This window comes from Hakea prostrata, chromosome 7, assembly GCF_041222555.1.
Source record: "Hakea prostrata isolate BN-2017 chromosome 7, UWA_Hpros_2, whole genome shotgun sequence".
NCBI lineage: Eukaryota > Viridiplantae > Streptophyta > Magnoliopsida > Proteales > Proteaceae > Hakea > Hakea prostrata.
The window spans coordinates 54,427,994-54,500,082 of NC_142606.1; the positions used below are offsets into that span (position 1 = coordinate 54,427,994).

At 38.9% G+C, this 72,089-nt stretch overlaps 2 protein-coding genes and 1 long non-coding RNA gene across 3 annotated transcripts; 1 reads left to right on the forward strand and 2 right to left on the reverse strand.

Annotated features, from left to right (window-relative positions):
- The first annotated feature begins 11,188 nt into the window (after positions 1–11,188).
- LOC149011396 (nudix hydrolase 8-like) lies at positions 11,189–15,174 on the forward strand. The gene is made up of 9 exons (XM_089162016.1): positions 11,189–11,312; positions 11,934–12,217; positions 12,421–12,486; positions 12,997–13,134; positions 13,247–13,324; positions 13,458–13,508; positions 14,329–14,363; positions 14,572–14,680; positions 14,754–15,174. Exons 1-9 carry the CDS (start codon positions 11,204–11,206, stop codon positions 14,934–14,936), a joined length of 1,053 nt encoding a protein of 350 aa, XP_089018142.1. The 5' UTR covers positions 11,189–11,203; the 3' UTR covers positions 14,937–15,174.
- Positions 15,175–16,081: 907 nt separating this feature from the next.
- On the reverse strand, positions 16,082–22,293 carry LOC149011397 (uncharacterized). The gene is made up of 5 exons (XM_089162648.1): positions 22,021–22,293; positions 18,595–18,995; positions 17,649–17,860; positions 17,159–17,535; positions 16,082–16,738 (listed from the first exon to the last, which is right to left on the reverse strand). Exons 1-5 carry the CDS (start codon positions 22,291–22,293, stop codon positions 16,082–16,084), a joined length of 1,920 nt encoding a protein of 639 aa, XP_089018774.1.
- Positions 22,294–39,911: 17,618 nt separating this feature from the next.
- LOC149011398 (uncharacterized) lies at positions 39,912–43,307 on the reverse strand. Its single transcript, XR_016174584.1, has 4 exons — positions 43,221–43,307; positions 42,518–42,609; positions 42,323–42,422; positions 39,912–40,252 (listed from the first exon to the last, which is right to left on the reverse strand). It is a non-coding gene; the product is annotated as an uncharacterized LOC149011398 (long non-coding RNA).
- Positions 43,308–72,089: the final 28,782 nt, after the last annotated feature.

Consider the following 72,089-nt stretch of genomic DNA (forward strand, 5'->3'; position numbering starts at 1 on the left):
GTGGTAGCAATGGGGATTCATGGGCGCTCAAGACCGGTAACCAACCCGTGAGAGGACAGGAATCACATTGTGGTGGCCATTTATTGGTAGGGTTGCATATGGTTAGACTTGGGCTCACGGGCGCTTAAGACCAGTAACCAACCCGTGAGAGGACGTGAGAGCTTCCCGTTTACCATATGTGGATGATCAATAGGGTTGATGAGTCCGTAGTCAGGGACTATGAGGACTCTAGTGTGAAGGATACCGGAAAGGATCGTCAGGGACGAGGAATGGACGTATCTGGATCTGACTTGATGTAACTAAGTAGAAGACTTGCATTTGGCTAGGTGTTACCCTGACATGCGCCGGTACTTATGCCAAATGGTTGTGAGAGAGTGTGTTGACTTAACCCCCTGCCATGGTTTGTCCTGAGGGATGAAGGACCCATTACCAATCGGCTGCTCAAGACCGGTGAAATGATCCGTGAGAGAATCCAAGATATCTTAAATGGTTGAGGATGTGAGCGGACCTTCCTAAAGAAGTACGGTGCTATGACTTAAAGCATGTCTGCCAATAGAGACCAGCATACATAGAGTTAGATTCATTCATTCATTGCTTGTCTCATACCATACTGCATTTATGTTTGTTCTGAAATCCTGCCATTTATGATATTATGGATTTAACTGCCTTACTGAGTTTCTTTGAAACTCATTCCTTTATTGTACAATGTTTGTTAGACTATCCTGCAGTCTTGAATACTATGACGGTTCCTATGAAGAAGCGCAAGGCGAAGAGGCATATCTCCGGGGAAGGTGATTGCGGTTACAACAATTACACTGAAGATTCCACGAGTGGTTATGCTCCGTACGATGCTTAGTCCGACCATTGAGTGGAAGCGTCCTTGTGCCATTTATGAGATTTACACTTATAAGGATGTTGTCTATAAAGTGGAGAACAATTTAGTTACCCATTGTACTTGCTACTGGGATTAGATTTTGTCTAGTTAATTCTTTGTTCGAGCTACTTTTCCGCTGGTTGTAGAGTGGGATTTTCGCCTCACTTACATATCTTTTTTTGACACTCTGATTATATCTAGTATCCTGATTATTTATGATTCATTCTTCCCTTATTGGATCTATGGTTTATCTTCCGCACTTTTATTATGATTGTTCATGATTATGTTATTGTTTATGTGGGAGGTTGATTACTCGATACCTGATCTTCGGGCTGTGGATCACACTCTCGGGTATGCCAGATAGGGTACCGGCTGAGAGGACGTGACAATTGTAATCCTATTTATAGGTGTCATCTGTTTCCAATAGAAGTCTTATAATTGTTTCTGGTTTGCAAACTAGAGGAATTCTACTTATTTACAGGTAAGGACATACAACCTCATCTTTGTGAAATGACATGAACATGCTAGTCCAGTGTCTTTCAATGTTGTTCTTTCATTCTATATATTGTTGTAACCATGAATAGCATGCTGATCTTATTATATGCTTGTGGTTTATATTGTCTTTACATATGCTTTATCAATCATGAATGTGGTATGATGATGATGATGAATGATGGTTTGCGGTTCTGATGGAAAGGGTATTCCATTGGGATATCTTAGCTTGAGATATCAGAGGGCTGTGGTATGGGACACATGCTCACTGATGTCTCCAGCACTGTCATAACTACTGAATGACATACCTAGGTAGAGTCTAGAGTTGCATGGCTAGGTACCCCACATACTACTACCCTTTCGGTAGGGGAATTGAAGCTAGATGACCCGTGACGATGGTGATGTGACTTTGTTTCATCCTATAGTAGTAAACAGTCCGTGGGGAGATCAGTGGTCCACTGTTGGTCATACAATGGTAGGGTTGCATATGTTAGGGTTGAGCTCATGGACGTTCAAGGAGCGAACCGGGTGTCGTGAGGAGTCATGAGAGCATTCCACCCAAGAATATGTGGATGACCATAGGGTTATGGAATGGAGTCCAATAGCGGTAACCAGTCCATGAGGGTTCTCATTCCTAGGTTGCGAAGGATACTAAACCGAGTTGGTTGGTGCCATAGGGGATGTATCTGGTTCATGTAGTATGTTACCATTATGACTTGCATTGGATTAGAAACCCCAACATGTGCCAATACTCATGCCAATGGTCGTGGTGAGAGAGTGTTGACTTAACCCCAACCATGGTTTGAGAGCCAGGTGTGGACTTACCCTTTTTCCCAGGATCCCTACAGAGGTAGCCAGTCCTTGCCGAATCAGAGTGACTAGACCTACCCAGAGGAGGGCTGGTGTATATCTTAAAGCATGTCAACTGTTAGAGACTTGCATAGTTAGATCTAGTAGCATTTATACTTTGTACTTCATGCATATCATATATTCATTTCTGTTGATGTTGACATATGGATGAGAATTATTGTTGTTCTTCTTGAGTTCACAAAAAGTCATTCCTTTATTTGTCTATGTTATATTAGCCTATACATATGGAGGATATAGGCCGGAAGATGGATTGGTTTCCTATGAAGGAGCCTTCTCGTATGAAGAGGATGTGGCACCGGCAATGGGAAATGGAGATAGTCTGTGCGAGAGCTCCTGCAAGTGCATGGAATGCGCTTATAGCACCCATTGATGGGCGGAGGAGACAAGTTGCCAGGCAGTTTGCCCATCGTATGGAGAAGAATTAGAGAACCCCTCACCTTGATAAACTGAGTTTTTAGCTTTAGAGAAAGAAACTAGAAAGAAGATCATTTAATTCTTTTTGAATTGCTTCCGCTGAACTTATTACTCTTTTGATCATTTATTCTTTCCTTGATTATTTTATTGGAATATTTGGACTCCTGTAATCCTTTTATTTAATTATTGAACTTATTCTTGCTCATGATTGTCTTTACTTGCATTTATTATTATTGATGGGTAAGACTGTGGATCCTGTGATGGATCACTCCCACGAGTTGTCGGGCGGGTAACCGAGACCGGCGAGTGGGGTGTGACAATTTGTATCCCTACAGAGAGGTGCACCATACAACAGAGTCATGAACTATTCAATAGAGGCACCTCAATGCCTATAAATGACCTCTAGTTTCTCAATAGCAAGACATAATTAAAATTCTGAAGTTTTCTCTATTTTTGGGTTTTTTCGGTGCTTTTCAAAACTTGGGGGAAAACAATTTTGAGTTGGGCTTCTTTGAATCCTCGGAGACTGTTTACCGGTACCTCATAGCACCTTCAATGAGGGCGAATTACGTCTTAAGGACAACGACTATAGTAACGCGCCTAAAAGTTCCTGCTTTCACATTGTGATCTCGTGCTCATAATACTTGTAAACTTTTACGCTACTTTATCCCCTGTACTTTTTAAAGTTACTAATCCGACCTTTAACTTTGTCTTCGATTACTAATGTTGTCCTACCGTTAAGCTCCGTTAGTTTACTGATGATGTGGCATCTATATATTTTCTAAAAATTCCAAAAATAACTTTGGATTTATTTCTTTATTTTTTTACCCTTTTGTCAAGTTATGATACTACCCTTAATTAATTATGGGAAAAAATTAACCTTAAATTCTTTTTCTTCACGAAAAATAAATCACCGAATAGAGGAAAGATGTGATTGAATAAAACTCAAAATAGAATCTAAAAATGAAGAAAGATCAAATTTAATTCAAAGTTGGAAATTGAAATCACCTAATATGTGTTAACCATTTTGCATGTTACCAAATTTCCTATCAATTAGCATATTATATGTTAATTTGTTGGTAAAACTTCCATCATTGTGATTGTAGAGAATTTAAATCGAGCTTGAGAGCTTCAATAACCATAAGCATGTGGTCCCACCAATCCTCGAATTAAATTCTTAGAAGAAAACAAAAAGAAAAATAATTTCAAGACAATGTTTCCATTGAAGATGAACCTTACTTGAAAATCCCATGTGATTTATATCTTTCAGTGCAACTGTAAGACCCTCAAGAACAAGTATCACGTTGTAGCAGAGATCATTGATGTTTTGTTATTTTGTGTAAATTCCAAGAATGACAATACACACACAGAGGTTTGTTTAGTTTCTCCCAGGTCACTATTCTTACTGCTTGAACTTAAATTTATATTGCACAATAGTTTGTCTTCACCACGATGCACATTTTGATAGAGTTAAGGACAAAAAAAAAAAGTTCTCAAGAAGTAAAACATTCACAAACTTTCTTAATTTGGATCTTCAACACATTTTAAAGGGAGACAACTGATACTCTTTCAAATCCAAAATTGATTATACAATATAAGATTGTAGGATATAATTGATATTTAATATGGTTTCTATAAGTGAGGGTAATGTCATATTTTTGACTTCTTAATTTTAATTAAGAGAAAATAAACATTACATATTCAATGTTAAAAGTCACTTGACACCGTTAAAAGTGAGGGGGCAATAGTAATTTCATAAAAAAAACAAGATTTGAATAGTTATAAAACCAAAGTACATGGGACAATAGTAGTTATCCCTATATGTTAACATCTCATGTGTCTATTTTGTTGTTAAAGCAACCTAGAGGGGGGGAGGGGTGAATAGGTTATAATTAGTGGAATTGCCCAATTTTTCGGTTTGATTGCAAATTCAATATAAATTGAAAATTCAAATGAAATTAAACAATAACAAATAACCACAATACAAGAATTTATAGTGGTTCGCATTTACAAGTCTTCGTCCACTCCTCTCTTAGCCTCAAGAGAGATTTGCTCTACTGATTCTCTTTCAATACGGTGGGTAGAAGATCAAACCCTTACACTTTTACGGACAAGAGCACCCTTTACAATTTTTGTTCTATATAGGGCAAGGATACCCTTTACAATCTTTATTTCTTATAGGGCAAGAGCACCCAAAATCAATTCTAATCTACCTAGACTATAATCGAACAAATACAAGAAAACAATGTTACCTACCAAGAGGTGTGACAATTTACCTTTTATGTAAGTGTGACGCAATGAGAGTATATGCTCAATTGGAAATGAATGCACTACCAATGCCTTCAATCACTTCAAGCTTGGCTTCCACAAGCTTGCTTAACACCTTGGTATGTTCTCCAAGGTTGAATGAAGATGAGAGGCAAAATACAATTGATTTCTTGTAATTTTAAAGCTTGAGAGTATTTGGGGAGTAATTGATCAATTGACAAGGTTCAGACTCTCAGAAGGTGTTGGTTGGGCTTCTATAGATAGCATTCATTAACTACTTGACCCAACCTTCTAATGGATAGAAATTTATATGAAGTTTCAGTCCAGATGGACGTCCGTCTAAATCAGACAGAGCTCCATCTGGGAAGTAGCCATTTAAAAAATAGTTGATGAGGCACTTCTTTATACCAAACGGTCGTTTGTCTAACTTTCAACTGCCAGAAGGAAATTTTGTCTAGCACTCTGTGACCAGACGGACATCCGTCTGTAGCACAAAGTGCACAGTAATGTGCATTCATGGAATTATTTGCATCTGGCACTCGGTGACCAGACGGGCGTCCGTCTGCAGCATAGAGTGCACAGTAATGTGCATTCATGGACTTGATTGGGTTCTTGGTATTTCTAACCAACCCTAATTCTCATATACTCTCCTAACATGTTATAGGTCAGTTTAAATGATGTATATATATAATTGAGTGCAATTACATATGAGAACATGTGGAGGTGTCCTAAGTCCTGAATTTTCTAAGTCTTCTTGCTTGAGTTTGACTTGATGTTCATTGATATTCTTGAATCTTCTTGCACTCCATTTTTCATGCTCATCTTGACATAGACTTCATGTCTATTTTGGCTTGGTTGGCCTTGACTTGGGTTAGGTATTCGGCGTTGAGTTAGATTTGGTCCACTTGCTCTTATATTGAATTAGACAAACACAACCCCGTATAGCCATTAGTAATTCATGGTTGTTATCATTAAAACTGATGGAGGTTGATGTGGCAATACTGACATGGCATTTTCAAACTAAATCTCATCCAAATCAATATTTCTATGTGTACTCTCATTAATCATTTCCAACTTTAACGTGATTGCTGCAAATTAACGTGCAAAAGACAAGAAAAAGCTTTAATATTAACAATAATCTCAAATGGCAGAATTAGTTGACAAAGACCAACACCTCATAGTATGAGGTCAATAATTTGAACCATCTTGGATCCAAGACGAAGACCTATTATGTAATTAAATAATTATATAAAACTATCCCTTGAGAACGGTTGAGATACATCTACAGCCTCAAACAAACTGCAGTTCCAAAGAAAAAGGAAAAATGGACAACGAAATTTGATGGACAATCTACTTATAAATCTCAGGATTAGATCATAATGGAGACCCTTAACCCACCACTGAAAAATGGAACATTGGATCATCTTGCATCAACGGTAAGATATCATTACATGAGGAGTATCGAATCAGGTTCCATTGAAACAACACACTATTGAAACTGAAATGGGTGGCACAAAGCTCACAATTTTAAGGGCGTAAGGAGGGAGAAATTTCTCTTTTCCTTTGCTGCTCTTTGCTTTGTTTCCTTTCTTCTTCTTTCTTTCTTTCTTTTTCTTTATCTGATGTGTCGACCTCCCAAGAAAACAAGTAATAATCTAGCCGTTGGAGGGTCTTTGAGAAGTGAGACCACCTTTAAAAAGAAAATCTTTTGATTATTTATTTCAAAATTAGAACAATAACCCTTGACTACTGATTCTCTACAGAATCGCTAAAACTAATTTGATTTGGAAATTTTTACCAAACAAAACCTTCGACTTTTCTTTCTTTTTAAGGGATTGTTTTGATGAAACCATGTTCATAAAAGTTAGAAAAATGAATTTATCAAAATATCTCCATGATGAACTAAACAAGATTATTGACGACCACAGTACTCTTATCACAATGAGATTTTGACAATCTATTCAAACACATCAATTGTTTTTCAAACACAGGATAGGAGAAATGTCACACCAAAAGGCCACATACCCTTAAATTTTAAAAATAATAAAATGCTCAGGGGACCATTTTCACATCTCTTGATTGCCTCTTGCCTTTCCATGCCTTCCCTAGCTAGGCTGGCTAGTCTGTCTATGAATGAGAGCATGCATTCCCTATCTATACTAGCTTTGAGCCCTCTTGATGATTATCCTTCTTGGTTTTCATTGCAGGATGGTGATCAATAGGTGGTCCAAAAATGAAGGTCTTTGTAAAAGAACATGTTTGAATAAAAGGGTAATTATTATTGTCTTGTTATACTGTGGCTTAACTATTAATCTAACATACTCTTCATAAAATTATTATTGCCTCTTTCATTTCTAAGGGTGTTGAAAGACAAGATGTGCAATACGCATCTTGTCATCTGCAAGAATTAAGAAGTCAAAAGACGATATTACATTTGTTTAGAAAAGCCATATCAAAGACTAATTTTGCCCTTATATAATAGTTAACTTGGGTTTCGAAAGTTAGATCTTGATGAGATGACATAAAGGGTAAATAAGTATGATGCACATGGGGTAACTTTAGGTCCTGGACTTTGAATGGGATGAAACTTGTCATATTGATTCAAAATGAGCTTGTGAAAAAGCCTCAGTGCTTTGAGGTGATGGACGTTTTTTCACGTTTCGGGGGCATTTTACTGTTTTTAGTAGCATTTTTTTTTTGTTTTTGGTTTTTATTTTAGGATTTCTTGGACGAATATTGTTGTTTCTAAAAAAACTTTTGAGAGATAAAGTTCTCCATTATCAACTATTCTTCTATTTGGCTTTTTGTGTTTTTTTTTTTTTTAATTATTTCGACATCAAAATAATAACAAATCTTAGGGTCATTTTATAATTTTTGAAAAATACAAAGATGTCATATATATCATCAATTAATTGGCAAAGCTTAATAGTTGGGGAAGATCAATAATTTCAAACAAAGTCTAAAATTGAAATTACATTTTAAAAAAGTACGAGAGATAAGATAGTAATTAAGATTTTGTAAAAGGGCATTTGTCCTTTATATAAATGAAACCAAGTATAAGATAGTATTTTTCAGAAAGTAAAGAGATAAGGTAATAATTAAATTTAATACAAGGGCATCAATAATTGTCCCTTATATAAATGAAACCATGTACAAGGCCCTCATTTCTAAGACTTTTCTAGCCTCAAAACTTTTGTCAAGCCTATGAGAATTTTGATTAAAAAAGCTTTATGTAGTCATGGTTATATTGGTCAATTCCTATTGGTATTTTCATAGATTGATAATACTATATATAGATATACTATGTCAAAGAAAACGATTTTTCATCCTTCATTTTTAATATTCATTTCATTATGATCCTTGGCCAGTCTTTAAGTTTAATCAGGGCCACTCTAAATCATCTTTGACTTGCTTTCGAAGTTAAAATTTTGAGCTCAAACCCTATTTAAGCTTAACGTGAGATAGAGTTTTTTAGAACTACTTGTACCTTAGTTCAAAAATTATACTCGAAGACACAGGGACGAGAAGATAAGCCTGAGGAGAAACTTCTAACCTTTTCGTGACACCCCTTGACCACAAGTGAAGTGGGCCTCACTGGCCCAAAATTAGATACGGTTAGGTTTATCTAATTCTAGGTGTGACTTTCATTGAAACTGACTTGCTTTCTCCATTTTACCGAAAAAAAAAAAAAAAAAAAAAAAACTTAGCTTTCTTCATTAGATACATTACCCACTTAGTTGAACAGCTAGTCATGCTCAATGGTTCAAATAGAGATGTCAAAACATATATTTACCAAGATAAAGAAAAAGATAGAGATGTCAAATGGTCCATTCACCTGGTTCTTCTCAGTGCAAATTGGCCCGGACCAAATTAGAAAAATGGGTTCAAATCCAATCAAAAGTGTTATTATATCAGTTTGGATTTTTGGTATGTTAGAGCCTTGAATCAAGCTGAACCAATTGAAAATAGAAAGAGCTCTAACCGTAAAAAGTCAAACCAAACTAGTTTGCCTGTTAAGCAACTGTACTTGCTTGAAACCCATTAAAGAGCAATTTGGATGTGCTTTGCTTTGGGTACTTTTATTTATATGTGGTTGTACAGTGTTGCGTCTCAGATCTGATCTTAGTCTCGACCAAGCTGGATTGACTCCTGAATGATATCTCGAGTCTGATGATGACAAAGCCTGCAAAAAGGGTTAGACGTGGGCCGGCTCGGATGCCGAACAACCGCCTCCGATGATAAAGTCAATCGGTGATCAGATTAAGGTCCCAAGTGAATGCTGTTTAGGAATTAACCAGAAAATGTTCATATTCCATATTAATCAAGTATGACCGGGTTACGTCCCAACCATTAAACCGGTTGGTTACCCGAGTGGGTTTTATCCCGGCCGAATGTGGATCTCCCGTATCACTTAGTCATGTAGTAATATTTTCAGGCAGTATTTCTGAGGATAATTTGAAGAATGAAGTGAAAATAGACATAAACCGGACTCAGCGGATAACAAAAAATCAATACTAGATCAAATCGAAACCATTACAAACCCGTTAGCATAAACCGAACTGCCGAACCTAAACCAAACCACAATTAAATTTTTTCTAATGATTTAATTTTGATTTTTCCAAATGGAAGCTAGACCATGCCAACCCATTGACATCCTTATTTGAACCATGACACCCCTCCCCCCGGGGGATGTTGCTTTAGGAAAAGCAAAAAGAGGATATAATATATAATATATATAATATTTTCTTTAGTACGAAAAAGAGGATATAATTAATGCTTAGTTCCATAACATTGGTGTGTGCCAGTGTTGAAGCTCCTTTTTGCTTCAAACCAAGCTTGATCCACTACTTGGACCATATCTTGATTGGATTGGGCTTGGTTGACCTCTTGTCAACTGGTCCACCATGTACCACTGAATGTGAACTTCCAGTGGGCTTTCTCTCTTGCTGTCTATTGAACAACACGAAGCCCCATTTTATGCCTCAACAATCCATTGAGGAAGCAATTACTCTTAAGTAGGCTTGCAACAAGGACGACCGGGGTTGGGTTTTTCTGAACCCAATCCGAGCCTTGGCTCTACATAAGCCCATTCTTGTCCTCTTCAGAATTTAGGACCAAAGATTCTTGTTCTTGACTCTAAAACTCGATCGGTAAATCTAAATCTAATCCCGCCTCGATTATCCCTATATGGGCTCAGTTGGGACATGTTTGCCCTGTTCGTGTTGCTTATCGCTATTCCTTATTGGCCCTATCTTTGTCCTTAATCGGGCTTAAGGCAATACAAGGCTGGATCATAAGAAGATTTGATAAAAATGCCAATTTTTGATGGTGTGATTTCCATTTCTCACATCAATATCACTTGCAGATAGCTGAAATCTTATCATTATTCTAGGACAATTTTTGACCTCTAAATACAAATAGATGTGTTGGGTAGGATTTATGGCCCTATTTTTCATTAGAATAGATCAATTTAAGCATATACTCAAAAATAGATTAAAATTTGTATTGTAGGATCATTTTTGGCTAAAAGTTGACAGGAAGTTGCATATATATAATGAATGAAGAATCCATTTTCAGTCAAGAATAGTTGGAGATGCTTCCATTGATGGAATGATTCAAGAAGATGGTGATAACAATACAGAATGCGATAAGAGCTTTTTATTCTTCAAAAGCTTCAACATGAAGGCTGATGGAAAACAGGCAAGCTTGGGGGAATCAGTTGAAAAGAGAAGTTCAGCTTCTCCAGACCAATAAAAATTGGTGTTTTGAAATTACAAATCACCTACTTAAGATCAACACACACAAAATGAATTTCCTTTCAGAATCTTAAAAGTTTTGAGTGAATGTTTCAAGATAGTATACAAGATAAGAAGACACCATACTCGGGAATATTCCCTTATATTTAAACTTCTGTTTCTAAAAAATGGAGCTAGAGAACATTCTCATCATCCATATTTAGGAATAAATGGTAGTTGTATATGTTTCTGCCACTATTTCATTATCTACAAAGATATTGATTCTGTCATTTAGTTCTAATATAATAATGTTCAGGTGCATCGAGATTTCGAATATGTCTGTGATGTAAGAAAGGGACTAAAAATACCATCCAATGCCTAACTGGAAGATGGATGAAAAGGGGAGAAAAATAGTTGATTTCCTTCTCTTGAACTCCTACTTGCCTTACTGGATTCTGTATTCTATGCTTTTTACCAGTTGCACAGCCAGCCCTATATGAAGGTGAGTTTCTTACCTACTCTAGCCATCTGGGTTCCTGTGATAGAAGTGATGGTGGCTCAAGGGTCGAGACTTTCAGGGTTGTGCTTCCACCAATTCTCAACAAAGCCAAGATTACCATCGACAGCAAATATCAGTTCGAATGATCAGTTAACATGGGGTAAGTTTGAAGACTACAATTTCTACTGGTACTCTTATGTTCATATTGGTTAGCCATCTAACGAACATCATGTGAAGTTTTTTTTATTGTTGTTGATATTCTACCATATCAAATGACTGATTTAGCTTCCATAGTTCTTTTTCTGATCAAATAAATGATATTAAAGTGTTTATAGAAGTCAATCCCATCTCAACTACCCACAAAAACAGAAATCAGGGGTGCTGGGGTGGATGGTCCTCTATGGCTAAAGTTTCAGTCATCTCCTGTTAATGAAAGCATTTATCACTTTGTTATTAAGGCTGAACAAAGCCTGCAGTCAATGGCCGTTGTAATTCTGATCAGTGCAGTCTCACTTATACTCAATATCTGCTGCTCTTCTTCTGACTTCGTATCTCTACCTGCAGGGGTAGATAAATGTGATCCCCTTACACACTTTAACTGTACATTTAGGCGGGGGGCCCACCCCTGAACACTGACAAGATAGACAAGAAACGGGGTGTCTTCCTAAATATGTGGTGGAGGAGTGTGAGGGGAGCATAGTCCTCTACCCACGATGCATACTACTGCTATATACACAAATATCCTCTCAAAAGTAATACTACATTTTCATTATTTATCCAGGTTTTCCATGCAAGGTACATCATTCAGCAATGCCGAAGCTTAAACTCAACTCATCTAATGATGGTAGTGGGAATTCACTGTTACAAGTCAGCAAGAATGTGTTCAAGAAACAGGCAGTTCAAGTTCTCTCCTCAGATGTTCAATCACCAACCATGAAACTTGACTTGCTTGATGCCTACGACGATGACTATGATGGGGTTATTATCAATCCAGATTGCTTACCTCCCAGTGCAAATGCATTTGCTTCTATGCTTTGTGCTTCACTCTCCAACTGGAAGTTAAAGGTTCTGGGCTTCTTACATTATGTTACCTAAATGATCATTCTCTTACATCACCATCAAATCAGTTAAACAGAGACGTTCAAGGAAGATATGTAGATTACAATATACACACATTAAATCATCCACATATTTGTTTCTTTTCCCAACTCAAAATATATTCTTGTTACTCTTACCACCATTGCTCAACATATCAATACATATTGCAGGGTAAGAAGGGAGTATGGCTAAAGATACTAGATGAACAAGCTGACCTTGTTCCAATAGCCATCAAGGTAGGAGTTCTGTCGTTCATTGCTGATTGATTTTAGATGAAATGCCTATCTTTTTATCTTGCTGTTCTTCTCCCATACATACATGTGAAAATGTAACAAAACTCAAGATAACAATGTTTCAGTCTTGGTGCCATTTCTCAAGTGCCATCATCCTCAGGTAGTGAACAAAGGCCACCCCTTAACTGATGTAGAGCTGAACATGTTAAGTATTTAATGATACACAAAAATTGTTAAAGTCTTCTACCCATAAACCGAACTAATCCTGCTACAGGGGAACCTTGGAGAAGAAGTACTGAATCGCAGAAGATTTAAATTCTGAGTTAGCCCTACATGTGACCTGTGAACCTATAATCACAATGCTTTTCAAGTTTGAGCAGATCCCAGATTTCCTCTACATCTGCATAACTACTTGAACATAAAAATACAAAATGGTTCTTACTATTTTGTGTTCTAATGAAATTTTCACAATTATTATGCCTAAATTGTACCCTCTCATGCTTATGCTTTCAGGAAGGTTTCAGCTATCATCATGCAGAGCCTGGCTACGTAATGTTAACACATTGGATTCCAAATGACCTTTGCATGCTGCCTGCGAGTCCTTCGCATCTGATAGGTGTTGGTGGATTTGTGATGAATGAAAAAGGAGAGGTATGGTCTAAAAGAAATGTTTCGCATCGCCTTACTATTATATTCAACTAATTCATGATTTAATGAATCAAACATCCTTCTTAACCACTTTGTCAAATTTGCTGTCAAACAGGTGCTTGTAGTGAAAGAAAAGAAATGTCCTTGTAGATGCTCTGGTATATGGAAGTTACCAACAGGATTTATCAATAAGGTACTCAACTATCACCATGCATGAATCCCAGACATTAAAAGTTTTCTCATAGTTATCTAAGAGCATTTGAACATTGTTTGCAAATGATTCAAGACAAATGTGATTCTAGGTGTGACTTTTGTGTTCTTCCCAGTCTGAAGAAATATTTGCCGGAGCTGTAAGGGAAGTGAAAGAAGAAACTGGTGTAAGAAGAATCTTAACTTGCTTCAATCTCTTTATCTTAGTGATTGCCTAATGGTAAGGTTCAATGTGTTGGCGATATATCGCCATGTCGCTAGGGTGTCAATCGCCATGACGCTAGGGGGTGACACCCTAGCGAAATGACTTATTAAAAAAATCACCCATATATTGTAAAAAATCAGCAATCTATCATGAAAAGTCGATTTTTCGACGATATATAACCAAATTCACCATATTTAACAAAATTTCATTCGATTTTTCACTGATTTTTATTCGATATTTGCCAAAGTGATGTAGGACATCTACAAGCTCTGGGGGCACTGCCCCCACACCCCGCCGGGGCGGCCTCCCCGGACCCCGCATTCGTCGGCAACAAAATGTGAAGCATGAACCATACTCAACATAATTGTAATGAATTGTAGACTTTAGTACTTCTCTTCGCTAGTTGTGTATTTGTGTTCTCTTTGCATATTTGCATTAGTTTATATGAGTTTTCCAAACTTCCAATTTTGCCCGCATATAGCCGGACATGTGCCAATCAAAAAATTTAGATTAACTGATGTTTTAGGCCAAAATAATGCTCCCAGTGTGTTTATTGGCCTTAACATATGCTACACAACAACATTCAAGCCAAAACGACCGTAAATACCCCCCGAGACCAGGGTTGAATTTTCATCAACACCCTGCCAAAAGTTGTTAACATGTCGGCAAAATGTCGAACCTTGCCTAATGGTTGAAGTACAAAAAATGAAGAACTTGCCTCATAATTAATGTTCATTTAGCGTTTGACTAATGGACCTCTTTCTATGATGATTCTTCTACAGATAGATACAACCTTCATGGAGATGATTGCTTTCAGGTAACAACAATCTTTACATTCCAGATTTCAGATCATGTCAATCTTTTCCTTTCATTAAATAAAATCAAGAATGCCCAGAAACTAATGACTTTATATTCTGTGATTCAATTGCAGCAGACTAATTTGCTCCTATTTAAATCACAAAACTAATATTTTCTTCATGGTGGAAGATGTTGGACTTAATTACCATTTTCATTTCTAATTTCAGGCATGCACACCTTCTAGCTTTTGAGAAATCAGATTTGCTCTTCATCTGTATGCTTAAGCCTTTGTCATCAGAGATCAGTATTGATGAAAACGAGATTGAAGAAGCAAAGGTAATCAAGGCCTACATTTTATGTTTATTTTCTTCTAATATTTTGTTAATTTCTCTTAAAATTGTCTCTTCAGTGGATGCCTATTGATGAATTTGTGGGACAATCCTTCAATCAAGATGATCAGATGTCAAAGAAGATTATTGATCTTTGTATTGCAACATATGAAAATCAATACAGTGGACTTTCTGCTCATGAGATGACTTCCAAATTAGATGGGAAAATGTCATACCTTTATTACAATAACTTAAAAATCTAAGGCCATTGTTCTCTTCTGAGGGGTAGGTCTTGGCGTAATGGTTGGTAGACCACAATTGTACCTTGAGGTCAAGGCATTGAAATAGCCTCTCAGTAAAAAATTGCTCGTGTAAGACTCCATAGGAATATTGCCCCCTCAAACTCTGCTTGTTCGAAAGCCTTTAATTAGGCACTAGTTTCGCCCTATTATTCTCTTCTGAACTATTAATAATAATATCTGTGCATTTGGATGCTATAACTTGTAGCTTCATTTCATAGCCAATGTGGAAGAGATGTTTAAGATAATTTATGCAATGATTACAAGCAAGGTTTAGAGTGAGAGAGAATGAGATCTGAAAATATGTATTCTCGATAATGAAACCAGTTACATACAAATGAGACTACTTATAATAATCCTATATATAAGATGAAAAGACACTTATACCCTTACATCCCCCCTCAAATGTGGCTGAGCCAGAAGGCCAAGTTTGGAACATAAAATAGAAAACTCTCGACGAGCCAATGGCTTCGTAAAAATAGAAGCAAGCTGATGAGAAGAGGAAACAAATTGGGTAATCAAATGTCCAAGGGCCACCTTCTCCTGCACAAAATGATAATCCAACTCAATGTGCTCGGTACGGGCATGAAAGATAGGATTGATTGTCATATGCAAGGCACTGAGATTATCACAAAACAAAAGAGTAGGCCACAGCTGTGGAATACCAATATCCCACAAAAGAAAACTGGGCCAAGTTAACTCAGCCATTGTAGAAGCCATGGCGCGATACTTGGCCTCGGTACTAGAATGAGAAACAGTGGGTTGCTTCTTAGCATACCAAGAGATGCAATTGCTCCAAGAAAGGTGCAATAGCCAGTAGTAGAGCGCCGAGTTAAAGGACAACCAGCCTAGTCAGCGTAAAAAAATCCATATAGCTGAAAAGAACTCTCACGATGAATATTGAGGCCATGATCCAAGGTACCTTTCACATAACATAGAATACGTTTAACGCAAATCCAATCACCAAAGGTAGGAGCATGCACCGTTTGACAAACTGTATTAACAGCATAGGCTAAGTTAGGACGACTCATGGTCAAGTATTAAAGGCCACAAACCAAACTGCGATAGAGAGTGATGTCAGCAAATGGAGCAAAGGAAAGAGTAACAGACTAAGCAACCATAGGAGTACTCGTAGGTTTGACATCCTCTAAATGAGCACGACATAGCCAATCAGAAGCATACTTCTTCTGGGACAAAAACATACCAAAAGTCGTAGAAGAAACCTCAATGCCCAAGAAAAAATGTAGAGGATTGAAATCCTCCATAGCAAATGGAGTTCGAAGAGTATCAATAAACCGCATCACAAATGCTGAATCATTCCCAGTTAAGATGATGTCATCAACATACAAAAGTAACACAAGAACCTTCCCATGAGTGCGATAAATGAAAAGGGAGCTATCCGAGGGAGTAGAGACAAAACCATAATCCAACAAAAAACCATTGAAACGATCAAACCATGCACGAGGTTCTTGCTTCAAGCCATACAAAGAACGATGAAGATGACAAACATCATCGGGACATGAGATATCAACAAACTCAGGAGGTTGTGTCATAAACACCGGTATATCAAGATAGCCATGCAAAAAGGCGTTTTTGACATCAAGTTGGCGAATAGACCAACCAAGCATAGTAGCAATACTAAGAACTAGACGAATAGTCCCAGGCTTAATTACAGGACTAAACGTTTCAAAGAAATCTAAACCCTCATGTTGAGTAAAGCCATGAGCAACCAACCGGGCTTTAAGGCGTTCAAGAGAGCCATCAGCCTAAAGTTTAGCCTTAAAGATCCATTTACAACTAACAACATTCATCTCTGAAGTACGTGGAACAAGAGTCTAGGTCTGATTGTGGGCAAGAGCTGAAATTTTTTCATGCATAGGAGCATACCAACCAGGATGGGTCATAGTAGCCTTGATAGAGTGTGGCTCTGATGGAATGGTAGTCACACTTAAAGCATAACGTGGACTAGGTTTATGGATACCAAGCTGAGCTCGAGTAACCATAGGATGAACTCTGCTAGGTTTAGCAAATCAAATTTAGTAGTAGAGAGTGGAGTATTGGGCACACTATGAAACACTAGTAAGATCTACACTGTCAATCATTTGTGGGCTAGAACTCCTACATGGGCCTACACCAAGAGAAGACTTTGAAGAAAACCCATAATCATGCAACATGGGCTCACAAACCGAATTACCACAAGGAAGTGCAGAAGAAGAATTTAAACGAACAGGCCAATTATTACAAGTTTGCAAATGACCCACTGAATGAGAGCTCAAATTTTCTTTAGTATTGCTATCAATATCAATAGACCCAACAGTAGAAACATCATAAGCTCCACGACTACAAGAAGCTGAACCATGATCAACATCAAAAGCTTGACCCATTGGAACAGCAACAGGAGCAGCAACCGAATTGGTTTTAGTAGAGCCATGACCAGAGACAGTAGGAGCACCTTGTGCACTAGCATTTTCCTGTATAGAATCTGCAAACCATGGCTGAATAATAGATGAAACAATAGGAGCAGAAGTAGAGACCTGAATAGGATCTTTATAAGACACCCAGCCTTCAAAAGTGCAAACATCCAAATCAGAAGAAGAAGCTGAAACTATTAAGAAGCAGGTGCAAATGGAAACAAGGACTCATAAAAAATGACACTCCGAGAAATATAAACTCTACCAGTAACCTGGTGATAACATCTGTATCTTTTCTGCTGATCATTATAACCCATGAAAACACACAACAGTGACCTTGGTACAAATTTATGAGAAGCATAAGGCCACAAGTAGGGAACACTAGCACTACCAAACACCCTAAGTACAAAATATTGAGGAGTTGAGCCAAAAAGCACTTTTAATGGAGAATCCATATCAAGAACAAAAGAGGGCAATCTATTAATTAAAAAGACAGCAGTAAGAAAAGCTTATACCCATAATTTAAGAGGAACAGATGCTTGAAACAACATAGCAAGACCTAGCTCCACAACATGTCTATGTTTACGCTCCACAAGACCATTTTGAGCAGAAAGCGTGGGCAAGAGAGGTGATGAACAACACCACTATCAGCAAGCAAATCACGAAAAACTCTAGTAGAAAATTCCCCACCTCCATTAGATTGAAAAACTTTAATACAAGTGCCAAATTGTCATTCAACCAAAGCTTTAAAACGAACAAAACATGTGAAGAAATCTGATTTGCAATGCATAGGATATTACTAGGAATATCGAGAGTAATCATCAATGAACAAAACATAATATTTGTATTGCTGAACACTGGTAACATGAACCTTGCCCCACCAATCACAATGGATCCTATCCAATGGAGCAATAGATCTAGTAAAAGAGCTAATAAAAGGCAACTGAGAGCTCTTACTATATTGACAACTATGAAAAACATGACTAGATTTCCTAGTTATAGTTATCAAACCTTTATGCTGTGAAAATTTGGTAATTCTAGAAAATGGATGACCTAATCGTTGATGCCAAACAATCTTTGGAACAACATAGTGATGAGAAGAAAAATAGACCTCACTAGGACAAAAAGGCTGACAAACAGCATCCAAAACATACAAACCTCCACATTTACTCCCCCGATGCCAAAATCATGTGACTTTGAGAGTCCTTAACAGAACAACTGGAATCAGTAAATTCAACAGTAACCAAGATCTGTAGTTAATCTGGACACAAATTAAATCCTTCTTGATAGCAGGAACGACCAAAACATCGTTCAAAGGCAAAACAGAATCACCAATTTGTAATAAAGTAGAGCCGATATGAGTAACATGTAATAGCTGACCATTACCAACCATCAAAGAAGACACACCCTGAATGGGAACAAAAGTAGTAAGATTATCTGGATCGGCAGTAACATGATCTGTGGCTCCAGAGTCAGGGAACCATTGAGTAGAATCAGGAGAATTGAAGCTCATAGTAGCAAGGGCCTGAGGAACAATAGCAGCCTGATAACGAGGATCAAACCTTCCCCAACAGTGAAGAGCATCATGTCCATTCTTGTTACAAATTTGGCACTGAAGAGGTGTAAAACCGTGTTTAAATCTGTGAAACCTAGCCCTAACCTTGACCCGGAAACCCTATTGTTTGTAGGTCCGACAACCCGAAGTAAAGCAAGAAGTCAACTATGGGCCATCTCAGTGGACTGAAAAGGAAACTGCACCCTGATGAAGATGGAATTAGTTGATGGACTTGGACTACTCTTTGACTTGGTTCGAAGGCATTTCTACATACTAGGTAAGCCACTTGGTGTGTGTGCAAAACCCCTTCAAGTTTGGATTTGATCTAAGCCCTCAATTCCCTATTTTGGACTTGCTTGTTCGATTGGTCGACTGCTTGGTCAACTGAGTCAGTAGACCAATCAATCAACCAATGAGGACAACAACCTCATATTTGGTCTGTTTTGGGTGATTTGATCTATTACCTTCTAGGTTTCTTTCATAATATGATATATATACTTGTTTAGGACTTTCTTTACAAGTTTAGACAAGATCTTCCTTGTTCCTCAAGATTCTTTGCGAAGTAATTAAGGTAAGGATAGTTATTTCCTTAATTACATAGATTGCATGATTTAGTTTCCATATTTGAATCTCTCTGATTTATTTCCATAAATAGATTCTTATATTGATGTACTACTGATACAATTATTCTAATTATTGTAGCATTACTTGTTTACATTACTTGGTTTATGTATGATTTTAACTGCCAACTATATATAAATTGAATCATGTGTTTGATTACTTTCCATATGGGGAGTTGTTATATTTGTGATGAGATTGATTGATGATTGTAACTGATTAGGTATGGTTTGGTGAAGGAGAGGTGTCCTTTTGACACTTCTATCCTTGGACATTAACAAGAATATTATGGGATGTTTCCGGAGATGCCCTTGACACATTCCTAAATTATTGGTTGACATACCTAGGGCTGTCTAGTAGTGTTTGGCTAGGATGTCTCGTTATATCAGACCCTAGTCGGAAGGGTGTTGAGACCGAACGACCCGTGGTAGAAATAGGGATTCATGGGCGCTCAAGACTGGTAACCAACCCGTGAGAGGACAGGAATCACATTGTGGGGGCCATTCATTGGTAGGGTTGCATATGGATAGACTTGGGCTCACGGGTGCTCAAGACTGGTAACCAATCCGTGAGGGGACGTGAGAGCTTCCCGTTTACCATATGTGGATAACCAATAGGGTTGAAGAGTTCGTAGTCAGGGACTATGAGGACTCTAGTGTGAAGGATACCGGAAAGGATTTCTAGGGGCGAGGAATGGACGTATTGGAGTTGAGTTGAAGTAACTAAGTAGAAGACTCGCATTTGGCTTAGTACTTAGACCAATGGTGATGTGAGAGAGCGGTGACCTATACCCCCAGCCATGGAATGTCCCGAGGGATGCCGGACCCACTACCAAACGGCGTTGTGTGATGAGACCTTCCTAAAGAAGTACGGTGCTATGACTTAAAGCATGTCTGCCAATAGAGACCAGCATACATAGAGTTAGAAGCATAATGCATCTTATGTTTCATATCATATTGCATCTTACCTTGCTTTGAAATCTTGCTATTTATGTTATTATGGATTAATTGCCTTACTGGGTTTCTTTTGAAACTCACTCCTTTTGTGCTATGTATTGTTAGATTTCTCTACAGGGCTCGAGTATTATGACTGCTCGTATGAAGAAGCGCAGGGAGAGGAGGCATATCTCCAAGAAGGTGATTGCGGTTACGACAATTACGTTGAAGATTCCGAGAGTGGTCATGCTGCACACAATGCTTAGTCCGTCAATAGAGTGGAAGCGCCCTTGTGCCATTTTTGAGATTTATACTTATAGAGATGTTCTCTATAAGATTAAGAACAATTTAGTTACTCATTGTGCTTGTTATTGGGATTAGTTTTAATCTCTTTTCCTTTTCTTTCTTAACTACTATTCCGCTGTCGGTAGAGTGAGATTTCTACCTCACTTTACTTTATGATTTTGACATTATTGTTATCTTTCGTACTCTGATGATATTTAATGTATTTCCTTCCTTATTTGGATCTCTCATTTATACTTGCACATTGATTAGTTATGTTCTTGATTATGTTATTGCTTATGTGGGATGATGGTTTCCTTGATACTTGATCTTTGGGGTTATGGATCACTCACTCGGGTATGCCATATAGGCACCGGCTGGGTGGATGTGACAGAGTGGTATCAGAGCCCAAAGTTCAAGGAAATCTTAACCACATAAAACAATAAAAGAACATTTCTGAGTCATAGATCTGAAATGACTCATCTACTCTTAGAAGTGAATAATAGGACACTTGGATTAGAAACTTAATTAATGAAGCATAACTGGACTTTTGGAATAATATACCATAATTATACTTAAACAAATGACACTTAATACAATAAAAGAAAAGTGCATAATACACAATAATAAAGTGAACTTCATTAATTTCAAAAGTCTTACAATGATTACATCTGATAATGCATAAATGGAAATCCTAAGTACAGTCTATCTAGGTGATCTGCTTTGATCTCTGAAACCCCTGAACTCCTCTGCTAACTGAGTCACTTGATGCTCTATCCTCTCCTGCCTTGTATCTATGATGCTGAACATCTGCTCCTGTCTAACTCTCATCCTCTCTAGCATGGAAGTCATCGACCTCATCTGTGCACCTAGATCTGAAGTCTCTGGAATGCATGAGACAGGCCACCTAACTCAAAGTGTGATGAAGGAGGAATCTCGTGATGCTCCAGCTCAGCCTCGTGCATCTCTGTGTCATCTCCGGCCTGATCATCACTATCAGGACTGACATCCTCTCCTCCATCATCAGACTCATCCTCCTCGTCCTCCTCTGTCTCGTCGTCCTCACCCTCTGGACCAGAAGATCTCTCTATCTATGTAAGCCTCATCTGTCGGATGGTCCTAGTCCCGATCGTATACCCCAGTGCTCCAGTGTCCATCGGTGTATCCTCTAAACTCACTCCGAAGTGCCGAAAGATCAAAGTCAGAAGCCTCCCATAGCAATGGTTCCTCATACTAGGACGCAGTACCGATCCAAGCATGACCTGCTGAATAATGTAAGACAAGTATATCTGGAGCCCCATGTAAATGCGGTAGATGACCAAGGCCTCTTTCACTGTGACCCAATGGTGATGTCCTGCCTTCGGCATGATGTTTCGGCCGACAATACGACCGATGATCCGTGTCGAATCTGTCATCCGCCCGTTGTTCCTCGGAGTGTAGCATCGTAGATCGTCCCATAGGGTGGTGCATATCTCGTGTAGCTCGTACAGCATCAAGTAGCTGTCTATCCCTGATCCCATAGGTATCCACACGCACTGCTGTGGATAGTAAGGTACCCGTAGGATCTCAGCCAATGCCCTCGTGGAGAAGCGGATCCGTGTCTGAAGGACCCTGCTCCTGAGGACTAATCGAAGAGGATGTCCTGGACCTCTAGACTCCTCTGTAGATGTAAGGTTGCTAAAGAACAACCTCACTAACTTTGGATATATTGGCAAATCCTTAGTGAAGAGATGAGTCCACTCCATAGTGTCAGATCTCTGACGAATCCTGAACACTATGAGCTATCGTAGGTGAAGTAGACGTCCAAACTCGATACTGCAATAACTAAAGTAGGCCTTGTATAGAAACTCGACCTGTGGAGTATCAAATCTGCTTGGCCATCGAACCTCCTGTCTAGGCTGTGAAGGTACTTGACCTCTACCTCTGAGTGCCCCTACCATACAACCTCGACCTCGTCCTCGCCCTCCTCTCAGCAAAGTGTAAGTCTGTGGAAAAGACAAAAGACATCACTAGTTAGCGCCATTTCAAGATTTCAACCAGAAAGGGCATTTTCGTAATTTTTTGGAAAATTTCAAATTTGGGGAAATTTTGATTTGAAGATACTAAAATGTGAAAAATACTTGGAATTGCATGATCGTGAAGTTTATTTGAAGAAAATCGATAGAAAACCTGGTTAAAAGTTGAAAATTCAGCAAGAAGAAATTTTGGGATTTTTGCAAATTAGGGCAAAATTGAATTTTGAAAAGTTGGAATTGGTCAAATCAAACTTCATGGACATATCTACAATATCATTGCGAGCATGTAGCATTTGATTTCGTGCCAAAACTCCAAGCGGTTTGTGAGAAATCAAATTTTTTCTAAAGTTCACGATTTTGGTTACGAAAACGTTGTGAAAGTGCAAGAATGTGTTAGAACTTGTTGTCTATGCATGGCATTGTGTTTAAAACCTAGGGAATATGTTTCTAAGTATTCCTAAACATGATTTATAACAATGGATACAAGTAAAACATGATTTATATGTAAATGCAAGCATGAGAGTTTGTATTTGAAAGAAGAGATGATGGATTTACCTTGTATGAGATGAGTGTGTGGTGTGATGTAGTTGTTGAAGCACTAAATCACTCCTAGAACACTTAGAAGAACCTTAGAAGTCTTTACCCAGAGCTCCCTCACGTTTTTGAAGTGTTTAGAATGAAGTTGGAATGAGGAAATGAGGCCTAAAATACGAGTTTTCGTATTCTGTGACATTGGTCGACTCATTGGTCGATTGGGCCAGTCGACTCATTGGTCGATTGGGCCAGTCGACCAATCAATCGACCAATGGACCCAGTGACCTCATTTTCTTTTGGAATTTTGGAAAATGTGATTTTTGTCCTATGGATTATTGTTTGATGACTAAATGGATGTATTTAAGCATGACTTAAATTTTCAAATCATTTGGACTTGTGGATTATGATGAAACTTTGAAATTCGGTGTTTTGATGTTTTCGGCTTTTGCAGAATGGTTACTTTGAGAAGTGGACGTGGTGGTTCTAGTAGCAATGGTCATGGTGAGATACCTCACGGAGGTGGTGAGATACCCAATGGTGGTTTCGATCAGTAGACCAACATTGGCGAACAGGGTACCCATGACATACCCAATGCCCCGAACATCGGTAGTTTCCGCGATATTGCCATATGGGCAATATGATGCAGCAGCAAGCAGCCTAGTTCAATCAGATGCTGGCGAGTTTCATGACTCTGCATAATGAGACTCGTGCTGGTGCTAACGGAAATCCTCATGCCGCAGTCCCGAATGCGGAAAGGTTGGCCGGAACTTCTCATACACATCTAATGGAGAGTTTCCTAAAACTGCAAGTGCCCACCTTCATCGGAGTGTCCAAAGACACCTTGTTTCCTAACAAGTGGCTTCGTGAATTGGAGAAGGCTTTTTGAAATTTGCAATGTTCTGAAGCCCAAAAGATTCTGTTTGCTGAACAGAAGTTGCAACATGAAGCTGACGCTTGGTGGACCTCCACTCGGCCTGTTTTGGAAGGTTTGCATGCGGGTGTTGTATCTTGGGATTTTTCAAGGAAGCTTTCTGCAAGAACTACTTCCCGAAAGTGGTGAAAGATGCGAAAGAGGCTGAATTTATGGCTCTTGTGCAGGGATCCTTGTCTATGTTGGAGTACCAACAAAAGTTTGAGGAGCTTCAATTCTTTGCTCCAGACTTCTTGAAGCTTGACATTGCCAAAGCGAAGAAGTTCTTTAAAGGACTACGCCCTGCCATTAAAGCATACCTCACTGTCCAACCTATAGAGAGCTATGCTTAAGTGGTGCAGAACTTGAAGAAGTTGGAAGAAACTGAGAAGGAGAGTGCACGTGTGCAAAGGCCTTGGCAGCCCAGGCATCTTGGTTTGGTGGATTGTAATGATCGGCGCTTTGTGAGACCTACACCCTACCCCACTCCTGCTTTCCAGCCTAGGAGTGTAGGTCAGAGCCCTGGTTTTCAGTAGCCCGGTCAGTATAGACAGTATGGCGGGAATCGACCACCGTTGAATGCGAATGTTAGGCTTGTGAATGCAAATCCTAGGCACTTGGTTCAGAAGCCCTCAGTTGAGCTACTCCAATGGGACCTAGCAATCATGTTTGCTTTTTCTGTAAGCAAGCTGGTCATTTTGCTCGTGCCTGTCCGAAGAGGCCTATTCAATAGTCTGCTCCTCTAGTGAAGAATGCTCCTGCTCCTCCCTCCGATAGAGCGTTCAGTATTTCCGATACTGAATAGGATGCAAGCCATGATGTGATTACAGGTACATTGTTAGTCGCTTCTATTCCTGCATTTGTCTTATTTGATATAGGTGCATCTCATTCGTTCATATCATTTGCATTCATCAAGAAGACTAACCTAACGCCTGAGAAATTATCTAGTTGTTTACTGATTAGTACACCTACTGGTCCTGCTGTGAAACTAGATAAAGGGTTAGTTAAATGTCCTGTGTTGATTGGCGAGAAGAACTTGGAAGCCAATTCGGTACTTCTAGATATGAAGGACTTTGATATTATTTTGGGAATCGATTGGTTGACAGCTCACAAAGCTGTATTTCTTTGTTCTTCGAGAAGAATTCAGTTCCAGATCTGTGGAAGTCAAGTCTTTGAATTTCAAGGTGAGAGAAGAAGGATTGGTAAGAAGATCATGTCAGCACTGATGCAAGTCAACGCATTAGTGGATGGTGCTTCATCTGAAGGCAAGGGTAAAGTAAAGAAGAGAGTTTATGAAGTCAAGATTGTCTGCGACTTTGTTGATGTCTTCCCTGATGATCTATCGGGAGTGCCTCCAGATAGGAATGTTGAGTTTTCTATTGATCTCATCCCTAGTGCTGCTCCGGTGTCTAAAGCTCCGTATAAAATGGCTCCTACCGAACTGAAGGAACTACAAAACCAGTTGAATGAGCTCATAGATAGAGGTTTTGTACAACCTAGTGTATCACCTTGGGGAGCTCCAGTTTTGTTTGTCAAGAAGAAGGATGGTAGTATGCGTCTATGCATTGACTACCGTGAGTTGAACAAGTTGACCATCAAGAATAGATACCTGCTGCCCAGAATTGATGATCTCTTTGATCAGTTGAAAGGTGCAGCAGTGTTCTCGAAGATTGACTTATGATTTGGATATCACCAGTTGAAGGTGAAGTCAAGTGATATCTTCAAAACAGTTTTTAGAACAAGGTATGGACATTATGACTTCAGAGTCATGCCTTTCTGATTGACTAATGCTCCTGCAGTGTTCATGGACCTCATGAACCGAGTATTTCATGATGTGCTTGATAAGTTTGTGGTTGTTTTCATTGACGACATCTTGATCTATTCAAAGAATGAAGATGAGCATGCAAGGCATCTAGGTTTCACTTTGCAAAGACTACGAGAAAAGAAGCTTTACGCTAAGTTCAGCAAGGGTGATTTTGGGCTCAAAAGGGTAGTATTTCTTGGCCATGTGGTTTCAGCTGAAGGTATTCGTGTTGATCCCGAAAAGGTACAAGCAGTGGCTGATTGGGAAAGACCGAAGACTGTTACGGAAATAAGAAGTTTCCTCGGATTGGCGGGATACTACAGGAGATTTATTGAGAACTTTTCTCGGTTGGCTGCTCCTATGACTAAGCTGACCAAGAAAGAAGAGAAGTTTGTTTGGTCTGACGCTTGTGAGAAGAATTTCCAAGAGTTGAAAGATAGATTGACAAGTGCCCCGGTCCTGACTATACCTGATAATTCCGGCGGTATGACAGTCTATACCGATGCGTCGAAGATTGGTTTTGGTTGCGTGCTGATGCAACATGGTAAGGTCATAGCCTATGCTTCTCGGCAATTGAAAGATTATGAGCGGAATTACCGCACTCACGATTTAGAACTTGCCACTGTTGTCTTCGCTTAGAAGATTTGGAGACATTACCTCTACGGTGAGAAGATTGCCATATTCACGGATCATAAAAGTTTGAAATACTTCTTTACCCAAAAGGAGTTGAACATGAGACAAAGAAGATAGTTGGAATTAGTCTCTGATTATGATTGTGATATTCAGTATCACCCTGGTAAGGCAAACATTGTTGCTGATGCTCTTAGTAGGAAGAGTCAGAAGAAAGCTTTGGATTTGAATGCTCTGAGTCAACCCTTGCTGTCTTCAATTGCAAGTTTTGATTTGGAAGTTGTCCCTGGGGATTCAGATTTTGTTCTTTCTGCCATGACAGCAAGATCTACCCTCAGAGATAGGATTGTTGCTCTACAGAGTTCTGATCAAGAATTTAAGGACAAGGTTGAGAAGATTTCTTCGAATCCTGAGTCGGACCCCAACTTTGGTATATCCATGGATGGTGCTCTATTGTTTAAAGGTAGACTTTGTGTACCAGTGAATGAAGAAATTAAGAAAGAGATATTGAAGGAAGCACACCAGTCGATCTTTACAACACACCCTAGGAGTAGCAAGATGTACAGGGACTTGAAGGAACATTTTTGGTGGATTGGTTTGAAGGCTGATGTTGATGATTTTGTTGCCAAGTGTGAGACTTGCCAGCATGTGAAAGCCGTTCGTCAACCTCCATCTGGATTACTTCAACCCCTTCCTATTCCTAGTTGGAAGTGGGAAGATATCTCTATGGACTTTGTGACTAGCTTGCCTCGGACAAGTAAAGGCAATGACACCGTATGGGTGATTGTTGATAGGTTGACCAAATCAGCCCATTTCATTCCTATGAAGACCATTCATACTCTGGATAAGCTAGCTAGGCTTTATGTGGACAATGTGGTTCGTCTGCACGGAGTGCCAATGAGTATTGTTTCTGATCGTGATCCTAGGTTCACCTCAAGGTTTTGCAACAGTTTGCAAAAAGCCTTGGGAACCCAATTGAATTTGAGTACGACTCATCACCCACAATCGAATGGACAATCTGAGTGAACAATTCAGATCTTGGAAGACATGCTTAGATCCTGTGTTGTGGATATGGGTGGTAATTGGGATGAACACTTAGCTTTGGTAGAGTTTGCCTATAACAACAGTTATCAAGCAACAATAGGCATGGCTCCATTCAAGGCTTTGTATGGAAATACTTGTAGGACACCGTTGTACTGGACTGAGACTAGTGAAAGAAAAGTCTTAGGTCCTAAAATTATTGAAGCTACGAGCTCAATGGTTGACATGATCAGAGAAAGGATTAAGTCAACCCAGTCAAGACAGAAATCTTATGGTGACAAAAGAAGGGCCGATTTGGAATTTCAAGTTGGGGAGAAGGTCTTCTTGAAGGTTTCACCAATGAAGGGTGTGATGAGATTCAATGTTAAGGGTAAGCTTAGCCCTCGCTTTATTGGACCTTTCGAGATTCTGGAGAAGGTTGGACCTGTTGTTTATCGATTGGCCTTGCCTCTGCCTCTTGCTGGAGTTCATAATGTGTTTCATGTTTCGAAGCTTTGGAAGTACATAGAGAACCCGGAACACATTTTACATCAAGCACCCGAAGGACTTAGTGCTGATCTTACCTATGATGAAGAGCCAGTCGAAATCCTGGATAAGAAGGACAAGCAACTGCGGAATCGCACCATCCCTTTGGTGAAGATCCGGTGGAAGAACCATACCCCTGAAGAAGCTTCTTGGGAGAAGGAAGAAGATATGAAAGAGAAGTTTCCTTACCTCTTTGGAAGTTCAGGTACGCTTTCAATTTCGAGGACGAAATTTCTTTAAGGGGGGAGAATGTGAAACCCAGCCCTAACCTTGACCCGGAAATCCTATTGTTTGTAGGTCCGACAACCCGAAGTAAAGCAAGAAGTCAACTATGGGCCATCTTAGTGGAAGACTTGGTGTTTGGCTTAGAATCCATGAGTGTTTATGACAGTGTTCCATTTATGGAAACTTGTTTAGGACTGAAAAGGAGACTGCACCTTGATGAAGATGGAATTAGTTGATGGACTTGGAATACTCTCTGACTTGGTTCGAAGGCATTTCTACATACTAGGTAAGCCACTTGGTGTGTGTGCAAAACCCCTTCAAGTTTGGATTTGATCTGAGCCCTCAATTCCCTATTTTTGACTTGCTGTTCTAATTGGTTGACTGCTTGGTCGACTGAGTCAATAGACCAATCAATCTACCAATGAGGACAACAACCTCATATTTGGTATGTTTTGGGTGATTTTATCTCTTACCTTCTAGGTTTCTTTCCTAATATGATATATATACTTCTTTAGGACTTTCTTTACAAGTTTAGACAAGATCTTCCTTGATCCTCAAGATTCTTTGCGAAGTAATTAAGGTAAGGATAGTTATTTCCTTAATTACATAGATTGCATGATTTAGTTTCCATATTTGAATCTCTCTGATTTATTTCCACAAATAGATTCTTATATTCATGTACTACTGATGCAATTATTCTAATTACAGTAGCATTACTTGTTTACATTACTTGGTTTATGTATGACTTTAACTGCCAATTATATATGAGTTGAATCACATGTTTGATTACTTTCCATATGGGGAGTTGCTATATTTGTGATGAGATTGATTGATGATTGTAACTGATTAGGTATGGTTTGGTGAAGGAGAGGTGTCATTTTGACACTTCTGTCCTTGGACATTACCGGGAATATTATGGGATGTTTCTGGAGATGCCCTTGACAAACCTAGAGCTGTCTAGTAGTGTTTGGCTAGGAGGTCTCGTTATATCAGACCCTAGTTGGAAGGGTATTGAGACCGAACGACCCGTGGTGGCAATGGGGATTCATGGGTGCTCAAGACCGGTAACCAACCCGTGAGAGGACAGGATTCACATTGTGGGGGCTATTCATTGGTACGGTTGCATATGGATAGACTTGGGCTCACGGGCGCTCAAGACCGGTAACCAACCCGTGAGGGGACGTGAGAGCTTCCCGTTTACCATATGTGGATAACCAATATGGTTGAGGAGTCCGTAGTCAGAGACTATGAGGACTCTAGTGTGAAGGATACCGGAAAGGATTTCTAGGGGCGAGGAATGGACGTATTGGAGCTGAGTTGAAGTAACTAAGTAGAAGACTCGCATTTGGCTAGGCTTTACCTTGACATGCGCCAGTACTTAGACCAATGGTGATGTGAGAGAGCAGTGACCTATACCCCCAGCCATGGAATGTCCCGAAGGATGCCGGACCCACTACCAAACGGCGTTGTGTGGTGAGACCTTCCTAAAGAAGTACGGTGCTATGACTTAAAGCATGTCTTCCAATAGAGAGCAGCATACATAGAGTTAAAATCATAATGCATCATATGTTTCATATCATATTGAATCTTACCTTGCTTTGAAATCTTGCTATTTATGTTATTATGGATTAACTGCCTTACTGGGTTTCTTTTGAAACTCACTCCTTTTGTGCTATGTATTGTTAGATTTCTCTACAGGGCTCGAGTATTATGACTGCTCGTATGAAGAAGCACAGGGAGAGGAGGCATATCTCCAAGAAGGTGATTGCGGTTATGACAATTACGTTGAAGATCCCGAGAGTGATCATGCTGCATACAATGCGTTGTTTGTCGATAGAGTGGAAGCGCCCTTGTGCCATTTTTGAGATTTATACTTATAGAGATGTTCTCTATAAGATTAAGAACAATTTAGTTACTCATTGTACTTGTTATTGGGATTAGTTTTGATCTCTTTTCCTTTTCTTTCTTAACTACTATTCCGCTGTTGGTAGAGTGAGATTTCCGCCTCACTTTACTTTATGATTTTGACATTATTGTTATCTTTCGTAATCTGATGATATTTAATCTATTTCCTTCCTTATTTGGATCTTTCATTTATACTTTGCACATTGATTAGTTATATTCTTGATTATGTTATTGCTTATGTGGGAGGATGGTTTCCTCGATACTTGATCTTCGGGGCTGTGGATCACACACTCGGGTATGCCAGGTAGGGTACCGGCTGGGTGGATGTGACAAAATCCACTAGAATCAGGAATGCATGGAGATGAACTTAGAGAATTGAAACTCAAGGCAGCAAGAGCTTGAGGAATATCAGCAGCCTAATAGCTGTGATCAAACCTTCCCCAACATATCAATGCATCATAACCATTCTTTTTACAAATCTGACACTGAATAGGAGATTTAGAGGCAGATGACAAAGACAATTCCGTAGAACCTCCAGGAACAATAAAAGCATGTTGATTCTACTTTTTAGAAACAGAGGACTTTGATGGACCAAAACCTCGATGTTGAGAGGAAAAACCTCTACCTCCACGAAATGAACTATTCTGACCACCTCGAGGAAACTGAGATCAACCACGAGAAGTCGTATAGAAAGCAAAATGAGGATCTAAAGGCGCAGAAACAGTACCTTTGTTGCACAACTCATGATTTTGAAGTAGCGGAATGAGATCTGAATAAGTTGGAATAGGGGGCTTCAACATCGTAGTCACAAACGCCTCATAAGCATGTCCAAGATTGGTTAGCAACAGAAAATCCTTACGCTCATCAAGCATTGGTTTGCCTATAGCAGCAAGTTGATCACAGAGAGTTTGAATATTGATAAAAAAATCACTAAGAAATGAATCGGTAGTCTTCTTCAAGAAATGCAATCTTGAAAGAAGTTCAAACTCACGCACCTCAGAGGTCTGAGAAAATGAAACTATAAGTGCCTTCCAAAGAGCAGCCAAGGATTTGATGCCAACTGCAAGACCAAGTACACCATCAGAAAGAGTTCCGATGATCCAAACCTTAACTAACCTGTCCATATGAAGCCAAGACTAATAGATCGGATTAGGAATATCCATACCAGCATCATTCGTAATCATCGGAGCAGGAACGACACAATCGCCATTCACAAATCCAATAAGATTCTAACTTTTGATCAGTGAGATAATTTGAGTTTCCTAGAGTAGGAAATTCTCAGGTGTGAGATGAAGAGTAACAAGTTGTTAACATTGAGATTTGATGGAAATGGAAACAGAGTGGAAGAAAAACCAATAGATGAGGAAGACACAATCGGTGGAGAAATAGCAGCAACAGAAGCAGGAATCGCCATGACAACAGGAACGAAGAAGCAAGAAATTGCAAGAAACTGTAAAGGTAAACGAGAAAGGAGAGAGATCGCAAGAAAGATCAACCCTAGAAAATGCTATGATACCATGAGAGAGAATGAGATCTGAAAACATGTATTCTTGATAATGAAATCAGTTACATATGGACCTTAATTTAACCGTGCTCTTGTTGAAGTTGTAGACCTTATGGAGTGATATGAAATGAAATGTCTTGTAGGGGGTGCTACGAAGTAAGAGGGTGGACTGTCACTCGACCTTGGAAACAAGGGTAAAACGACGAGGTTGGGTAAACAATATGTTCAACTTAAGTTGGTGCTTGAATGTGTTGCTTGTAATGTTCTTTTATGTTTAATGAGCATGTTTGAATGAGATTGTTAAGTCTAATCATGTACCAAGAATGGAATGTTTGTGGCTTATATATGTCCAATTAATATTGAATGAAACATTAAAATGTCATGCATAAATCACGATCATTCATATCCATGTTCAATTGCTTCTCTAGGAACCATGTTAAGTGATCCATGTTGGTTATACCATATACTTAATAAAGGAGAGTTCATAAATGAAACTAAAACTGGAAATGTTGAAAGATAAAAACTAAAAATGAAAAATAAATACTGTGCGGATGAGCACATGTTTTGTAAGTCTTGGTACCTACTGTACCCAAATAGGAAGGCATGAAGCAAGACTAAGAAGTGGAAAGATATGGTCTAGGGTCTAGGCCAATGATAGCTACCTATGAAGGATACCAGGCCTTGTGCCCAAGAGACATAATTTGGGAAGCCAATATTGGAATCCTCAAGATTGAGATAGATGCTACATGTGTTGGTTAGACTGAGGTATTCCCTCTATAGGTGAAGTTTGGGTCTAAGAATTAAGAGGGAACGAAAATAAATGAATCGAAAACAAAAATTGTTATGACAATAGGATTGAATTGAAGTTTTTACTATTAAAAAAAAAATGGAATGAGTTGTTTATGTAATACACCATGTTGTTTGCATATTATACATATTGCTTATTGGGCTTGTGAAGCTCATTACTTTTAATGTCAACAAATGCCCAAGTCAGAAAATGGAATAGACATGAAGGTGATGGTTTCTTTTTAGTTTAGTTGGATATAAAGTTTATCTTGTGATGTATATATTCAGCTCTAAGGAAAGTACAAGGATGGTAGTGCTTTAAGCTATCACTTTAGCACACTGTATATATTGTAAAGAGTAAGATAGGGGCCATTAGTTAGGGTGTTTCAATTTACTCTTTTTTGCACACCTTTTCGTACTTTTATGGTAATACTCTAATGATATGTTTAACAGGTAAAGTGAATTGCCACATGCCCTGATAGGGTTTTGGGGATGTAAGCTCCACCTATCCCTGAAAAGTGGCTATGGGACAAGTGTTAGAACCAGAAGACCAGAGGCACGGTATAGACAGACCAATAACAGAATCAAGGAGAAACGAATATATCAAATATATCTTATGTCAGAATCACTTAACCGAATGTAGTAGAATACACGAAACGAAGACCAACACGAACTTTCACAGGGTGAGTTGAGGTGTACGAACCGTACTTTTCCTTAAGGTATTTGAACGCCCCCTTTTATGCTGCTGGGTTTGACCTTGACGTTCTCACCTCCAAGATACAACAACTCCTAGATCTGAAGGCAGCACTCCAACAGAGTCTACTTGCAAAGGAGATCCGAAGGTAATACACAACACAGACTGAAGAAAACAAAAATAGAATTTTTCTAACACTAGATTTTCGAATTTCTATTTTTCACCAAAAAACCGAGTGTCCTTTGTTCAGAGCTTAACCTTTATTTATAGGCTCGTATGGACACCTTCAGAGAGCTACATATGTACGTAAGGTCACCTGTAGAGAGTTGTGACTGTATGATCAGTCACCTCCCTACTACAAAACCCAAAATCGGGTTTTCTAGATCCACGACCCACGACCCCAAGTTCCAAGTCATCATAGACACTTAATATTATAGTGCCCCATGGCTTGGTTAGACTAGGGTCTACGGATCACTACCGCAATCACGCCCTACTCGGTCCAGCTCGTTGCATGCGCGTGATCCACACGTAGCTCTCTACCAGCATACACCCCCACTTAGGAGCTATATATGTATATATAATCATATAATCATTAGCTCCATCCGATGTGGGACTAAACACATATGGCAATCTAAATCACCTAATATACATCCAGAAGAGTCATATAGAGTCAGAATAAACAAGAGTCCTAAAACAAAACTAGGGAGATAGAGTTTTAATGATTCTGAAACTTATCTAAATAGTATAATATATTATAGGGATAATTACTGTTGCCCCCTTGTACTTTGATTTTATTACTATTTTATCCCCTGTACTTTTTAAAATTACTATTCCAACCTTTAACTTTGTCAACAATTACTAATGCCCCCCTACCGTTAAGCTCCGTCAGTTTACTAATGACGTGGCATCTATATATTTTTTCAAAATCCCAAAAATAACCCTGCAATTACCTTTTTACTTATTTGCTCTTTTTTCAAGTTATAATACTACCCTTAATAGGAAAAAAATTAACTTTAATTTCACTTTTCTTCTTTAAAAAGAAACCACCAAATAAAGGAAAGATGTGATTTTTTTTTTCTAAAAATAAATCACAAAATATAGGAAAGATGTAATTAAATAGAAACTAAAATATTAAGAAATATCAAAGCTGAAAATTGAAAATCACCTAATGTATGCTGACCATTATGTATGTTACCAAATTTTTTATCAATTATATATTATATGCTAATTTGTTTGTAAAACTTCCATCATGGTGATTATGAAAAATTTAAGTGGAATGTGAAAGTTTCAACAATCATAAGTATGTGGTCCCACCAAATTCAAAACTAATTCTAAAATATAAGATTTTAAGGATATAAATTGACATGCAATATAGTTTCTATAAATGAGGGTAATGCCATATTTTTTACTTCTTAATTTTAAGGGCAAAATAGACATTTCATATTTGATATTAACAGCCACTTAACACCTTTAGAAGTAAGGGGGGCAATAGTAATTTCACAAAGAAGGGGATTTGATTAGTAATAAAACCAAAGTATAAGGGGGCAATAGTAATTATCCCTATATTATATTATTATTTTCTTTAAAACAAAATCCAACATCCATTCAAGCAAGGTTGTATTTCAGAGCCGTGCACTTATCAAGCTAGAAGAAAGTGTTTTCCCCATCAACAATAGACACGCTGCAGTTAGAGACAGCACCTAGTGCATCCTAGCATAAGGCTTTCCACAATGGGGAGTTTGAGAAAACTCCACGGCTCTTCAATGTCATAAGGAGGATCTAGGATGACTTGATGAAGAGTGCACAATATTTAGCACCGGAGGGGAATTCTACTTCTACTCGCATTGATGCACAAACTATGCTCGGGACTCCATGGTAGGATGAAGATGGATATGAATATTAGGTGATTTGTTAGGGAAATAACTCTAGAAAAAAATAGAACTCCCAATGACACGAAGTGAAGGGAAGGGACACCAATGTGACACCTTATCCTCTGTATGGGGTCAGTTGCAGCAGCCACACCTTAGTTTGTGTAGTTTGTCCTCATTTCTTTCAATAAACTGCTTAGCTTACAAAATAATATAAAACATACATTTTAAGTGAAACCTAATTGTTGCACAATAAAGGAAAGTGAAGCCAAACAAATACCCTATCCTTTAATTATTGGCTTTTATTTTCTCAGTTCCTTTGTTGACGGGTCTAGTATCACATCTAGGAGAATATTTGAGTAGTCTATCTTTTGTAGACCATTCCACTTTCATAGTGGGGAGTTTCTCCTAAATATTCTAGAGGGACATGATCCACTGCTTTCTTCCTTAAAATAGTCACGGTTCCCATAGAACTTCAAAATTAGTAATACAAATTGATTCATGTTCCTTTTCTCTCTCTTTCAAACAATATTCAATAAATCATTAAATGTGTTTTGATGTACAAGTTCGATTGTCTTTTCCATTGTAAAAACCAACCAGTATACTTTGTTTTTGATTTGGGGGAATGCATCGTTTATTGGTTTGCGCACAGTCTATTTCCACATCCTTCAATATATGGGTTTTATTCCCTTCAAACTTTAATTTTTTTTTCTTATGATAATATAAAATTAATTATTATTTCTTTGATATTATTCAATGGGCCATTAAATTTGAAGTAATATGCGAGTTTATTTCCACTTTCGCTTTTACTGTGTCGACCAATCACCATCAGTGCTTTTTTTTATTTGGGAGACCGTGCCTTCTATCTGCTTCCATATATGTTTCTTAAATTATTCAATATGCCATTAAATTTGAAGTAATATACGAATTTATTTCCACTTTTGCTTTTATTGCATCGACCAATCACCATCGGTGCTTTTTTTATTTGGGAGACTGTGCCTTCTATTGGTTTCCATATAGGTTTCTTTACTTTTAAGATTTTAGCAATCGTATTAATTGGGTTCTCTATATAACAAGCCTACTCCAGAAACCCTCATAAGCACTTTAAATTTCAACAAAGATATCCTGCAATCAAGATTCACTACGGGTAACCATCCATCTCTTCCCGCCTCTTGCTTTTCCTTTTTTCCCGTGTTTGATCTCGTTTATTTTCAATTACAATTTTGTTGTTTTCAATTTTGAAGCAATTAAATTCAAGCTGACAATTCTAATCCGAACAATATTTGATAGTTATTACATCCTGATCATTGAATATTACTTTGATAATATTTTGCAGGGATTTACTTTAAGAGTATGTATGTTCTAAAATATGGGAAGTGCATCATCTGAGAAGAAATGGAGTGTCACTTTCTTTGAGTGGTTAAGAAGCAAGGATAAAATGAAGGAAATTGTACAATCAGATCAACGATTTACCAGGTATTTTAGATAATATCACTCTTTCTTATAACCAATTCTTGTACAAATCCATTGTTGTTACTCCTGTTGTGACTTTTGTTAAAGAAAACTATGTTGTTGATGTTGTAACTATTGCTACCAATTCCTGTCTATAATACCTAGAAAATATGTGTTGCCCACATATTGCTTCTTATTTATGTGCTCCTCAGAAATTAGACCAACTATTTGCATTGTATATATAGGGTTTGTCTGCACCAATAATAGCAATTATGACTGCCTCCAATAAGCGCATATTGAGTGCAGGGGCTCCCACCTTAGTAGTGGGGCCTAGAAATAGTCATAGTGTATGCTGCTTTAACTTTAGTTTTCTCAGAGTGGTAGTTTCACTACAAGAACAACATTTAATTAGTGGCGATTTTAAAAAAGCCGCCACTAATTTGAAAAACACACGGGTTCCAAATGGGAGGAAAAAGGGGTGGGTGAAAGATCCAGGGGTTTAGTGGCAATAATTATTAAGATATTAGTGGCATTTTTGTTATTAACACCACTAATATCAAGATATTAGTGGCATTTTCAATATTATTGCCACCGAATATCAAGATAGCAGCGGTTTTATCAGAACCGCTACAAATAACCCTAGATTTTGTCATCTCCGTTTATCGCCGGCTTTTCCCTCACTCCACCTGCCCAACCCTGCGCCAATTTTTCACTATTTTCACTTTCGATTCTCATTTTCAACTTCTCAGGTCAGTTTGTTTTTCATTTCACAAGATAGCTTCAGATCCTCAGAGAGATCGATAGGAATTTCTGGGTGAGAAATCCACTCGAAATTTGTTAATTTGGTAACCTGCTTCGCTACCCACAAGATTACGGTGACCAACCGAGGTTCTTCCCTGGACAGACCTGACGACCTGCACTGAATGGAGCTAGCCGGAGATCAGTCCCCTTGATGTCGATGTCGTTCTCCCTGAATCTTTCCGGAAAACCATCTATGTCTCTTCGTCTCGTTGCTTTCTTCACTTGAGAAGCTGGTGAGTTGTTTGTTGTTGAGAAGCTGATTTCAATTAAATAGGTTAAATAAATTTTAGACCTAGTTTTCTGGAGGATAGATTCGATTAAATATATTTCTTCAGCTTTCTCTTTGTTTAACATCGATTTTATTTCGTACTGATTTTCGAGAGGTAACTGATCGCACTTTTCCAATCTGGAGCAAGTTTTTAGTCTTCTACGAAAAGCCAAAGATCTAGTTGTTTGGTTTGGTACATCAATTTGTTTTCAAGTTTACTTGATTCCAATTTCTTCCATTTGCGATTGAAGAGAAAATATCCATTCTCAAGCTTGGTCGTTGTATATCTTGCATACAAAACTTTGTAATTCCTTGTTTTTCCTTTTGCATACAAAACTTCTTAGATTAGTTTGTCATCCTTTGCGATTGAAGCAGCTTTTGTGGATTTTTCATTGTCAGATTAGTCTGTCATCCTTGAATGTTTACTCTGGTTTGGCTGCTGTGCATCATGGAGCTAGGTAGTAACGAATACCATTGTTTGGATTCTCTAATGTTGTTTGCCTATAGTTTATTAATTGATTGATCATTGGATTGAAAAATCATTTTGTGATGGGTTTGGCTCCACTTGGATTGTGTTTTTGCTCATAAACATAAACTTGTTTATGGAATGCATAATCAAATTTTGCAAGTCCTCGTTGCTTGTCGTTGTGATTTGTTTTGGTTGAGTTGGGTCATGGATTTATGTCACATGAAAAGAACCCATGATTGATTACTAGTTAGATCTAGTATTTTTAATGGCTGGATTAGTAAATTTTGATCTCTTTAAGTGTTTTTTTCGCAACGACAATGTTCGGGGCAGAGGTGCTTATTTTGAAAGTAACAATTATGGAATTTTGTAGTGATGGCATTTTCAAGGTTTTCAAAATTTGAAAATTGAGCAGCAATTTTCTGGAATTAGTGGATAAGTATTTTACATGAACAATTTACAATTTTTCCCTTCTCCTTGGATGATGAACCAATGTGGAGCCAAGGTTTTCAGTCTCCATTGGTTCTTGTTAGGATCAACATAGAATTGAAAGAAATTGGTCAAAGGACAGGAGTTAGTTTGACTTAATGGAATCAGCCTGACTTGGTTTGGCTCAATACATGCGGAGTCAGGATCAATCTAAAGCGGTCGTAATGTGTTGTGAGTTTAATCAACTGCTTACACTTCAATTTTCAGATCCATATGTGGAGCTACTATTGGTAATCCATTAAATAAAACTAGTGTTATTTAATGAGGTGATAAATATCTATTTTTGCATGCATGGGGGCATGTACAATGTGCATGTGTGAAAGAGATTCTTACATAGGCCGGTACTGTTCTGTTCTTTAGCGATTCCTGTGAATTGAAACTGCTGCACATTTTTGAGTTTTCTCCATGGCAAATGCAAAATGGTTCAGCCAGTCAGTGCCTTTGGGTAGTGTTGCAAAAAATATATTATTAATATCGCCCATAGTAAAGAGAGAGAGAAAAAATGATTATTGCAACTACTTCTAACAGATTGTTTCATTATTTTGCATTTTATGTGAATTGAAGCAACTTTACGGTTTTTAGATTTGTCAATGCCAAATGCAAATGTCTCTGCCTTGGAGATTGAGGCTAGTATTGCAAAAGCCTATACATAAGATGTATCCCAGTGCACTAAGTATGCATTTGGTAACGTTTCTGTTCCAAGGGACCAGTTCTTATGTAAAATCATTTTTACATGTTTCTATGCTTAAAGAACATTTTTTGTTTGAAAATAGGCATTTGATAAACTTGTTCTAAAAGTATTCTCGGAACAATTTGGTGTTTGACAAACTCGTTCCAGGAATGAAAAAAGAATGCTTATAGAACATATGGATGTTTGATAAAACTGTTATTGGAAATATGTCTTATTACATAAATTTATGGGTAAAACAATAAATATGAGTAAATTCATACCCCACATTAAATATGGATACCAAATTCAAATGTGCATCAAACCAATATAAACTTGGATTAACAAATAAGAAATAGAATTTTTTATGTGTGGGTCCCCTTAGTGGGCCATCAATTAATGTTAGGTCCCCTTAATGCAAACCAATGTTGGGTCCCCTTTAATAAAAATTTGGTATGTATTTTTTGTAACTTTTTCTAAAAGCTAAAGTTTGAAGCAAAGACTTTATGTACATGTTATTTACACATTTAATTTATAAACTAGTTTAGCTGTGTTTGAAATACACTTTCAATTTATAAAATGCCGGGATAAATTTTATTAATAAAAAAAAAATATTCCCAGGAAGTCAAATTTTAATGCTGGACCAAAAACCATACCATTGGATTATCTAATAAAAGAAAGCTCACTATAATCAATCCTCCCTCCATCCAATCAAAGAATTACAATGGTAGTTATAAGACTAATCAAAATCTGGGGATAGGGGTAAAGAAAAAAGTATCAATCAAACATGTCTTTTGTTGATCTTTGCATGTAGATTCCCGACATTTCATACTTCGAACTTCGCAGCTCCATACGCCTGTTCACATAATGTCTCCACTGCACTTCCCATTCCTAGCTGTTCCAATCAACACTTATTATTCAGTTTTTTCTATCTATAAGAAACAAAGAACTCGCGTGCCCCCCACGGGCCGGGGGCGACCGGCCAGCCCAAGAGAACATGTCCCACAAATGAATGCACAAAGAAGAAACATTACTAGATCCCATGCTTTTCCCATGTTCCATGTATAGATTGTTGTCACAAGACTATTGTTTGAAACCTCAAGTTTCTTTTTTTTCAGACAAGAATTATAACTAAAGAAGAATCTCACCAAGAAACTGGTCTCGGTAGCTAAATTGATATAGAATGCCAGAACAAAATTGATCCCTGTAGCAGTATAGCTCATCTAGTATTTTACAAGAATTTGCATGCAAATGCAGTATAGACTTACAGTTCCTCAAGGAATATGATCATTTCAACAAAGAGAATGATCGGTAAATTAAAACAGGTGGAAATTGAGGCATAACATTAATCAAGTGATTAGGAAATAGTTTTGGAGGTTTTCTGTACCTGGTGCCATGTAACAATAGGACCCTAATTCAAAAGCCATGGATGACAAATAAACAGATTCTCCAACAATCCAGTCAAGTGCACAAATCTGTGATCTTTGGTTCAAAATCTGCATCAAGGAGGATGTTTGTTGATTTGACATTCCTGTGCAGTAAGTGTGGAATGTAGACTCTTCCAAAAGCAACAAATTCACCACTTGGTAGCCTGAGAATGTAGACTCTTCCAAAAGCATCTCCCCCACCAATGGCACTTCTCTGATCCATTCCCATAGTCAAATCATTTTCAGTGACTCTTAGAGGATAATAAAACACTGAGCACCATATTCCACGGTGAGATTTCAATTTGTAGGATTGGTACATCAAAAAAAAATCCAGCAACAACAACGATGAGACCAGCAGCAAAAGCATTTGATATCAGTACACATGTCACTTTGGTTGGCCCAATGGACTTGGGTCTTTCTTCCAAGCAAGAATTTGGCAATCCTGGTCCACATAGGTCTGGATTTCCTTGCAGGAATGAACCGGAAATCCTGAGATTAGAGACAATGGAACCCTACCCGATAGCCGATTGTAAGAGACATTGAATAGTGCAAGCTTCAGGTTCTGTAGCTCTTGTGGGATTGGGCCAGTGAGATTATCATCAGAAAGATCAAGATAGGTCAGTACTGGTAACCGAGCAAGAGAAATAGGTATGTCTTCACTAAGACTATTACCTGTCAAAGACAATGAAACTAGTTTCCTACATTTTGTAAGCTCTGGAATTCTACCCATCAGTGAATTGTGAGAGAGATTGATTATACTCATGATTGGTGAATCACATAAATTATTTGGAATGTCACCAAACAAGCCATTAAGAGATGCAGAGAACCTATAGAGACTCCTAACCCTGCCAAGGCCCCAGGGAATTCTAGTAATGAAGCTATTGTTATCTATCTGAACTTGTTCCAGTTGGGTAGCCATTGATATTGATTCAGGTATTTCTCTAGAAAACCTATTGTTTTCAACTCTAATAAGCTTTATATTTGGCAAAAAAGAGTCTTATGATCAGGAAAACCAGATACTTCTTGAGACGGATCTTAGGAAGTAGAGTACCCAAACAAGGCTGAAGTTGGGAACAAGTTCAACATATCAATAAGAAAATGTCTGCTGAAAATTATAATCTAATCCAATGGCTATATCAGCACATATACACTAATCCTAGTACTAGGAGAAATGCAAAACAGTAAATTCACGGAGTTGTAACTGAATTGGAGTTTGAATTCTATCAGTTGATTTTGCATATGAATACAAGTCACAGAAGTAATTGGATAATGCACAGATTAGTAACTAAAAGGGGAAGAGGCAAAATAAAAGATATCAAATATCTCAAGATCATTTGGTCATCAAAGAGTTCATGAATTAGGTTCAAGAACAACCTTGAGGTGTTTCTAACAGTCCAATTGCTTAATCTCAAAGAACAACTTACATGTAACAGGTAAAACAAGGATTTACTTCTTTTCCTGCAATCAAGCAACATAGATAGAAAAAAAAATTTAATACAACACATTAAACTCTAAAGTACTTCAATTAAATAACCCACTTCTTTATTTTTATTTTTGGTTGAAAGTACATTCTCAATGATCCAATATACTCTTCTCTTGATAAGCCCTCCATCTCTTTAATATCTTCTTGATATGTCTCTAACTACACAGAGTAAACACATTAAATTGATCTAATTAGAATTAGAAACATAATTAAATTGTAATGCCAAAAAGTCAATGAAGGGAATACTCACCGGAAAGTTAAGTTTGGTGCCCTGTCCCCAATAATACTTCAATGTTGCCAAATCATAAGCACGTGCTGCTGCCTCTTCATCATCATAAGCTCCTTTTAAGAAACCAAAATCAATTGAAGATTAGATGGATCTACTCAGAACAGGAGGTTAACCAGAATTGCTAGTGTGGACCCATTAGATTAAAACAAAAGAAGTAGTTAATTTCTTCTTGAAAAGGAAAAAGAACAAGAAGCTCCAAAACAATCAGAGAACTCCAAGAAACCACATTTTCTTAGGCATCTCATCGAACACCTTGTGGGCGTCATCGCAACAACCACATTTACCATACATTTCTAAGAGAGCACCCCAACATAGACGTCCCAATTGCACTCTCCCCGATTCTACACAAACCAGTAAAAGTAGTCCAATGCAGAAACTTCTGTCCACAGGATTAGGACCCCGGGGCTGTGAGGTTATAAAGACATTTATGACAGCCATCGTTAAAACGAATTGATGTTCAAAGCAATGTTCTCGCAATGCATGTTAACAACAAAAGATATCAAAAATGTTTCAATTAATCCTTTAAATTTCAAATAAAACTGCATATGAGAACTAATTTTCTGAATCGAATCAACATCAATAAATCACAAATTCAATGAGTGACAAATTCAAAGAATGAATGAGTGAGTGAGTGAGTAAGAGAGAGAACGGGGAAAATACACACCTACAAGAAGTTCCTCATTTTAGGTTCCGCGTGAGAGACAACTGCGTGAGATACTTGAACAACACTAGTTTGGGGGGTTTTTTTAAAGGTGAAAAAAGTTTGTTTTTTTTAATTTAATTTTTTTTGTTAGTTGTGGTGTCGCAGCTCTCTATCGTCGCATCTCAGTCGCTTGAATGTTACTTTTGGTTTCAACCGGCAACCAAATCCATAGCAAGCATTAAGGAGATGAAGAACTAGGTTGTCATCGAATGTCGCTGTCTAAAGCTACCATGGAGGAGACGCCGAGTTTGCAGACCTTGAAACTTCTTCGAAGGGTAGATAAGCTGTATCTACACTTGCGTGAAGACAAATGAGGTTTTATCGGGAACGATTTATCAGTTTTGTTTCTGTTCTTTTAAAAAAACATGTTTTAGATGTTCTGTAAAAGGTGTTCTTGGGACCAATTTTTGTGTCGATTCGTTTTTTAAGAACAAAAGCACGAACTGTTTTATTAAACACTTCTAATATCTTCTTTCGTTCTCAAAGACTAAAAGAACGCCAGCAACGTTCTTTCAGAATGTTATCAAACGCACCCCTTGTTTGCATGAGGGGCTGTTTGTAATTTTAATCCTTAAATGCATATGAATTATATATTTTCATCACAAATATCAGGTCATGATTGTCTCCCAATTTGATTCTGATCGTAACAACTAAATAAATCTCTTCCTGATCAGTAGTAGTGGTAATCACCGGGTCATAGCTGTAGGTAGCACGCTTACATGTGATTTCACTAGATTTTTTTTTTTTTGTTGTTTTACTTGAAAAGAATATGAACTGTAGTAAATTTATGTCAAGAGACCATGTCTTTGTTGGAAGGGATATTAGTAAATGAGTAGAAGTAGATATTTTTAATTTTTGGTGTCCCTTAGGTTCACTATGCAACTATTTTGATGGGTGGTCTTTTGTTCTGCTGATTACAGGAGCTCACAGATAAGAACAAGCATCTTAATCTTGTCGTAGATCAACTTTGAGAAATCATCACGGATGTTATCCACATTACAGAGTCTTTGTTCCCTTTGATACCTCAAAAGTCATGTATGCCATGGAAGCTGCTTGTCATCTGTTTAGACTTTAGAGGACTTCTAACATAGTGGGATATTTCTTATAAAACCAAAGCTATTGAATTTCTGAGGTAAGTAAAATCCTGAGTCATATATTCTTAATTTTGTTTTGGTTCGAAGCACGCGAATTTATGATATAGGTTCTCTGGTTGTACTACAATCGTCTGCAATTCAAAAATGATCAAATCCAAAAATTATTGTTCATTCTTTTTTAGTGGTAAACCGTCCAAAGAAAGGGAAAAGGGCAGCACATGCAATGATTTGTCCTTCTCTCTCCACAACAATGAATGAGTCCAATGCTTCAAGTAGCTGAAGTCATGGAACATATGATAAGCAAAACCTCTTGGTTATATGTTCATAATTTCCTGTCTTTCAAAATTTGCTTTTCAAATTTTGGGTGATTAAGGGTTCAGATTTGACATGTATGATATTAAAGTCAAAATAATTGAATAAGTCTTATGCATACTTGGTGTATCTTTGTACTTTTTCTTTCACTAGTAAAGTTACATGTGCATTTGGTCATTTGGTGATAGTTATACGAATACCATTTTAGATGATGTTGTTCCGGTTTGACATATATGATTTGAATATAAATTAGATATAAATTGAGTTTGAATAACTAAATTACCAAGTATCCCACTAACCTTAAAGACCTAAATGTATCCCCACTTCAATATTATCATTCTCTTCACCTTCATCACTCCAAAACTTCAACTGCTATTGAAGATAATTGTGAAATCTTACACCTTCACCTTTTCAATCAACTATGCAAGGTTGTAATGTTGTAATACAATACAAGTTAGTAAGAGAGATCTTACCTAAGATTTCTTTTGATGACTCCACAATATTTTTATAGAAGGTACGGAAATTTTAGGGGAAAAACCAATGGATTGGAAGGTTAAATCTCATAATCAAACAATTCATTAAGTTGAAAGATGGGAAGTTTAAAAATTGTTTTCAATAATGATCTCTCATTCTTCTCTGAATGATGTATCAGTTATTAATTTTCAGGTAAAAAATAATTACTGCTGGAGAGTATTCTTGCTGTTTTATTTTCAGTAAATCACACCATGGAATTGCATGGTTCTTACTTTATATTATGCTGGAAATTGCATGGTTCATACTTTATCCTTTAGATATAACCACTTCTATGAACAATATTTCAAGTGCTGACTTTTCAAGTGCCAACAGAGAGCAGTGTAAAGAAATCTGCATTCAGCTTTTATCACTTGCAATAATTTGTGCTTTCTTTTAGTTTTGGCTCTTGTCCTGATTGGATAGAAATGCATAATTTTATTGTTAGGTTCAGATTTGCAGACACAACATCTTTTTTCCAATTGGATATCTAATGAAGCATTCATTTGTTCACTTTTTCAGATGTTTATTGATTATGATGATTACATGAGGATTCCATACTTCAAGGATCAAATACGCAATTTAAATAAAGAGGTAGTGAGATTGAGGTATAATATTTTGTCAGATGTTTCTTGATCATTTCTTCTGCATACACATCAATGTCGATGCTAGATATCATGGGTTCCATTTGTGGATGATTTTGGTATCACAAATGAGCTTCTTTTTGCAATGCACATCAATCATGCTATTAGATATCATTGGTTCCATATGTCGATGATTTTGATTTCATAAATGAGCTTTGCCATTGTCCTCATTGTTGGACAGTTGATGCAAATGCATAATAATATTGATGCATATGCATGAATAATTATTCTAGTAAATCAACAAATTTGTCCCCCCGGACCTCGGGCACTCCTTGAGACCATTCCCTCCGGTGAGGAAATCATTCCTGGTGTTTGTTGTCACAAGAGCAACCATGCCCTTGATTCTGAAGGATTCAACATGGGTGTCTTCTTTGCTTGTTTGGACCTTCTCAAAGATGAACTCATCAAAACCATCAAGAGTTTCTTCTTTAACTCTAGCTAAAAGCCTAAATCTCCCTCTTCAACCAAACTTTCCTGTGCCTTCTTCGTAAGTTGTTGGGGCTTTGGCCTTTTCTGTCTTTAGGCCCATCTCCTTCTGCAACCTCCTTTGTAAATCTAGTCAAGCGAAGAAAGATGGGTCAAACAAACTCAAGTCCAATCTATCGCCACCCAAACTTTACATGGTTCTGCAATTTTGTTTTGTATTGCTAATGATAGCTTTGTTGAATTGATTGAATGAGCTGATGCTTAGATTTTCCTCACTAGTTCACACTCTGTGTAGATAATAATGTGTTCTTTTGGGGTTATACCCACTAATGACATCTTGAATTTCAAATGTGCAGAGAAATTGTCAAAGCCCAAGTGAGAAGAATGCCTATCTGTACATATTTTGGCCAACTACTGTCTACCTCTTCATCAACTGCTGTCTACCTTTTCTGTGCATTTCAATACTTCTCATGAGGACACTTCAGGATTGAAAGTGTAGACTTTGATCTTGCATGAGTTGATTTCAGAGATGCTAGTGGAAGAGGGTTCCATTGGAGGATTTGGAGCTTGATTTGACTCTACTATTTTGAGGCAGGAATTTGATGTATTGAATATTGATGCCTTGGTTATTAAACTCTTCATTTGACTTTTTTGATTTGGTTCTTAAATTTTGTATATTAGTACACAAGTTGACTTGATTAATATGTATTAGGTATTATTTTTCTTAAATTTTGTACTTCGAATACTTTTAGCTTTTGAATTTTTTTTTTCTATTCATGTATTTATATTGTTTTTAGGAATAAATGCAAAACATAGGGCAAATTTTAAAAAAATAATAATCTAATTGGTGGCGGTAAACATAAAACCGCCACTAATTGGGAATAAATTACCCACTAAATACGTAGAATTAGTGGCGGTTTATGAGGAATCCGCCACTGGTTATGGATAAATTATTTGTGGTTAATGTATATTCCGCCCCTAAATAGTACAAATTTCTGGCAGTTTTGACCATTACCGCCACTAATTATCAATGGCGGTTTCAGGATTACCGCCACTAATTATCACAATATTAGTGGCGGTTTCAAGATTACTGCCACTAATTATCACAGTAGTAGTGGTGGTTCCAATATTACCGCCACAAAATAAGCTAAACTACTTCCCTCTATTATCCCTCATATTAGCGGCAGTCAAATTCCGCCAGTGTATATTCATATTTTTAGTGGCGGTTCCAAGAAACAGCCATTATTTTCACCTTACACGTGCGTTACCAAATACGCCGGTATTAAATGGCTGCGGTGGATTCCGTGGCAGTTAAAAAACCACCACAAAACAAATGGTTGTGGTTTTTGCCACTTTTAGTGGCGGAAAAAACCGCCACTAAAAGTTTTGTTGTTGTTGTTGTTGTTGTTGTTGTTGTGTTTGTAGACTTCAACATTTGACCATTTAGTTACAATGGAGAAACTCTAACCGTTGCATGAAGGTGCACCATTATGATGCTCCTTCCCAGACTCCTTACATTTTTGGCTTCTGATGGTTGGGCACCTGAAGTTTGTTGGGGTAACAAATTTTGGCCATAGAACTATTCATGACACCAATAGGCAATATCCCCACTCTGTTATGTTTGCCTCAAATTCTTATGCCCTTGTAGATCGATCCACGTGGACTAGTTTCAACAGTGACTTGAATGGACCATTTTCTGAGATCCATGTTGAATGTAAAGGACTTGGACCACTAGATATATTGATCTCCTTTGTTGTTGTAAATTTTTCTATATACCTTATCACTCTCCTATAAATTACAGTAAGATTTAAGGTTGATATGGAGAAAATATAACCGAACCTGGTTCAACCTTGGTTCGATCCTCGACCCCAGTTGGGACAAAAGGAATCGACCCGCTTCCGAGCGGGCCGGGTCCAAAAGGTAGCTTTGCGGCTGATGCTTATCACTATTGTATGGATAACTACCATATAACGATCGTATTATCAAAGGAGTCATCTACTAGTCCAACCTAGTAGGGATGTATGACTCAACGGATCTATCCGTTAAGATCTGACGGCTATCTGAAGAAGGCTCAAATACATCCAATGAAGGAGATTTGAAGGTACACTCGATATAAGACATCACCTACTCACAAGGTAGAAGGACACATACAATCTGAATCATATTCTTGTTATTCATTCCTTAGCTCTGTGCTAAAGCAGAGCCGTTTGTGATTAAGTTCATCAACTGACTTAGCATTCGGAGGTGGACTCCTGATCCCAGCGGTCAGGCCACATCTGATGTTTGTTTTTGCAGGTCATCCATAGGAGATCTGAGGGCTAAGCAGATTTTGGACGCATCATTTGGCGCTGTCTGGTGGGAAACGCTTCGAAAGCCATGGTGACTAGATCATCGGCAGCGGCGATAGCAGCAGCGGCTTTTGCGGCCCAGCGGGATGCAGCGTTCAAATTCCCGGAGCAAATAATGCAGATATCCCTGAGGGGAGTCGACCTCTTGAACTACGGGAAGATGGTGGACAAGGAGGTAATAATTCTCCAGATCCACTCCAATATCAACTGGATCAATTGAAACTCCAATTATTGGAGGTGAGTCAGACGCTCCGTACGTTGACCAGACAAGTGGTGGCACCGCAAGCACCTGATCGTCGTGTTGCAGGTAATTCTGATGAAATCCATTGCAGGGTTTTTGGTTCATCCTTGACTAGAGCAGCACATAAATGGTTTTCGAATCTCCCGTTGGGAAGGATCGTGGATTTTGAAGAATTGGCGCGCAAATTCATAGGACGATTCCAAAGCAGAATCCAGATCAAAAAGACCGAGGAGACCTTGTTCATTATCAAACAAGGGAAAAGTGAATCAATTTGGGAATACCTGAAAAGATTTAACAGGGTCACAATGGAGATAGAGAATCTAGATGAACAAGTGGCTAAAACTGCTTTGTTCACTTGGCTCACTAACCAACGACTTTCGGAGTTATTATGTCAAGATATGCCTACCACTTACGCTGAACTGGTGCAAAGATGTCGAAGCCGGGTAGAGGTGACATAGATCCTAGACGTATGCCAGGGGGATAATAAAGCCTCTACAAAAGAACAGAAGGCCCCTGAGAACAAGCAGAGGCCGAAGCAGAATGTTCGTGATTGAGTTGGAAAGCCTCATTAGGCATGGCGGCAAAGATCTCCTAGTAAAAGTGAGCATACTCCATTAAATACTCATCGGGCTGATATTTTAAATATTATCAAGAAACAAAGTATCTTGAAATGGCCTCCAAAGCTTCCCACCAAACCTGGGAGCAAGATAGAGAAAGGTATTTCTATTTCCAAAAGGATTACGGCCACTATACCTGTGAAACCCAGCCCTAACCTAACCTTGACCTTGACCCGGTAACCCGGTTGTTTTTAGGACCGAAGACCCGGAGTAAAGGAAGAAGCCAACTATGGGCCATCTCAGTAGAAGACATGGTGTTTGACTTTGAACCCATGGATGTTGATGATGGAGTTCCATACTTGGAAGTCTGTGTAGATTTGGAAAGGAAGTTGCACCTGTCTGAAGATGAGATTAGTTGAAGGACTTGGAGTATTATCTGACTTGGTTTGAAGGTATTTCTACACACTAGATATGTCACTTGATGTGTGTGCAAAAGCCCATAAGGTTTAGAGCCCATTTGATCCTCCAATTCCTTGATTATTCCTTACTGTTTGCCTTGGTCGACTAATTGGTCGACTGATTGGTCGACTGGACCACTAGACCAAGCACTCAACCAAAGGATTGTCAAATCCGAGAAAATCCAATTTTAGGGTTTTTCACTTATATTTAAACCCTACTTCGTGTTTCTTTGCTACGGATGCCTCCTAAACACTTTTTGAATGTGAGAAGACCTCCCCAAAACTCTCTCTGGTGATTTTGAAGACTCCTCTAGAGATCTGAAGCCTCTCATCTTTGATCCGACAATTCAATGTTAGTAAACACTTCGACATTACAAATTTCCTTTCTTCGATATTGTTCTTGTTTGAGATTATGAAGAAGATGCTGCATTCTTGCAACCATCTATTCCATGATCTCATTCTATTCTTTGAGATCTATGATCATCCTCATGATCTTAACCCTAGCCGAATAAATTTCTTGAAACCCTGACCCTTGTTTCATCTTTCTAGAAACCCTTGGTAACCTCCCATGCGAGGGAAACCTCATGGGTAATATTTATGTTAATCTAAACTTGATTATTCTATGATTACTTGTTATTTTCTTGATAGCAATCATTCCCTTTCATTCCGTGATCATAACCTTTTTATGGGAACCATAAAGGTTGAAACCCTGATTTCTTGGGTCAAATCAAGAACCCATAGTTTGACCATGATTTGATGTTTTTATCTTCCCATATGATTCTAATACATCCTAGGAAGTTCCCCTTCGAATTTCGGATCAATCCGACTTCAAACGAAGAACTTATGACCAAAACAGTTTTCACTTTTCCGTACTGACTCGCTTGGTCGACTGCTTGGTTGACTGGGCCAATCTACCAAGCACTCGACCAATGATGTCAGTAGCTTCGTTTTTCGCCCGATTTGATACGTTTGCTCTCTTATCTTTTAGGCATCTTTCCTAATGTTGTATCTATGATTGTTAGGAGTTTATTTGCTAAGTTTGGAGTTGCTCTCTTTGATCTTTGGATTATCTTCAGCGATAATCAAGGTAAGGACAGTTATTTCATAATAACATAGATCGCATACTCTTTGGTTTCTACTTTAAGAAACTATGAGTTTGTTTACTGTTCTTGTATCTTATACTTTTGATATACTATTGTAAGTATAGTAGCACTTGTTTATGTACTCTTTTTCATTATTCAAGCTTATATGAGATGTTTATTACTGCTTGATCTGATTATGCTTTTACATTCTCTTTTATATGATGAATTGTTGGTTGTGTATGTCATGACTGATCTGAGAATGTGTTTGATTAGGTATGGTTTGGGATTGGGAAGTGTCCTTTTGACGCTTTTGTCCTTGGACATCGGAGGGAATAGTATGGGATGTTCTCCGAAGATGCCCATCGACGCTTTCCCGAATCATTGGTTGTCATACCTAGGGCTGTCTAGCAGTGTTTGGCTAGGATGTCCCCGTTATATCAGACCCAAATCAGAAGGGTATTGAGACCGAACGACCCGTGGTAGCAGTGTGATTCACGGGCGCTCAAGATCGATAACCAACCCGTGAGAGGACGGGAATCACATTGTGAGAGCCATTTATTGGAGGGTTACATATGGCTAGACTTGGGCTTATGGGCGCTTAAGACGGGTAACCAACTCGTGAGAGGACATGAGAGCTTCCCGTTTACCATATGTGGACAACCAATAGGGTTGATGAGTCCGTATTTGAGAGAGTCGGATACGTTGACTCTAGTGTGAAGGATACTGGAAAGGATCCCGAGAGGGGAGGAATGGAAGTATCTGGATCTGAGTTGATGTAATTGAGTAGATGACTTGCATTGGGCTAGGTTTTACCTTGACATGCGCCAGTACTTAGACCAATGGTGATGTGAGAGAGTGGTGACTTAACTCCCAGCCATGGATTGTCCCGAGGGATGAAGGACCCACTACCAACCGGAGCCTAGTGAACTGACCTACCCAAAGAAGTATGGTGTTATGACTTAAAGCATGTCTGCCAATAGAGACCAGCATACATAGAGTTTATATGCATACATACATAATCTGTTTCATACTGCATTGCATCTTGTTATGTTTTGATATATGTATTTATGTTGTTATGAGTTAAGTTGCCTTACTGAGTTTTGTCGAAACTCATTCCCTTTTGTACAATGTTTTGTCAGATTATTCTACAAGTACTAACTACTATGAGGGACAGTATGATGAAGTGCAAGCCGATGAAGCTTACTACACGCAAGGTGTTGGCGACAATCATGATTACTCTGATGATCCCGTAAGCGATCACATTTCGTACAACGATTAAAGACAACGTGGAAATGGAACATCTCTGTTGGATTGACGAAGTCCACTATTTTGAAGATGTCATCTATAAGATAGAAAACTCTTAAGTTTAGTTTGTTTTTCTTATTCTCTTTTGTTTCAGTTGTTATTCCTTTTAGACTTACATACTACTTTTCCGCTGTATCTGTGGAGTGAGTTTCCGCCTCACTCTCCTTCTTTTGATATCTTCGGATATCTGGTATCATTTTCCGCACTCTGATTATATTGATTATTTATTTCTTGACTTTAAATCTTTTGTTTATGATATTTAAACCTTGATTATTTCCTGTTTATGATTATGTTATTGTATATGTGGGAGGATGATTTCCTCGATACTTGATCTTCGGGGCTGTGGATCACACTCCCGGGTATGCCAGTTAGGGTATCGGCTGGGGGAATGTGACAGAGTGGTATCAGAGCCCAAAGTTCATGGAAATCCTAACCATAGAAAACAGTAACAAAACATTCTTGAGTCATAGATCCAGAAGTGACTCATCTACTCTTAGAAGTGAATAATAGAACACTTGGATTAGAAACTGTTTAATAAAGCATAACTGAATACTTCTGAATAATATACAATAATTATATTTGAACAAATGTCTTATAAGCAATAAAAGAAAAGTTCATAACACATAATAATAAAGTTAAACAAAAAGAACTTCATTAACTTTAAGAAAAGTTTACATCTTAAAAGCATAAAGGGAAATCCTAAGTACAATCTATCTAGGTGACCTCCTCTGATCTCTGAATGCTCTGAAGTCCTCGGCCATCTGAGTAATCTGTGACTCTATCCTATCCTGCCGTGACTCCATCCTCTCATACATTTGCTTCTGTCTGACCTCCATCCTCTTTAGCATGGAAGTCATCAATCTCATCTGAGCACCTAAATCAGAAGTCTCTGGGACTGAATGTGAAGGGCCTCCTGTCTCGAAGTGTGGTGATTTGGGAATCTTATGATACTCAGGATCAGCCTCATGCATCTCTGTATCCTCTGCCTGATCATCAGAATCTGGACCAGCAACACCCTCATCTACTGGAGCCTCCACCTCATCCTCATCTGTAACCTCCTCACCATCTGGACTCGGAGATCTCACAGTCTGAGTGAGCCTCATCTGCCTGATTGTCCTAGTCCCAATGGCATACCCCAATGAACTAGTAAGCTCCTTTGTGTCCTCCAAACTAACCCCGAAGTGTCAGAAGATCAATGTCAGAAGTCTCTCGAAGCAAAGGTTCCTCATACTCGGACGTGCCACTAGAGCTATCATGACCTACTGGATGATGTAGGACAAGTCTATCTGGAAGCTGGTGTAGATGCGGTAGATGACTACGGCCTCCATCACAAAAACCCGGTTGTGATGTCCGGCCCTTGGTATGATGTTTCGGTCGACGATGCGACCGATGATCCTAGCTAAATCTGTCATCTGTCCACTGTCTCTTGGAAGGTAGCACTCTGAGTCATCCCAAAGAGTGGCGCATATCTCATGAAGCTCGTATGGTAGCAAGAATCGATCTACCTCTGGCCCGACAGGTATCCATAAACTGTCGTGGATAGTGTGGTACATGGAGAATGTGTGCCAGATCCCTAGTGGAGAAGCGGATCTCTTTCTCTCTGACCCTGCTCTCAATGATGAGTCTGAAAGGACGACCCTGTCCTCTAGCCTCCTCGACAGATATGAGGTTGCTGAAGAATAGCCTCACTAGCTCAGGATAGATGGGTAAGTCCGCCGTGAAGAGATGAGTCCATGACTGTGTGTCGAATCGCTGTCGGATCCGGAATACTCTCAGCTCTCGCAGGTGAAGAAGTTGCCCATACTCTATGTGGCAGTACTCGAAGAATGCCTCGTACAGGAACTCTGCCTGTGGTGTGTCGAAGCGATTGAGTCGTATGATCTCCTCCCTAGGCTGACCTGGAACTTGACCTCTGCCTCGCCTAGCTCCAACTATCCTGCCTCTGCCTCGTCCACCTCTCTACATGGTGTGATGTCTGTTGGAAAAGACAAAGGAAGTAGCATGTTAGTATTGTTTCGAAAATTCTGCTAGAAGGGCATTTTCGTAATTTTCTTCAAAATTGGAAATTTGGGAAAAATGTAAATTGAGCATACTAGCATGTGTGCAATACTTGGAATTGCATGTCTATGAAGTTTATTTGAAGAAAATCGATCGAAATCTCAGTCTAAAGTTGAATATTCAGCAAGAAGGAATTTGGGGATTTTGCATTCTAGGTCGGATTGGATTTTTGAAAATTTTGGAATTGGTGTGATCAAAGTACATGTTCGTGTTCACAATATCATTTTGAGTGTGTATCATTTGATTTCGTGCGAAAACTCCAAGCAGTTTGAGAGAAATCGAAATTTTTCTTAAGTTAACGATTTCGGTATGAAAGCGATGTGAGAATGCAAGATTGTTGTAGAACTTGTTGTTTAAGCATGAAATTGTGCTAAAAACCTAGGGAACATGTTTCTGAGTGTTCCTAAGCATGATTTCTAGCAATAGACACAAGCAACACATGGTTTTTGGATGATTTGCAAGTTTGAGAAGATGAACTTGAGTGGAAATGAAGATTTACCTTGTGTGAAGTTGTTGAGTGTTGTAGTGTTGTTGTTTAAGCACCAAACTACTTGGAAAACACTTAGGAATGCTTTAGCACCTCTTCTCTAGAGCTCCCTCTCAAGTATGGAAGGTTTGAAGTGTGTTTGGAATGGGTTTTTGGCACTTAAAACCCTGAAATTCGCGTGCTGTAAGCCTTGGTCGACTGGGCACTCGACCAAGCACTCTACCAAAGGACCCAGTAGCTCCAAGTGCTGTTGGATTTTGGGAAAATGTGATTTTTGTCCTATGATTGATTGTTTGAGGACTAAATGGATGTATTTAAGCATGATTTAAGATACTTAATCATTTGGACTTGTGGATTATGTTGAAACTTTGAAAATCCAGTGCTTTTGACATTTTGGCTTTTGCAGAATGGTTACGTTAAGAAGTGGGCGTGGTGAATCCAGTGGTCACGGATGTGACGAGATACCAATTGGTGGTCATGATCAGCAGACCAACATTGGTGACCAAGGTACTCCTGATGTGCCCGGTGCCCCGAATGTCGGAAGCTTTCGTGATATTGCCAATATTATGGGTAATATGATGCAGCAGCAAGTAGTTCAGTTCAACCAGATGTTGACTGGTTTCATGACTCTGCACAATGAGACTCGTGCTGGTGTCATTGGAAATCCTCATGCCGCGGTTCTGAATGCGGGTGGATTAGTTGGAACTCCTCTTACTCGTTTGATGGAGAGGTCTGGAGATGCAAGTTCCTAACTTCACTGGAGTATCCAAGGATATCTTGTTTCTTAACAAGTGGCTGCGTGAGTTGGAAAAAGATTTTTGTCATTTGCAATGTATAGAAGCCCAGAAGATTTTGTTTTCCGAGTAGAAGTTGCAGTATGAAGCTGACGCTCGGTGGACTTCCACTCGGCTTGTTTTGGAAGGTTTGCATGCTGGCGTTGGGTCGTGGGATTTGTTCAAGGAAGCTTTTTGCAAGAACTACTTCCCTGAAGCTGTGAAGGATGCGAAGGAAGCTGAGTTTATGGATCTTACTCAAGGATCTTTGTCGGTGTTGGAATACCAACAGAAGTTTGAAGAGCTTCACTTCTTTGCTCCTGACTCTTTGAAGGTTGATATTGCCAAAGCGAAGAAATTTTTTAAGGGATTGCGACCTACAATCAGGGCATTTCTCACCACTCAACCTATTGAAAGTTATTCCCAGCTGGTGCAAAATGCCAAGAAGCTGGAAGAAACCGAGAAAGAGAATCCTAGAGTGCAAAGACCCTGGCAGCCAAGGAATCCTGGATTTGCAGATCGAATTGATCGACGTTTTGTGAGACCTACACCATACCCTACTCCTGCTTTTCAGTCTAGGAGTGTAGGTCAGAGACCTGGATTTCAGCAACAAGGCCAGTTTGGTAAGTTTGGTGGGAATCGGCCGCCGATGAATGCGAATGCTAGGCCCGTGAATGCTATTCCTAGGCCTTTGGATCAAAAGCCTCCAATTGCACCTGTTCCTGTTAGACTTAGCAATCCTGTTTGCTTTTTCTGTAAGCAGACTGGTCACTTTGCTCATGATTGTCCTAAGAAGCCTGTTCAACAGTCTGCTCCTGTAGTGAAGAATACTCCTGTCTCTCCTTCTGGAAGAGTGTTCAGTATTTCTGGTACTGAACAGGATACGAATCATGAAGTGGTTACAGGTACTTTATTTGTTGCTTCTATACCTGCATTTGTGTTATTTGATACGGGTGCTTCTCATTCTTTCATATCATCTACATTTATCAAGAAGATTGATTTGAAACCTGAGAATTTATCTAGTCGTTTATCGATTTGTACTCCTGCTGTTCCTATTGTGAAACTAGATAAAGGATTAGTTAAGTGTCCTATTTTGGTTGGTGGGAAGATTTTGGAAGCCAATTTGGTACTTTTGGATATGAAGGATTTTGATATCATTTTGGGTATTGATTGGTTGACTACCCATAATGCTGTAATTCTTTGTTCTTTGAAGAAGATTCAATTTCAGATAGTGGAAGTTCAAGTTTTGAATTCCAAGGCGAGAAAGGAAAAATTTATAAGAAGACATTGTTTGCACTGATGCAAGTCTATGCACTAGATGAAGGTTTGCCATCTGAAGGAAAGGTTAAGGAAGGAAAGAAAGTAGAAGAAGTTAGCATTGTATGTGATTTCATTGATGTCTTTCCCGAAGATCTGTCAGATGTGCCACCTGATAGAGAAGTGGAATTTTCTATTGATTTAATCCCTGGTGTTGCCCCGGTATCTAAGGCTCCTTATAGAATGGCTCCCATTGAGTTGGTTGAGTTGCAAAAGCAGTTGAAAGAACTCTTGGATATAAGTTTCATTCGACCTAGTGTTTCGCCCTGGGGAGCCCCGGTCTTGTTTGTTAAGAAGAAGGATGGTAGTATGCGTCTGTGCATTGATTACCGTGAGTTGAACAAGTTGACCATTAAGAATAGATACCTGCTGCCCCGAATTGATGATCTTTTTGATCAGTTGAAGGGTGCAGCAGTGTTCTCGAAGATTGATTTAAGGTCTGGATATCACCAGTTGAAAGTGAAGTCAAGTGATATTTTCAAGACGGCTTTTAGAACAAGGTATGGTCATTTTGAGTTTCGGGTTATGCCTTTCGCTTTGACTAATGCTCCTGCTGTGTTCATGGACCTCATGAACCGAGTCTTTCACGATGTGCTCGATAGTTTGTGATAGTCTTCATTGACGATATCCTGATTTATTCGAAAAGTGAAGAAGAGCATGCAAGGCATCTAGATTTTACTTTGCGAAGACTTCGAGAAAATAAGCTTTATGCTAAGTTTAGCAAATGTGATTTCTGGCTCAAGAGTGTAGTATTCCTCGGCCATGTGGTTTCTGCTGAAGGTATTTATGTTGATCCCGAAAAGGTACAAGCAGTTACTGATTGGGAAAGACCGAAGACTGTAACGGAAATAAGAAGTTTTCTTGGTTTGGCAGGATATTAAAGAAGGTTTATTGAGAATTTTTCTAGGTTGGCTGCTCCTATGACTAAGCTAACTAGAAAGGAAGAGAAGTTTGTTTGGTCTGACGCATGTGAGAAGAATTTTCAAGAGTTGAAGGATAGATTGACAAGTGCCCCGGTTTTAACTATACCTGATAATTTCGGTGGTTTGACAGTCTACACTGATGTGTCGAAGATTGGTTTGGGTTGCGTTTTGATGCAACATGGTAAGGTTGTAGCTTATGCCTCTCGGCAATTGAAGGATTATGAGTGGAATTACCCCACTCATGACTTAGAGCTTGCCGCAGTTGTCTTCACATTGAGGATTTGGAGACATTACCTCTATGGTGAGAAGATCGCTATTTTCACAGATCATAAAAGTTTGAAGTACTTCTTTACCCAAAAGGAGTTAAATATGAGACAAAGAAGATGGTTGGAATTGGTCTCTGATTATGACTGTGATATTCAGTATCACCCTGGTAAGGCGAATGTGGTTGCTGATGCTCTTAATAGGAAAAGTCAGAAGAAAGTATTGGACTTGAATGCTCTGAGCAAACCTTTGTTGTCCTCGATTTTGGATTTTGGTTTGGAAGTTGTCCCTGAAGGTTCGAAAGTTGTTTTGTTTGCTATGACAGCGAGATCCACCCTTAGAGACAAAATTGTTGCTCTGCAAGGTTCTGATCTGGATTTTAAGGAGAAGATTGAGAAGATTTCTTTGAATCTTGATTCGGATCCTGACTTTGGTATATCTATGGATGGTGCCTTACTGTTTAGAGGAAGACTTTGTGTGCCTACTGATGAAGGAATTAAATAAGATATTTTGAAGGAAGCACACCAGTCGATCTTTACAATACACCCTGGAAGCACCAAGATGTATAAAGACTTAAGAGAACATTTTTGGTGGATTGGTTTGAAGGCCGATGTTGATGATTTTGTTGCCATGTGTGAGAGTTGCTAGCACGTGAAAGCCGTTCATCAACCTCCATCTGGATTACTTCAGTCACTTCCTATTCCTAGTTGGAAGTGGGAAGATATCCCTATGGACTTCGTGACTAGCTTACCTCGAACAGGTAAAGGTAATGACACTGTATGAGTAATCGTTGATAGGTTGACCAAATCAGCCCATTTCATTCCTATGAAGATCACTCATACTTTGGATAAGCTAGCTCGGCTATATGTGGATAATGTAGTTCGTCTGCACGGTGTGACTGTAAGTATTGTGTCTGATCGTGATCCTAGGTTCACTTCAAGGTTTTGGAATAGTTTGCAGAAAGCCTTGGGAACCCAATTGAACTTGAGTACAGTTCATCATCCACAGTCTGATGGACAATCTGAGCGGACGATTTAAACTTTGGAAGATATGCTTAGATCTTGTGTAGTGGATATGGGTGGAAATTGGGACGAACACTTAGCTTTGGTTGAGTTTGCCTATAACAACAGTTATCAAGCAACTATAGGCATGGCTCCGTTCAAGGCTTTGTATGGTAACACCTGTAGTACACCCTTGTATTGGAATGAGACTTGTGAGAGAAAAGTCTTAGGTCCAGAGATGATTGAAGCTACTAGCGCAATGGTCGATATTATAAGAGAAATGATTAAGTTTGCTCAATCAAGACAGAAATCCTATGCAGATAAGAGAAGGACCGATTTGGAATTTCAAATGGGGAAGAAAGTTTTCTTGAATGTTTCACCTATAAAGGGTGTGATGAGATTCAATGTTAAAGGAAAGCTTAGCCCTCGGTACATTGGACCTTTTGAGATTTTGGAAAAGGTTGGACCTGTTGCGTATCGATTGGCATTACCTCCGTCTATTGCTGCTGTGCACAATCTGTTTCATGTTTTGATGCTTCAGAAATACATTGAGAATCCGAAACACATATTACAGCAAGCACCCGAAGGACGTAGTGTTGATCTTACTTATGATGAAGAGCCAGCTGAAATTTTGGATAGAAAGGACAAGCAATTGCGGAATCGCACCATCCCTTTGGTAAAGATTCGTTGGAAGAACCATACCCCTGAAGAAGCTTCTTGGGAGAAGGAAGAAGATATGAAGGAGAAATTTCCTCAACTTTTTGGAAGTTCAGGTACGCTCTCAATTTCGAGGACGAAATTTCTTTTAAGGGGGGGGGAGAATGTGAAACCCAACACTAACCTAACCCTGACCTTGACCCGGTAACCCAGTTGTTTTTAGGACCGAAGACCTGGAGTAAAGGAAGAAGCCAACTATGGGCCATCTCAGTAGAAGACATGGTGTTTGACTCTGAACCCATGGATCTTGATGATGGAGTTCCATACTTGGAAGTCTGTGCAGATTTGGAAAAGAAGCTGCACCTGTCTGAAGATGAGATTAGTTGAAGGACTTGGAGTATTATCTGACTTGGTTTGAAGGTATTTCTACACACTAGATATGTCACTTGATGTGTGTGCAAAAGCCCATAAGGTTTAGAGCCCATTTGATCCTCCAATTCCCTGATTATTCCTTACTGCCTGCCTTGGTCGACTGGACCACTCGACAAAGCACTCGACCAAAGGATTGTTAAATCCGAGAAAATCCAATTTTAGGGCTTTTCACTCATATTTAAACCCTACTTCGTGTTTCTTTGCTACGGATGCCTCCTAAACACTTTTTGAACGTGAGAAGACCTCTCTGAAACTCTCTATGGTGATTTTGAAGACTCCTCTGCAGATCTGAAGCCTCTCATCTCTAATCAGACAATTCAAGGTTAGTAAACACTTCGACATTACAAATTTCCTTTCTTCGATCTTGTTCTTGTTTGAGATTATGAAGAAGATGTTGCATTCTTGCAACCATCTATTCCATGATCTCATTCTATTATTTGAGATCTATGATCATCGTCACGATCTTAACCCTAGCCGAATAAATTTCTTGAAACCCTAACCCTTGTTTCATCTTTCTGGAAACCCTTGGTAACCTCCCATGCGAGGGAAACCTCATGGGTAATATTTATGTTAATCTAAACTTGATTATTCTATGATTTCTTGTTATTTTCTTGATAGCAATCATTCCCTTTCATTCCGTGATCATAACCTTTTTATGGGAACCATAAAGGTTGAAACCCTAATTTCTTGGGTCAAATCAAGAACCCATAGTTTGACCATGATTTGATGTTTTTATCTTCCCATATGATTCTAATACATCCTAGGAAGTTCCCCTTCGAATTTCGGATCAATCCGACTTCAAACAAAAAAGTTATGACCAAAACAATTTTCACTTTTCCGTACTAACTCGCTTGGTCGACTGCTTGGTTGACTGGGCCAGTCTACCAAGCACTCGACCAATGATGTCAGTAGCTTCATTTTTCGCTCGGTTTGATTCGTTTGCTCTCCGATCTTTTAGGCATCTTTCCTAATATTGTATCTATGATTGTTAGGAGTTTCTTTGCTAAGTTTGGAGTTGCTCTCTTTGATCTTTGGATTATCTTCGGCGATAATCAAGGTAAGGACAGTTATTTCATAATAACATAGATCGCATACTCTCTAGTTTCTACTTTAAGAAACTATGAGTTTGTTTACTATTCTTGTATCTTATACTTCTGATATACTACTGTAAGTACAGTAGCACTTGTTTATGTATTCTTTTTCATTATTCAAGCTTATATGAGATGTTTATTACTGCTTGATCGGATTATGCTTTTACATTCTCTTTTATATGATGAATTGTTGGTTGTGTATGTCATGACTGATCTGAGAATGTGTTTGATTAGGTATGATTTGGGATTGGGAAGTGTTCTTTTGACGCTTCTGTCCTTGGACATCGGAAGGAATAGTATGGGATGTTCTCCGAAGATGCCCATCGACGCTTTCCCGAATCATTGGTTGTCATACCTAGGGCTGTCTAGCAGTGTTCGGCTAGGATGTCCCCGTTATATCAGACCCAAATCATAAGGGTATTGAGACCGAACGACCCGTGGTAGCAGTGTGATTCATGGGCGCTCAAGACCGATAACCAACCCGTGAGAGGACGGGAATCACATTGTGGGGGCCATTTATTGGAGGGTTGCATATGGCTAGACTTGGGCTCATGGGCGCTTAAGACGGGTAACCAACATGTGAGAGGACATGAGAGCTTCCCGTTTACCATATGTGGATAACCAATAAGGTTGATGAGTTCGTATTTGAGAGAGTCGGATACGCTGACTCTAGTGTGAAGGATACCGGAAAGGATCCCGAGAGGGGAGGAATGGAAGTATCTGGATCTGAGTTGATGTAACTGAGTAGATGACTTGCATTGGGCTAGGTTTTACCTTGACATACACCGGTACATAGACCAATGGTGATGTGAGAGAGCGGTGACTTAACTCCCAGCCATGGATTGTCCCGAGGGATGAAGGACCCACTACCAACCGGAGCCGAGTGAACTGACCTACCCAAAGAAGTATGGTGTTATGTCTTAAAGCATGTCTGCCAATAGAGACCAGCATACATAGATTTTAGATGCATACATACATTATCTGTTTCATACTGCATTGCATCTTTTTATGTTCTGATATATGTATTTATGTTGTTATGAGTTAACTTGCCTCACTGAGTTTCTTTCGAAACTCATTCCTTTTGTACAATGTTTTGTTAGACTATTCTACGATAACTGACTACTATGACGGACAGTACGATGAAGTGCAAGCCGATGAAGCGTACTACACGCAAGCTATTGGCGACAATCAAGATTACTCTTGTCACATCCTCCCAGCCGGTACCCTATCTGGCATACCCGAGAGTGTGATCCACAGCCCGAAGATCAGGTATCGAGTAATCAACCTCCCACATAAACAATAACATAATCATGAACAATAACAATAAAAGTGCGGAAGATAAACCATAGATTCAATAAGGAAAGAATGAATCATATATAAATCAGAGTACTAGATATAATCAGAGTGTCAAATCAGATAAGTAAAGTGAGGCAAAATCCCACTCTACAACCAGCGGAAAAGTAGCTCAAAAAGAGAATAAACTAGACAAAATCTAATCCCAGTAGCAAGTACAATGGGTAACTAAATTGTTCTCCACTTTATAGACAACATCCTTATAAGTATAAATCTCATAAATGGCACAAGGACGCTTCCACTCAATGGTCGGACTAAGCATCGTACGGAGCATAACCACTCGCGGAATCTTCAGTGTAATTGTTGTAACCGCAATCACCTTCCTAGAGATATGCCTCTTCGCCTTGCGCTTCTTCATAGGGACCGTCATAGTATTCAAGCACTGCAGGAATAGTCTAACAAACATTGTACAATAAAGGAATGAGTTTCAAAGAAACTCGGTAAAGCGATTAAATCCATAATAACATAAATGGCGAGGTTTTGAGAACAAACATAAATGCAATATGATATGAGACAAGCAATGAATGAATGAATCTAACTCTATATATGCTGGTCTCTATTGGCAGACATGCTTTAAGTCATAGCACCGTACTTCTTTAGGAAGGTCTCAATCACTCATCATCAGTTGGTAATGGGTCCGGCATCCCTCGGGACATTCCATGGCTGGGGGTTAAGTCACCACTCTCTCACATCACCATTGGTCTAAGTACCGGCGCATGTCAGGGTAAAGCCTAGCCAAATGCAAGTCTTCTACTCAGTTACATCAAGTCAGATCCAGATACGTCCATTCCTCGTCCCTGACGATCCTTTCCGGTATCCTTCACACTAGAGTCCTCATAGTCCCTGACTACGGACTCATCAACCCTATTGATCACCCACATATGGTAAACGGGAAGCTCTCACGTCCTCTCACAGGTTGGTTACCGGTCTTAAGCACCCGTGAGCCCAAGTCTAACCATATGCAACCCTACCAATAAATGGCCCCCACAATGTGATTCCTGTCCTCTCACGGGTTGGTTACCGGTCTTGAGCGCCCATGAACTCCATTGCTACCACGGGTCGTTCGGTCTCAATACCCCTCCGATTAGGGTCTGACATAACAGGACATCCTAGCCAAACACTACTAGACAATCCTAGATATGTCATCCAACAGTTTAGGAAGGTGTCCAGAGGGCATCTCCGGAAACATCCCATAATATTCCCGTAGTAGTCCAAGGACAGAAGTGTCAAAAGGACACCTCTCCTTTCCAAACCATACTTAAGCATACACATGCATCAATTCATATCATCACATATATGGTAACTTCATATATGGAAAGAAATCAATAATTGCAATCACTTTGTATATAATTGGTAAGTAAATCATACATGAGTCAATTCAATATGATTAAGTAATGCTACTGATATCAAGACAGTACCACAGTAGTATAACATCATAAGAATCTAATTAAAGAAATAACTTAACAAGATTCTAATATAGAAACTAAGATATGCAATTTATGTTGTTAAAGAAGTAACCATCCTTACCTTTTATAACTCGCAAAGGAATCCTAAGAAATCAAGTAAGATCTTGGCAAACTTGAGAAGAAGGTCCTAAACAAGTGCATACAACATATTAGGAAAGATCCCTAACAGGAAAGATACCAAAACATCCAAAACAGACCAATTCTGGAGTTGCTGTACTCATTGGTCGAGTGGATTGGTCGACTGGTCCAGTCGACCAATCAGTCGACCAATGCAGACAGTAGCCAAAAAAAACAGAGTTTTAAGATATGAAATCCGAATTTGGTGGTTCAAAAGGGTACTAATCAAGGGGTAAACTACATCAGTAGTATTCTAACATATAGGGGACCTCAAAACACTAATCCAATCAAGCCATCAAGATCCAAATTAGGAAACAAAAAGTTACCATAATTAGATCAACCATCGATCTTGAAGAATTCAAGGTAGAAATCAAAGACAAGAACAATAGGAGGATGGATCATTGCTTCAGGTAAAGATATCATGAAAAACATACTTAGATCTTCAAGGAAATAGGCTTAAAAGCATAAATCTAAATAAGGTAACAAAACCTACCATATATGTAACTATCATGATTCATAAAGAACACATAGTATGGTAGAAGAGAACAACTAGAGATTGATAGATCATGGATCATGAAAAGAAAACACAGTATTTGACTACTAACATGATCAATATAGAAGATCCAAGGAGATCAGAATTCAAATAAGAAGTTAAACAAAGATTAGATCATGGTTTGATCATGATTCCTTCAAAAGCTTGCAATGATCATGGTTAAGATCATTGTTCTAGCCATTAATCCTTAGGATGATCATGAGAGACAAGTCCAGAGATGTTTGCAACAGAGAATGCAGCATCTCCTCTACTGTCTCAACTCAAAAAGGAAAGAAAATCAGAGATGGAGGAGAAGAAGAGAGTGTAGACATACCTTTTGATGCAAAAGGAAGAGTTTCGACGAAGATCCGTCAAGAAAATCACCAAGGATGCAAGGGAGATGACTTGCAGAGGTCTTTGGTTCGTTCCAAAGAGTTTGGAGGCAGCAAATACGAAGTGGACTCGAGATTGGACTTAAATAGAGCAAGAAAAACCTAATTGCCAAAGATAGCACTCATTGGTCGAGTGGATTGGTCGACTGGCCCAGTCGACCAATCAGTCGACCAATGCTGACAGCAATTCCGAAACAGGGAATTGAAGACCCAGATCAAATCCAATCCTAAAGGGGTTTTGCACACATGTCAAGTGACTTACCTAATAGGTAGAAATGCCTTCAAACCAAGATAGAGAGCACTCCAAGTCCATCAACTAATCCGATCTTCATCAAGATTCAGTTTCCATAAATAGAACTTCATCATCAACTCTCATGGATTCAAAGCCAGACACCAAGTCCTCCACTGGGATGGCCCAAAGCTGACTTCTTACTTTACTTCGGGTCATTGGACCTACAAATAACAAGGTTTCCGGGTCAGGGTTAGGGCTGGGTTTCACAACTCTGATGATCCCGCAAGCGATCACATTTCGTACTACGATTAGAGACAACGTGAATTGAAGCATCTCTTTTGGATTGACGAAGTCCACTATTTTGAAGATGTCATCTATAAGATAGAAAACTCTTAAGTTTAGTTTGTTTTTTTTATTTTCTTTTGTTTCAGTTGTTATTCCTTTTTGACTTACATACTACTTTTCCGCTGTATCTATGGAGTGAGTTTCCACCTCACTCTACTTCTTTTGATATCTTTGGATATCTGGTATCATTTTCAGCACTCTGATTATATTGATTATTCATTTCTTGACTTTAAATCTTTTGTTTATAATATTTAAACCTTGATTATTTCCTGTTTATGATTATGTTATTGTATATTTGGGAGGATGATTTCCTCGATACTTGATCTTCAGGGCTGTGGATCACACTCTTGGGTATGCCAGTTAGGGTACCGGCTGGGGGGATGTGACAATACCAATGATTGCAGACATTTAAAGGCGGATATTGAAAGATTGATATCTCAAGTGCATTTGTCGAATTTCGTTAGAGGAAGATGAGTGGAACCACGAGACACAAGTAACAAGAGGGAACGTTCGATTAGCCCAGAACAACCGACGAAGGCTCCTAAATCTAAGAAAGGTAAGGAAGTGATTGATGCCACTCAGTCACCCACACTAACGATATTTGAAGGTCCCGAACCTGAGTCGCTTCGGAAGTTGAAAGCAAAATCCAAGTTTGTTGGAACCAGAGAAACACAGAAGCGTAAAAGGACGAATGGTGAGGGTTCGATCACCTTCGGCGAAGAAGATGAAAGAGGCGTTTGTTTACCTCATGATGATGTTATAGTCATCAAGGTAGAAATTGCACGTCGAGAAGTGCACAGGGTGTTAGTTGACACCAGGTCTGCTGCAGACCTTTTATCTTACGCAGCTTATCAAAAGCTTAAAGTGGATGAAGACTTGATGGAGCCATCATCCACGCACCTATATGGCTTTGCATGATCTTTCGCAATAGCAGAATGAGCTATACAGCTAGATCTGTCGATTGGAAGCTTCCCCAAAGAGGCTACTGTTCAGGTAAACTTCTTGGTGGTTCGAGAACTTCCGGCTTATAACATCATCCTCGGAAAACCATCCTTATCAAAGTTAGGTGCTATAGTTTCAACAAAGCACCTGAAAATAAAATTCCCGACATAAATTGGAATTGGTCAAGTCTCATCTGACCAAAGAATCTCTTGACAATGTTATGTAGCATATTTAAAGGATAAGGAGGGCCCGAGAAAGGTAACTGCGTTACCAATAGAAGTACAAGATGATCGGGACGAGGCAGAGATGCAAAGGCCCAAGCAAGTAGAGAAGTTGGAACAAATTCAGCTGTATCCCGATGACGAAAAAAGGATTATTTATATCGGGTCTGAGCAGCTGGAAGAATTCAAGAAGGTGTTGAAGAAAAGCTTCGCATGGTTTGCGAACGATATGCCAAGAATTGATTGGAAAGTACATAAACTTTAGATAGATCCAAAGGTGAAACAAGTAATTCAAAAGAGGAGAAATTTCTCCATAGAAAAGTATGAAGCTGTTCGGGGTGAGCTTGAAAATTTGAAGAACTCTGGTTTCATTGAACCCATAGAATGCCCGATCTGGTCGGCCAACGTGGTAATGGTCAAGAAGGCAAATGGAAAGTGGAGAATGTGTACAGATTACACAGATCTGAACAAGGCTTGCCCAAAAGATTGTTATCCGTTGCCCAGGATTGATCTGTTGATAGATGCAACGGCAGGATATGAAACATTGAGTTTCATGGATGCATACTAAGGATACAACCAGATCCTCATGAAGAAAGAGGACGAAAAGTTTATGGCTTTCATGACTGATCGTGAGAGTTTCTATTACAAAGTCATGCCGTTTGGTGTGAAAAATGCAGGGGCTACTTATTAGAGGGTCATCAACAAAATTTTTAAAGACTTGATCAGGAAGAACATGGAGGCATATGTTGACGATATGCTGGTTGTCACGCCCTCCCAGCCGGTACCCTATCTGGCATACCCGAGAGTGTGATCCACAGCCCGAAGATCAGGTATCGAGTGATCAACCTCCCACATAAACAATAACATAATCATGAACAATCATAATAAAAGTGCGGAAGATAAACCATAGATCCAATAAAGAAAGAATGAATCATAAATGAATCAGAATAATAGATATAATCGAGTGTCAAAACAGATAAGTAAAGTGAGGCAAAAATCCCACTCTACAACCAGCGGAAAAGTAGCTCTAAAAGAATAAACCAGACAAAATCTAATCCCAGTAGCAAGTACATTGGGTAACTAAATTGTTCTCCACTTTATAGACAACATCCTTATAAGTGTAAATCTCATAAATGGCACAAGGACGCTTCCACTCGATGGTCGGACTAAGCATCGTACGGAGCATAACCACTAGCGGGATCTTCAGTGTAATTGTGGTAACCGCAATCACCTTCCTGGAGATATGCCTCTTCGCCTTGCGCTTCTTCATAGGGACCGTCATAGTACTCAGTACCTGCAGGATAGTCTAACAAACATTGTACAATAAAGGAATGAGTTTCAAAGAAACTCGGTAAAAGGCGATTAAAATCCATAATAACATAAATGGCAGGATTCCAGAACAACATAAATGCAATATGATATGAGACAAACAATGAATGAATGAATCTAACTCTATGTATGCTGGTCTCTATTGGCAGACATGCTTTAAGTCATAGCACCGTACTTCTTTAGGAAAGTCCACTCACATCCTCAACCATTTAAGATATCTTGGATTCTCTCACGGATCATTTCACCGGTCTTGAGCAGCCGATTGGTAATGGGTCCTTCATCCCTCGGGACAAACCATGGCAGGGGGTTAAGTCAACACACTCTCTCACAACCATTTGGTATAAGTACTGGCGCATGTCAGGGTAAAACCTAGCCAAATGCAAGTCTTCTACTTAGTTACATCAAGTCAGATCCAGATACGTCCATTCCTCGTCCCAGACGATCCTTTCCGGTATCCTTCACACTAGAGTCCTCATAGTCCCTGACTACGGACTCATCAACCCTATTGGTTATCCACATATGGTAAACGGGAAGCTCTCACGTCCTCTCACGGGTTGGTTACCGGTCTTAAGCGCCCGTGAGCCCAAGTCTAACCATATGCAACCCTACCAATAAATGGCCCCCACAATGTGATTCCTGTCCTCTCACGGGTTGGTTACCGGTCTTGAGCGCCCATGAATCCCCATTGCTACCACGGGTCGTTCGGTCTCAATACCCCTCCGATTAGGGTCTAACATAACAGGACATCCTAGCCAAACACTACTAGACAATCCTAGATATGTCATCCAACAGTTTAGGAAGGTGTCCAGAGGGCATCTCCGGAAACATCCCATAATATTCCCGTAGTAGTCCAAGGACAGAAGTGTCAAAAGGACACCTCTCCTTTCCAAACCATACTTAAGCATACACATACATCAATTCATGTCATCACATATATGGTAACTTCATATATGGAAAGAAATCAATAATTACAATCACTTGTATATAATTGGTAAGTAAATCACACATGAATCAATTTAATATGAATAAGTAATGCCACTGTAATCAAAGTTATGCAACAGTAGTATATCATTGTAAGAATCTAATTTAGGAAACATGTCAATGATATTCAAATATAAAAACTAGATTCATGCTATCTATGTAATTAAGGAAATAACCATCCTTACCTCTTATAACTCGCAAAGGAATCCTAAGAAGTCAAGTAAGATCTTGGCAAACTTGAGAAGAAGGTCCTAAACAAGTATATACAACATATTAGGAAAGATCCCTAACAGAAAAGATACCAAAACATCCAACACAGACCAATTCTGGAGTTGCTGAACTCATTGGTCGAGTGGATTGGTCGACTGGTCCAGTCGACCAATCAGTCGACCAATGCAGACAGTAGCCTAAAAAAACAGAGTTTTAAGATATGAAATCCGAATTTGGTGGTTCAAAAGGGTACTAATCAAGGGGTAAACTACATCAGTAGTATTCTAACATATAGGGGACCTCAAAACACTAATCAAATCAAGACATCAAGATCCAAATTAGGAAACAAAAAGTTACCATAATTAGATCAACCATGGATTTTGATGAATTCGAAATAGAAATCAAAGACAAGAACAATAGGAGGATGGATCATTGCTTCAGGTAAAGGTATCATGAAAAACATACTTAGATCTTCAATGAAAATGGCTTAGAAGCATAATCTAAATAAGGAAATAAAACCTACCATATATGTAACTACCATGCTTCATGAAGAACACATAGTATGGTAGAAGAGAACAACTAGAAATTGATAGATTATGGATCATGGAAAGAAAACACAGTAATTAACTACTAACATGATCAATATAGAAGATCCAAAGGGATCAGAATTCAAATAAGAAGTTTAACAAGATTAGATCATGGTTTGATCATGATTCCTTCAAAAGCTTGCAATGATCATGGTTAAGATCATTGTTCTAGCCTCAAATCCTTAGGATGATCATGAGAACATGTTCAGAGATGTTTGCAACAGAGAATGCAGCATCTCTTCTACTGTCTCAACTCAAAAAGGAAAGAAAAACAAAGATGGAGGAGAAGAAGAGAGAGTAGACATACCTTTTGATGCAAAAGGAAGAGTTTCGACGAAGATCCGTCAAGAAAACACCAAGGATGCAAGGGAGATGACTTGCAGAGGTCTTTGGTTCGTTCCAAAGAGTTTGGAGGCAGCAAATACGAAGTGGACTCGAGATTGGACTTAAATAGAGCAAGAAAAACCTAATTGCCAAAGACAGCACTCATTGGTCGAGTGGATTGGTCGACTGGCCCGATCGACCAATCGGTCGACCAATCTTGACAAACAAGACCAAAACAGGGAATTGAAGGCCCAGATCAAATCCAATCCTAAAGGGGTTTTGCACACATGTCAAGTGACTTACCTAATAGGTAGAAATACCTTCAAACCAAGATAGAGAGCACTCCAAGTCCATCAACTAATCCGATCTTCATCAAGATTCAGTTTCCATAAATAGAACTTCATCAACAACTTTCATGGATTCAAAGCCAGACACCAAGTCCTCCACTGGGATGGCCCAAAGCTGACTTCTTACTTTACTTCGGGTCATCGGACCTACAAATAACAAGGTTTCCGGGTCAAGGTTAGGGCTGGGTTTTACACTGGTAAAGAGCACTGCGAAGACAAAGCATATTGAAGATTTAGCGGAGGTATTTTCAGTACTGCGGAAATACCAAATGAAGCTGAACTCGGAAAAGTTCGCCTTCGGAGTTTCGTCGGGCAAGTTCTTGGGCTTTATAGATCCGGTCAAAATACAGGCTTTGATCGATATGGAAGCCCCCAAGACTGTTCGAGATGTGCAATGCTTAACGGGTAGAGTAGCCGCGTTGAATCGTTTCATCTCACAGTCGGGAGAAAAGTGCCTACCTTACTTCAAAGCACTCTAAGATTTGAGGGGCAGTAAGGAGGCAAAATGAACTGAAGAGTGTCAGAAGGCTTTCGAAGATCTGAAGGAAACATTGGGAAGACCACCGCTATTGTCCCAACCCAAAAAGGGAGAAATTTCACAACTGTATTTAGCAACATCCCCTTCGACAGTAAGAGCAGTACTCGTTCGGGAAAAAGACAAAAAGCATTGGCCAATCTATTATGTCAGCCACGTATTACTCGACGCAGAGACAGGGTACTCTCAGATTGAAAAGCAGGCTTTGGCTTTTATGATAGCAGCTAGAAAACTACGGCCATACTTTCAGGCTCATCCAATCGAGGTATTTACTACTTTCCCCTTTGTAAAGTTCTTAGTAAACTTGATTTGTCTCGAAGAATGGTAGCTTGGTCGGTCGAGCTCAGCGAGTTCCAAGTAAGGTTTAAGCCTCGAACGACAATGAAAGCCCAGGCATTGGCCGATTTCGTAGTAGAGACTACTGCACCAGTGGAGGAGATTGTCGAACCCACTATTCCAACCGTTTGGTAGGTATACATGGATGGTTCGAGTAATAAGCAAGGAGTAGGGGCTGGAATTCTTTTGAAGAGTCCAACAGGTTTTATTATTCGATATGCATTAAGATTCACATTCGGACCAAGTAACAATGAAGCAGAGTACGCGGCTCTAATAGCTGGACTTCGAGTGTCAAAAGCATTGGCGATAGCAGAGGTAACTATTTTTAGTGACTCACAGCTTATTATCAATCAAGTACAAGGGGAGTATGGCGTCAAAGAACCCCGATTACAAAAATATCAAGAGATTGTGCAAGCATTGCAGAAAGAATTCAGGAATCTAAAAGTTTGTCAGATCCCAAGAAAAGAAAATACGATGGCAGATGAGCTATCAAGACTAGCTAATGCCAAGGAAAAGAATTTAGACCCTTTAGTCTATATAGAGGAAGTAACATTCCCAAGTTATCAGGAGAAGGAGATATCCTATATTGAAGCTGAACGGT

Excerpts from the sequence above, each read along its gene's own strand:
- LOC149011396 (XM_089162016.1), top strand. The coding sequence starts at position 11,204 with ATGGTGGCTCAAGGGTCGAGACTTTCAGGGTTGTGCTTCCACCAATTC. Across the intron at positions 12,218-12,420 it reads TCTCCAACTGGAAGTTAAAG|GGTAAGAAGGGAGTATGGCT; the intron begins GTTCTGGGCTTC and ends TACATATTGCAG. Across the intron at positions 14,364-14,571 it reads ATGGAGATGATTGCTTTCAG|GCATGCACACCTTCTAGCTT; the intron begins GTAACAACAATC and ends TTCTAATTTCAG.
- LOC149011397 (XM_089162648.1), bottom strand. The coding sequence starts at position 22,293 with ATGGGATCAGGGATAGACAGCTACTTGATGCTGTACGAGCTACACGAG. Across the intron at positions 17,861-18,594 it reads TTACTGATTCCAGTTGTTCT|ATTGCCCTCTTTTGTTCTTG; the intron begins GTTAAGGACTCT and ends TTTAATTAATAG. Across the intron at positions 17,536-17,648 it reads ATGTTATCACCAGGTTACTG|GCTGGGTGTCTTATAAAGAT; the intron begins GTAGAGTTTATA and ends GCACTTTTGAAG.